This window comes from Cryptomeria japonica, chromosome 8, assembly GCF_030272615.1.
Source record: "Cryptomeria japonica chromosome 8, Sugi_1.0, whole genome shotgun sequence".
Classification (NCBI taxonomy): Eukaryota; Viridiplantae; Streptophyta; class Pinopsida; order Cupressales; family Cupressaceae; genus Cryptomeria; species Cryptomeria japonica.
The window spans coordinates 532,451,813-532,523,901 of record NC_081412.1 but is presented as its reverse complement, the minus strand read 5'-3'; positions in this window follow the sequence as shown (position 1 = coordinate 532,523,901).

The window sequence follows — 72,089 nt, the reverse complement described above, 5'->3', positions numbered from 1 at the left end:
AAATAGATTTTTTTTCTTCAAAAAATAACTACTAGCTTAGAAACTAAATTCAATTTGCTATAGATTCTATTGTTACATATTTGTTAAATAATTTTGATAACTTATTCAATTTTTTATGTCAAGTTGCCTAACTTTGTTTTTTTTGAATTTTCATTGCCACTTAAGGGTCTGTTTAGCCCACCATGATCCTGCACATACCCCTTATCAAAAATGAAAGAAAAAACATGTACACCACAAAACAATAATTTACATGGGAAAAAACCTTTCAAGAGAAAATACGTACACTCCAAAAAAAATCCAATATATTATTCAAAAATAAACAATGGATTATAATATACTTACAAAACAAACTTCTCACTAGAGTATCACTAACTAGAAATTTAGAAGCCCAACTAATAACTATCAAAATCTCCCAATGCACCATAATTTATATCTATAACATAATGCCCTCATAAAATAGGGTTTCCCTCTAGTGCAATAAAAGCATGCACATAATATCCACTATTAGACGTGTGGCCTAATGATAAATGGTCAATATTTACAATAATAAATTATTCATTAAAATTGGCATTCAAATGCATTGTCCTTGAACTCCCATTGGTGTGTGGGACCATCAAAACCCCTCATTGATGAGCCCATCTTCCCAAAACCTTCAAAGGGGGTACCCCTTTAGTAACCCCCCATGCTCATTTATCAACAATAACCTTTTTATAAACACAAGGTTGAGACATCATATTCCTAGCATTCTCCCACTTGATGAACACCTTTCAAGAGAAATGAGAGGGATATAAACATCATTATTTAATTTCTATGGGTAAAGAGGCTCATAGACTCTAAAGACCATTTGAACTTCTCTGCATTCATAGCCTTAGTTAAAGAATCTACAATTTTCATCAAAATTTATACCTTAAGTAGCTTCACATTTTCATCCTCAACCATATCTCTTAAAAAATGATATTCACCATAAATTTTCTTGGTCTTAGCATAAAATATTAGGTTCTTAGCTAGGGAGAACTCACTTTGACTACCACAATAAACTATCATTGCACCTTCTTTTATTTCAATATCCAATCTCTTAAGCTAAATGAATTATTTACAAACATGAGTAGCATACATAAACTCAACTTCAATAGTGAACATAGAAACCTTAGCCTATCGCTTACTCGTCCAATTGATTGTACCATCAAAATAAAGTAAACACATAAGCATTGGTGGATCATTTTCTATCAACATCTTCTACCCAATCCGAATCCACATAACCATGAATATCAAAGAAAGTATTCTCATATTAAATTCCATGATAAAACAAACAATACTCTAAGCTACTCTTTATATATTTGGAAAGAACTCTCACTTGTTGGGAAATGTATGATCTAAAGAAAACCCTAACATACATAAGACTTCCAAATGCACTCTATTAAGGAATTCTACTAATGTATTAAATCTTTAATGGGGATTTAGGACAATTTGAAGTAGACAAATTTGTTCCAATAATTAAAAAAATGCATAATGTTCTACAATCTCATATATTAAATCTCTATAAAACTAAATTCACATACTTACTATAGCATAGCCATAGATTTTTGTTCACTTTATATATTTTAATTTCCATCCCAAGAATGTGTTTAGTTTCACCAAGATCTTTCATTTTAAATTTATTTGCAAGTTGAGACTTTCATTCTAAAATCATACCTTTCCCTTTACCAATGAATGCATATCATCAACATATAATGTAATGTATAGGAAATGATCACCATCAAATTTATAATACATAGTGGTCTAATTTAGAACACTATAATATCAAACTCAAAACATATATATCAATATTTTGGTACCACATCTTACAACTTTGTTTGAGGCCATACAAATATTTATTTTTTACAAACCAAATTAATTTTACCTTTCACTTTGTAGTGCTCTATACATTTAACGTAAATATACTCCTCCAAATTTTTATAAATAAAATCAATTTTTTATATATATTTGATCAAATTCCAAATCATAAAAAATAATAATAAAAATAAAAAATCTAATGGATGTCATTTTTGCAACAAGAGATATTTTTTCACCATAATCAACACCCTCAACCTAAGAGTAACCTTTCACAACAACCTCATTTTATACTCTATCTAAACCAATATTTTTCTTGAACACCCATTTGCAACCATAGGTTTTTGTCCTTCAATAAATGGTACAAGGTCTCATGTATCATTCTTTTTCAAAGCTATCATTTTTTCATCCATAGCAATTTTATAGGATTTTGCATCATTCATACCTAATGAGCCTTCTATAGATCTAAGTTTATCCATGTTATTATGAAAATAAAAATTACATCTCCAGACATTAGGTGAATACTTTTTAGGTGGTTATCTATCCTTTATAGACCTTGAACAAGATAAGGGTGGTTCTTCCTCTTCTTCTAAAGATTCAAAGCTAGATGAGCTCTCCTCAACTTCTTGTGTATCTAAGGGCATTGATTCAACTTTCTCAATAATAGAAGGAAATTGAGCCACAACTTATTAATTTTGTTATGGCTACAATGTAATAAGAGGCTTAGTTTCTCTAAAAATAACACTTTTAATATTTATTATCCTCTTTGCAATAGGATCTCAAAGCTTATATTATTTCACACCATTATTGTACTAAATAAGGATACATTTCACTTCTTTGGTCTCCAACTTTGTTTTCTTCTCCAGAGGCACATGTGTGCATATGCCTTGTGAAAAAAATATAAGATGTCTCAATGAAATATTATGACCTAGCCACATTGTTATAGGCATTTTATCAACAAGAGCTGATGTAGGAGACTTGTCAATTTGGTAGCAAGTAGTGGTTGTACTGCCCTGCGAGGAACCCTAAAGGAAAACAACACATCTAGAAAACTAAAGGGTGAAATAATTTTTTTTAAAAGATTAAGTACATTAATTATAACCATTGCACATTTAATAACATAGTGGAAGTCTAACATATGATTTCCTAAGAGTTACCAATGAAGATTAATTTTGTAGATTATATTAACACCACAGTTAATCCAATTGTCCATTTAATTAGATAAATCAAATGCTTAAGTTTAAAACTACACATACATCTAAATTCCATAATGAAGAAATGAAAGTATTCCAATGTATCCAATTTCCATAAAACATTTTTACATAAGATCAAAGAAACTAAAATAACATACATTCCACTAAAATACTATTACAATATCCATAAATACATGGCTTCCAATAATGCCACAGATTAAAAAGTTAAAATATCAAGGTTACATAAAAGTTTGATACAATGACCACAAGGTCTCAACTGAACAATGATCTCGAACAAGAGGTGGTACAAGAACCACGAACCAAGAAACACCACCGAAGCCTTTCCTCACCTGAAGATACAATCCACAACATCCGATGGGAAGTGGCACTACCACCCGACCATGTGATCCCGAAATGGAACCACCCCACTGTGCTAGGAGATAGTAGAAAACCCTCAAGCAAGCAAAGTAAGACAAGTATGAAAGAACTATAAGGCTCCGCAAACATCCATGTGACTCAACTCACTAAACACTAGTGACTCTAAGGAGAGAGTGTCATCAGATAGCTTAAGATGGATACCATGGTACAACTTCCATAGGTCCCAACTCCCATCCTGGGTTATCCTGATAACCTCTCCCGAGCCTTCGATTCCAACTAAGTCTCATGCGGACCCTACAAATCCTTTTGTGAAGACAAGGTGGTAAGTTTGCCATTCCAAGCCTTCTCGCTACATTATGAGCCATGTAATAGCACTATCCTATGCATGAGGTACATTATATTAATTAGTATTTATTCTACCCACCCCCTAATCAATTATTAGGTTATCACTTTTTAACTGACTTTCGACGGGTTATCCTATCATCCACTTTGGGCATGGCCCCCACTTGAAAGCCACTCTCTCTCATAGGACACCAACAGGAAAGGTCTCTCTATGAGAACTCTATGGTTAAACAAATAGCCATAACTAATCCTAACAAAGCACAGGTGAAGGATACACATTCACTAAACCAAGATTGACCATTTCGACAAACACACACAATGGCTCACATCAATAAGGTTATACAACAACACCTGAGCAAGGAGACATAACAACATATGACATAATGACAACACAACCAAAATTGCAATGAAATCAAGCTTGACTGAAAACACCATTTACACAAGATCCTATTACAGGCAATCTTTTCTCAAAACAACCAAAAGCATAAATATCTTGCAATTAAAGATTTTCCAGAAAATAAGGAAATACAACTATATTAATACACATAAATCCATCTTGTCATTTGTCCAATAAAGTTAAATAAACTCACATATGAATTAATCTCCTAATGTGTTTACAAACATAAATATGGAATCTTAAATTATAAGCTTTTCCTGAAATAACTAAATTCTGAATTAATTATGTATATAAACAAAAATCTTCAACTACCAAATTCCCACATTTATATTTTACAAAGAACTCATTTTAATCCATAGCATAAAGAAATTACTTTAAATTAAAATAAGCTAAAAATAAAACAACTATATATAGTCTGACTGCCTCAATTCTAGCTACCAGTGTAAAGGTTTCATTGTAATCAATTCCCTCTTTCTATGAATATCCCTTACACACTAATCTTGATTTGTTTCTAATTACCTTACCATCTTCATTAAGTTTATTTATGAATACCCATTTAGTTCCGATTACATCTTTTTTAGGCCAGGGAACCAATGTCCATGTGTTATTATTTTCAATTTGTTCCAATTCATCTTCCATAGCCTTAATCCAATGTTTATCTTCACATGCCTCAAAAATAGTTGCTGGTTCAATTTGAGAAATTAAGCATACCTCTTCATTTGTCAGTCTTCCTCTTGTCGTTACACCTTGATACTTATTTCCAATTATCTGACTTTCAGAGTGATTCAATCTAATATACCTGGGTGTGTTCACTTGTTGTTGTTCTTCAGTCACTGTGGAATTCTCTGATGATGCTGGTGTGACTAGATCAACATTCTATACTGGTTCATTCTATATAGGTTCATTTGTGATTATCTCAATAGTCGGTTCACAGTCCATAGACTTTGAATATCTTCTAAAGTGTTCATCAATCTTCACATTTGCACTCTCAATAATTTTTTGTAATCTCTTATTAAATCATCTATATGCCTTTTTCTTATATCAATAACCAAGAAATATTCCTTCATCACTTCTAGGATCAAATTTACCAATATAATCATCTCTCCTAATATAACATTTTCTTCCAAATATTCTGAATATTTAAGAGTAGGAGTATTACCAAACCATAGTTCATGAGGGGTCTTACTGATTTCACCTTTGATGTGAACTCTATTGAATGTGTAAACCGTTGTATTCACTGCTTCTCTCCAATACACATGAGGTAGGTTTGCTTCTGATATCATGCTTCTAGCTACATCCAGAATAGTTTTGTTCTTCCTTTCCACAACTCCATTCTGCTAGGGTGTCTGAGGTGCTGATAGTTGTCTTAAGATTCCATTCACTCACAAAATGTATTAAATTTCTTAGATGTGAATTCACCTCCTTGATCTGATCTTAAACATTTGATTTTCTTACCGGTTTCATTCTCTACAATTGCCTTGAATAATTTGAATTTCCCAAAAGCTTTTGATTTCTCCCTGAGAAAAGTAACCCAACACATTCTAGAATAATCATCAATGATTAGCATAAAATATCTATCTCCTTGTAGACTTCTAGTTCTTGTCGGACCACATAAATTAGTATCAATTAAATCAAGAATATTATTGGATTTCTTTGGAATACTCTAAAAAGTTGTTCTAACTTGCTTTCCAAATTGACATTCCTTACATACCGGATTGTGAGGTTTTACAATCTTAGGTAAATCCCTTACTGCCTTAGTTGTACTGATCTTTACAATGCAATAAAAATTTGACGAAGTCTTTTATGCCATAACCAACTTTCATCAATATGTTCAATCAAGCATGTCTTCCCATTTTTATTCAAATGAAAGATATTACCTCTAGTCTGATTACCGGTTGCAATTTCCAAACCAGTTATATTCCTAATTTTGCATTTACCATTCTTGAATTGTAATTGAAATCCCTTTTCAACTAATTGACCAACACTCAAAAGATTATGCTTCAAACCTTCAACATAATAAACATTGTCAGTATTGTGCTTACCATCAAAAGATATAGTGTCTTTTCCTCTGATCAAACAAGCTTTATCATCTCCAAATCTTACTAGACCTCCATTGTATTCCTGAAAAGTTAAGAATTTACTTTTATCACTAGTCATATGATGTGAACATCTAGAATCAATGATCCATTCATCTTTTTCTTCAATTTTAGCTGTCAAGGCCTGCTCTACCAATTGTATAGTAGGTGTTGGTTGATCTTCTGCTATTGCAACAAAATCCCATCCATTGTCTGTCGATTCTTCATCAGAATCATCAATAACTCCTTCATCAACATAGTAACATGATTTGTCTCTATTCTTCTTAAATTTGTATCTCTAATATTCAGGGTTAGGCTTATATGTTCTTTTAGATTCTTCTCTTAATATTGCATGTCTATCAAGACACCTAGATGCCATATGACCAATTTTATTATAGTTAAAACATTTAAATGGTGCTTTACCTTCATACTTACTTCCAACTAGACCTTTAGGCATTATTCTTGTGAATAGTGCTTCAAGTTCTTCAAGTTCTTCATTTTCCTTTCTGATGTCTTCAAGTTCTCTTACATAAAGTGCTTTCCAATCAGATTTCTTAAATAATGATGAAGATGATGATGCTACAGATGATGATGATGCTTTGAAGGCTAAATCTATCTCAATTATAGCAACAAGACAAAATTCCTCAAGCTCAAAAGTTGAAAGTTTTCCAACCAAAGTATCTCTAGATACCGATGTATTAGGCATTGTTCTCAATTCATTAATAGCAGTTACTTTCATTTTGTATGTCAGTGTAAATTCTCTTAAAACTTTAGAAACAATGTCATCTTCACTTAAGGATCCTCCACAACATTGTATACTAAAAACAATTTCATTAACTCTTTCCATAAAAGAAGAAATTCTTTCGTCTTCTTCCATTTGTAGATTTTCATACCTGACCCAGAAGCATTCCGGTTTTGCAATTTTGATAGTGGTATCACCTTCATTCAATGTCTCCAATTTATCCCAAATAGCTTTTCCAATCATTCTCTTGATCTTTAGCCAAGTTTGGTGGATTAGGTTGACTCTGTGTAGGACCAACATAGCCATTCTTTGTAACATCCCATATGTCTCTTCCAATACAATTCAGATGTGTCTCCATTCTAATCTTCCATATACCATAGTTAGTTCCATCAAGTTTCGGACTATCCTTCCTGAAATAGTTGGTTGACATAGAATCTCCTCAAGCTGTTAAACTTCTACAAAAAGAGGACTTAGCTCTGATACCAATTATTAGGACCTGGAGGCAACTAAGAAGGGGGGGTGAATCAGTTGTCTACTAATTTCAACCCAAATATAACTTAATCAAACTTTATGCATAATACTGGTAAACCAAACTTAATGTCGGTTGACAGTTTAACAATTAATAACAATATTGGTGAAGTTTAATGCATGAAATAGAAAGAGAAATATCATCCACAACACATAACACATATATTTCTAAATGGAAACCCTGTAAGGGGAAAAACCATGGTGGGAAACCTTACCCACAATTAGATGATACTACTGTAGATAGTATGTGTGTACAAATGGGGTTTGCACATGCAAAAAGGCCAACTACCTAGAGCTCACTGCTCAATCACAAAATTAGAGTCACATTGACTACAGTTGGATGATTAAATCTAATGATAATGCACTACTCAAAGTAGCATCTTCAATGTTGGATTCAATACCGGTTAAGCTCTAATTTTCTTCTTCAAACCTTCCTTGAATCTTTAAATGATGTCTGCATGAGTAGCTCTACTTATATTCGCATATACCGAATATCACAACCTTATCTCATCTCCTATCTTCTATGTCAATCTCACAATTGAGATCTTACATATATACGAAAACCTAAGACCAAATGTGTAGGTCGGCTTACTAAGAATATTACAATTAAATCAATTACAAATGAATCAATGTGTGATACATCATGTCCGCTTAATGCATTTACAATAATAACCAATCAATAAATCATCTCCATAACATGTCATGCTGATCTGGAATAGATAATGCATGTTGGTCCATCACCTAGGCCAATTTGCCGGTAACAACAAATATGCCAACTCGATTAGACCAACAACCAAATCTCCAAAATGAGTGTCCAAACTATGTCTTCGACATAACTAAGTGATCTCCAGATGATAGCAGATCATCCTCAGTGCCGGTGAACAATATAACCTGCCACTGAACCAAATACTGGTGACTGTGCATAAGTCATTGAACATGTCGGTGAACATAACCAAAGATCTCCAAAAGGATAAGTGTTGATAAGTTCTGACATCAATGACAATGTTGGCAAATGCACACTCCAATGAGATATTGTAGGTGATTGAAGGTTTTGTCATTGATGGCAACCTTACAATCCTCTGACATCGGCAAGACAATTTATCGACACCGGCAAAGATAGACTCTACACCAGCATAGAGACCACTGGTAGTAAAAGGAAGCATACCGACATAGAAGCCGACATGAATTTTGTTTGTAATATATTTTGTTAATTATTGTAAAAACATTGTAAGTCAACTTGGCAAGCTGTAAAATGACTCATATATATAAGAGATCATTGTAGAACATTTTGGAATAGATGGAAGAAAATATATAGGTGAAATAAGGCAGACCTATTATGCGAATTATAGGTTAAGGGTTTATGTATGAAGCAGAGCTATAAACCGGTACTAGATCTAGCATAGTAGATGCTATTTTGAAGCAGTACAAGACATTGGATTTATATAATCCATTTTGTAAGTCAGTGAGACTTCCCATTTTATAATTGAGTAGTGAGCTCTAGGCACTTGGCCTTCCTACATGTGCAGGCCCCTCTTGTAGCAGTAATATTCTCTTATTGGCCAGTAATTGAATATTGTGGGTCACAAATCCCACCAAGGTTTTTCCCACACCGAGATTCCTTATTAAACTACTGTGTTTTAGTGTGTTTTTCATGTGGTTGTTGTTATATCTATTTATTGCATTATTTCTTGTTTACCGGTATACAATATTGATATTCTCTACATGTTTTAAGTTAAGAAAATCTTATAACCAGTTACATACTGATTCACACCCCCTTATTAGTATCTGTGGGAATCCTAACAATTGGTATCAAAGCTTGGTCCTCTATTTTCAGAAGCCTAACAACTTGAGGAATATCTTGACACTAGTAGAGATGGAAAACTTGATGAAGCAATTAGAAGCAGCTCTCTCAGACTATGATGCAGAAAAATTGAAAAATATCAAACTTGAAGATGATCTAAATGCTGCACAGGATATTATTCAAGCACTTCAAGAAAATATTACCATTACAAGAAACAAGAGAAGAGAAATTTGTGAAAAGATGCAAAATGAGAATGATGAAAAGGAAACTCTTAGTGATCTGATGAATAAGCTAAAACAAGAAAACATGACAACAAAGAATGAGATGCAGGATATGACTATGAGATTTTGTAAAGAAATTGAAGATATAAAGAAGAATGAAGAAGACCTTACTAGAAGACTGAATGATGCTACAAATGAAAACACAAGACTTGGTTATGAAAATGATATGTTGAAGACAGATCTGATGCATGCACAAAATGACTCAAATGAACTCATGAGACAAAAAGGTATCTTGGAAGGAGAACTGGCTGCTACAAATCAACATAAAGAAAAATTCAAGAAAAGCTCAGAAGAACTTGGTGACTTGTTGAAGAATCAGAAACCTAATGGTGACACTAATGTTCTTGGCTTTGAAGCTGGTAAAAGCTCTGGTACTACAAACACACAGGATCAAGGCAAACCGGTAAGACAACCTACTGTTTATAAATTTAATGGCAAATGCTTTAACTGTAACAAGTATGGTCATAGAGCAAATCAATGTAGATCTAGAAATTATCAGAATACAAATACACCCACTGGTCAATGTTCAAAATGCAACAAAGTTGGTCACAATTCAAAGAATTGCAGAATTAATGTAAGATGTTATGTTTGTGGAAGATTTGGACATTTATCTAATCAACGCAGAACACAAACCAGCATAGGATATGGAAAAGCTATTGAGAAAAATAATGTGACTTGTTATGCCTGTAACAAGATTGGACATATTGCAAAATTTTGTAGAAGCAAGTACTCATCGGTAAATAACAAAGGTCCTAGTTTGAAAGGTAAAGAAAAGGTTGAAGAAGTAAAGCAGGAATTATCAAAACAATAGATCAGGAAATCAAATCTAAATGGTGATAGGAACACTCCATCAACAGAACAAAGTAACACTCCACAGGTAGAAGAGAGTAACACTCCACCGACAGGAGACTCTTCATCTAACTAAAGAAAATTTCCTTGAGGGTTTAGCAATCAAATGTGAAACATGCTATTATTCCCTCGGTTGATGGTGAGAAGTTGAAATTACTTCTATACCGGCAGATAAGTTAAGTCATTACTTAACCAACAAGCATTAAATGTGGTGGTTGGCAAAATTAACATTATAAATCAAGTGTTTTGGCTCCAATTTCATTTCACCGAGCATTCAAGCATTCGAAGAGCGCGAAAATTCTAGAGCAAAGGCATTTCGAGCAAAGAAGTGAAGCTATTCAGCAAACAATCATTCCTAAGGCAGATAAAGGTATTTATAATCATGGCTTCTTCATCTGTTCCTGAATTCATAGAAAACCCTACTATAGTCAAAGTGATTAAATGCCCTAGACCCGTATTCCAGTTAGTTCCCGAGATTGCCAAGAAAGATGATAATGTTGGTGCATTTTCTAAAATCCCCAAAGGAGTAGTTTTTGTTGAAGACCCTAGAATGTACATTCATTGTCACATAGAAGAATTAGGTGATGAGGAAATCAAAAGCATGAATAAGACTGTAATTTGTGATGATTCTGGTAATGTGAAACCTGAACACCAAATAGTTGAAACCCTAGGATTCACTAAAATTCTCAATATTCCAGATTTTCCTAAGGATGTTATAAGGATAGTTCTAAGCAAGGTTCATGGTGAATTCTTCTAGTTGGACTCAGTTCACCAATTTACTAAAGAAGCAGTAAAGGCTGTGACAGGGTTACCTTCCACCGGTAACAAGCCTGATAAGACAAAGAAGGTCTCAAATGACCTAGTGATTAACCTAACAGGTGCAACATCTGATAAGAGATCCTTAAGAGTAAATAGGTTAAACTCGATCTCTAGCCTATGCATAAAAAGTGCCTATGATATGATTAAAGATAATGCAAAAATAGATGTGTGTGAATGGTTGAAAGATGAACTTATTGACAATCTTGGAAAGATAAAGAAAGACAAAAAGGGGACATTCAGATTTGGAAACCTACTTGTCTGTTTAATGCTACACATAACAAAACAAGTGCCCGGTATTGGTAACAAAAAACTTGGTTTTTATATACTGGTAGGCAAACAATTATCTGATTTACTAAATAACATGGGTGAAAACAGAGAAAAGAATATAAATGAGTACTTTCAGGCATTAAAGGCCTGGATGAATACCAAAGTCGGATTATCACAAGCAATTGTAAATAAGTATAAGGATGAAATATGCTTTGTTATTAAGAAGGATGAGATTTGGATGGAGGCAGTTGTCCCAAGAACCATTTGGGTTATTGAAATGGGTTATGAAACTGATGACCACATAATTGAAACATATGCAAAAGCCCTCCTGAAAGCACCTAAGGAACCTAAAGAAGAGGTATTTGGCAGTGTTGAGACTATTGAAAATCAAATCTAATCAAAGAAAAGGGTAAAGACAAGCTAAAGCTATCAAAGAAGATGTACTCAAACAAACAGGTATTACTAAAGATGAGTTAGAAACACTTCAGCTAGAGACTCACCTTTCACCGGTTGTAACCTCTTCAGAAAGTGATATGCTAGCTGAATTTAAAAGAGTTGTGAGAAAAAGGGAACCTTCACCGGTATCTACACCTTCTCCTAGAAGAACCAGATAGAAACAACAGGTAGTAAGGCCTCCAACTAGAAAAGTAACTCCAAAGAAGAATTTAACACCCAAGAAGAAGACTCAACAAACCATTGCTCCAATTGACAAACTTCTAGATGAAATTATAGAGGATGGAAAGCTGAAAAAACATCAATAAATTATATGATTCATTATCAGTTGATGACAAGGAGAAAGTTGAAAATAGTGTAATTTTGCACTTGGACATTTACAAGAAATTTATAATGCAAGTTGTAGATGAATTATCGATAGAATTGTTTTAAAAACTTGAAGCTAGAAGGCAAGCTATTGTAGAGCTTGATAAGAAAATGAAAATTGAAAAACTACTTGTTGTTTATCCAGTCAACTCACCAAAAGAGATAGATGATCTAATCTCTGAGGCTAACCAGTTAGTATTTTTAACTGCACACTGACATGTAGCACTTATGGTTGGTAGAGTGAATGAGGTAGCCGAAGAAACTACTAATGCATGGGACATATTCCTTGTAGAGAAGGAAAAGCAGGAAGAATATAGAAACCCTGAACCCATCAAAGTATATCATAAGGATAAGGATAAGGGAAAAGGCAAGGTTGGTGGACCACCTAGCATAAAAATAAAAGATAACTTATCCCCACCGCCTTTGGATACTCCACCGGTAGTTACCACTGATAACCAACCGGCTAGTGAGAGTATGGACATACCACAAGAGGACACCAATCCCAATTCTGAGGTGTTATATACAATGGACATTGACACACAAAAGGTCAATATTGTGGTAGATAAGGATACAACTGGGAAAATAGATATGGCTAATGAGCCACTAGTAACAAATGATACAGAAGGTAAACCAGCAGATGACAACATAGAGAAACAAGCTACATCATAGCAATAGGTTCGTATAGAGACAGTGCCACCAACATCAGCTGAGAAAACCAAACCTTTGCTTAAAGAAATGGAAACACAAATTGACCTACCAGAGGTCACCACAAGCAAGGAAATTGCTCCCACCGGCAGGATACAGAGTGTTGGCTCTTCAAATGCAGAATTCAAATCAACTAATATAATAGAAGTTCTTTTGGACTCCATTAAGAAGATGACAGATTGTAGCTCACAAGCATACAAGGCAATAGATGATACCATTCCAATTTTGAAAATGGTAGCACCTAAATGTAATGTAGATAACAAAGATTCTATAAGTCAACTTGACACTTTGTCTAAGTATATTACAGACAACACTGTGACAGTTGAACAAATAAAGAGGAAGCATTCAAGGAGAGACTAGAGAAAGAAAAACACAAATTCTTTGAGGAGGAAATAAAGAAGTGTACAAGGCAATTTGACACACTTTTACCAGAACTGTGTAGTAGACTAAAGGAATAGTACACTAAAGGAATTTAAAACTTTGTACAAGGATACATGTAAAAATAACTTTTTAATAGTTGATATAGACAAGAAAATCAGAAAGATATAGGAGGAAATAAATCAACTAGCTGACAACTTCATTAATTCATCTGATTCATTATCATTTTTTGAGCAGAAAATAACAGGTTTTGAGGAAGAACTACTAAAGTTGGAAAGAGAGAAGTAAAGAATAAAAGGAAAGGCTAAAAATCTATAATGGAGACTTAGTCCAAAATTGGACTACCTCGCCTCCCTAAGAAAAGAGATATCTGATGCTTTGATTCAAGGACAGAAAACACCGGCAGAGAAAATGCAACACCTCACCGGTACAGTTCAGAGGACTGAGGCCGCAATAAAAGACAACAAAAAGTTCATTGAGAGCCTACATTTGGTTTTGGCAGATCTTTTTCAGATTGTAACCAACCGGTTACAAGGATGAAATAGGAAACCACACTCAATTGACACTTTGACAACCTTTGTCATTGATGCCAAAGGGGGAGTAGTGGAATGAGTACAAAAAATAACTAACAAATGACTCATCAGCTCAGGGGGAGCACATATTCTTTTGGTACACAAATTTTTGGTAAGACAATTCCGGCAGACTCTTTTGGATAACAATTTTGGGATTTTTCTCATGAGTGTTGCCATCAATGCCAAAGGGGGAGATTGTAGCTCACAAGCATACAAGGCAATAGATGATACCATTCCAAATTTGAAAATGATAGCACCTAAATGTAATGTAGATAACAAAGATTCTATAAGTCAACTTGACACTTTGTCTAAGTATATTACTGACAACACTATGACAGTTGAACAAATAAAAGAGGAAGCATTCAAGGAGAGACTAGAGAAAGAAAAACACAAATTCTTTGAGGAGGAAATAAAGAAGTGTACAAGGAAATTTGACACACTTTTACCAGAACTATGTAGTACACTAAAGGAATTTAAAACTTTGTATAGGGATACATGTAAAACTAACTTTTTAATAGTTGATATAGACAAGAAAATCAACAAGATACAGGAGGAAATAAATCAACTAGCTGACAACTTCATTAATTCATCTGATTCATTATCAGTTTTTGAGCAGAAAATAACGGGTTTTGAGGAAGAACTACTAAAGTTGGAAAGAGAGAAGGAAAGAATAAAAGGAAAGGCTAAAAATCTATAATGGAGACTTAGTCCAAAATTGGACTACCTCACCTCCCTAAGAAAAGAGATATCTGATGCTTTGATTCAAGGACAAAAAACACCGGCAGAGAAAATGCAACACCTCACCGGTACAGTTCAGAGGACTGAGGCCACAATAAAAGACAACAAAAAGTTCTTTGAGAGCCTGAATTTGGTTTTGGCAGATCTTTTTCAGATTGTAACCAACTGGTTACAAGGATGAAATAGGAAACCACACTCAATTGACACTTTGACAACCTTTGTCATTGATGCCAAAGGGGGAGTAGTGGAATGAGAAAAAAAAATAACTAACAAATGACTCATCAGCTCAAGGGGAGCACATATTCTTTTGGTACACAAATTTTTGGTAAGACAATTCCGGCAAACTCTTTTGGATAACATTTTTTGGATTTTTCTCATGAGTGTTGCCATCAATGCCAAAGGGGGAGATTGTTGGCAAATGCACACTCCAATGAGATATTGTAGGTGATTGAAGGTTTTGTCATTGATGGCAACCTTACAATTCTCTGACACCAGCAAGACAATTTACTGGCATCTGCAAAGACAGACTCTACACCAGCACAGAGACCACCAGCAATAAAAGGAAGCATACCGACATAGAAGCCGACATGAATTTTGTTTGTAATATATTTTGTTAATTATTGTAAAATCATTGTAAGCTGACTTGGCAAGTTGTAAAATGACTCATATATATAAGAGATCATTGTAGAACATTTTGGAATAGATGGAAGAAAATATATAGGCGAAATAAGGCAGACCTATTATGCGAATTATAGGTTAAGGATTTATGTATGAAGCAGAGCTATAAACCAGTACTGGATCTGGCATAGTAGATGTTATTTTGAAGTAGTACAAGACATTGGATTTATATAATCCATTTTGTAAGTCAGTGAGACTTCCCATTTTGTAATTGAGCAGTGAGCTCTAGGCACTTGGCCTTCCTGCATGTGCAGGCCCCTCTTGTAGTAGTAATATTCTCTTATTGGCCAGTAAATGAATATTGTGGGTCACAAATCCCACTGAGGTTTTTCCCACACCGGGTTTCCTCATTAAACTACTATGTTATGGTGTGTTTTTCATGTGGTTGTTGTTATCTATGTTTATTGCATTATTTCTTATTTACCGGTATACAGTATTGATATGCTCTACATGTTTTAAGTTAAGAAAATCTTATAACCAGTTAGATACTGATTAACACCCCCCCCCTCCCCTCTCAGTATCTGTCGGAATCCTAACAAAAACCAATGCAACACATCCATAATACCAACAAGAACATCTATAGGACCACACACATTTAAATGAATAAGATCCAACACACCAAAATATTTTTGAGATCTCAAGTAAAATTAAATGTGGTTTTGTCTTCTATAAATGAAATGCTCACAAAAATCAAAATCAAGATTACAATTAGTCAAACCTTCAACAAGTTTTTTATATTTCAAGGTCCTCAGACTTGTTGTGCTTCACAACCCACACTCCACTCTATCAATTGATTGGGTGGGACCCCCTTTTTATTTATTTTTCTTTCCTCCCTTCTTCTCCTTTTTTCTCTTTCCCCTTTCTATTCTCTTGTGTTGTCTCTTTTGGTTCTTTTCCTTTCCTAGTTTTTTTGTTTTTTCTTCTTTTTGGATATTGGGCTTCAGCCTTTTCTTGTTCTTCTTTCACTAGGAAAATAAAGAACAGTCGACCCCCAATTCACACTCCTATTTCTTTTTGGGAATTTAGAATTGAAGGTAGAATGTTGACTTGGTAATAAGTAAACATTTTATCCTAGATATTGTGACTTGTATGTATCTTGAACCCAAACCCCTAATTTTCATTCATTTATGATGGTAGTTGTGGCTGATGTCAGAATATTTGCCTATAAAAGGCCTAAAACCAAGATATTTTACCATTTTATTTCTTAATTCAAGCCAAGTGTGAGCCTCTCTTAAGATGAGTGATAATGAGAATTTTGATTTTGAGCTTGAACTATTTGTTTTTCCTTCTTTGGCATGTGGGGATCAAGCTTGTGAGGTGCAGGTTGGTGGTGTTCTCCTTTTCCATTTTTGGTTTTTGTGTTTTGTTTGAGCTAGGATTAAGGGTTTCCATTTTTATTTTGGCTTGCTCTATTTTGGTTTTATATCCTCTAGTTTTGGTATTTGAACTACCCGTCATCCCTATCTCCATCCTTCCTTGGCAATTCTTCTTAATCATTTGGTCACTTTTTTTTTTATGAGTTAGGCTTGAGTTTATTAAGTGTGCCCTAAGACTTCAAAGTAGAATTCACCTTGGGAGATTTTTTATAAACCTACCTTTTAAATCATATCAAAACCCTATTGAAACACATAAAAAAGAACATATAAGATTAGAAGACTCAATGTTTATCAGATCAAGTCAAGCATCTAAAAGATCAACCATTTGAAAACCCCAAGTTTGTGCATATCGAGCATTGATCTTTGTGTTGTCAATGTCATTTAAATAGATAGATTCCTATTATCCAACCTAACCTTGACTTATTTACAAAACAATAAGGTCCAAAAAAAACCACATGTATCGAGGATTATGCAAGACCTATTAAAAGGGTATACTCAAAAGTCACTAAGAATAATTTAACCCCAACCCCAAAAAGCCCAATAAACTTAACATACACTAGGATTAGGCCTAGTGGGGATCAAAGTTGAACGATATAAAGTCCCAATTCAAATTTGTGATACCCTTTGTAACCCCAACCCCCAAATTATGAAGTCCATGTTGTCTTTGACTTAAAATTTGTTGGGTTTCTTTGCAATCTCATACCCCCAACAATAATTTGTCCTAAAGATTCCTCATTCATCGGGGATCATGGGTGTATTATGCTTTGTTTGATAATGAGAAAGAATACTTACTAATTTAACCCTAAATCCAAATACAAATGGTATATCTCTATAACTTGATTATTAAGATATTGGAGATCAAGGATATATGATGCTTGTTCCTTAAACCAAAGCTAAATTGATAGTCTAATATGAAACTATAATCTTAATAAAAGGTGCCCAATGACCCATGAAAGACTTAAATGAATCAATCAGATTTCTCTAAGATGTAATTATTATAAAATTATTTAATTTCATGAATTTGTCTTGTTACATTTATTCATTGAGGAGTAAAATTAAATAGTATAATGATTTATGAGCTAATGTTTAAATTCTTGCCCCCATAATTGTGCTTGTTTTACCTTGCAGAAGATGTTATGTCATAATAGAAAGAATTAAAAGCTCTAATAATGAATATTAATTCCAAGGATGCATGCCTCCCTCAAATATGTTGTCTAAGGATGGCAACATCACATATATTGGCATATCACATGTCAACATGAAATACTTTCTAAATATGATCATAGATGAGAATAAAAGGACTCCTTGGGCAACCTCATTGGCCAAATTTGGGTTGGTGCAAGCTACTACATTTCTCACATCCATCTAGTCTGTAGACCTAGTAAGGGATTGTGCAAAACACTATAATGCTGAGTAGAGAAAAGTGTTTGGAGATATGGGGGAGGTGATTCTATATAATTCTCCTGACAACATTGAAAATCTCTTTGGAATACCCACATATAGTGAATACTCTATCATGAATATTGAACAAGAAATTTGGTACTATGCAGAACTACAATAATCCATAAAATAGATCAATAAGAATATATTGGACAAGCTAAGGAAAGAGTTCACCAAGTTGGCTAAGATTATTCATATAAGTGTTCTTCATGAGGATTCCAAGGACCAATTGACTCTCTTGAGTAGGGTTATGGGCTTTCTAACTACTAAGGACTTCCACTATTGGATGCTCCTATTTGTTAGAACCATCCTTTCTTAGAAATAATGTATTAATTAGGGTACAATCATTTGTGATTGTTTAAATGTGAACAATTGATAGAGGTTAATACTGACCCTAAGTTTTATATGAAATCTTACTTGGTTTATTTGTTGGTTACTCAAGCAACATTTCGTAGGTTGACTATAGTAAGGTCAAGGATAGATCTAGGGATGAGGATCTATAGATATTACCAATAATTGTAAATGACTGGTAGAAAAAACACTATTGCGTGGTGAATGATGCCTTTACATTTTTCATAATTAGACACTTGGAAGGATACTTTACCGGAAGGATGTTAGTGGATGCAGTTGCAGAAATACAAAGGTTTGGTAGTTATTTATTTATTTTGAAACCTTCACTTATATATCAAAGTTGCAAGATGCAATCAATTTCCCAATATATTGCCTCGATATCCAAGTGACAAGCTACTCCTATTAGAGTTCTATATGAAAGTGGGAGAATCCCACAAGCTCATTATGAATAAACATAATCCTTTCTTTACATTTCCAATTGTGATTGGTGCCCATAATTGCCTAATAAGATAGCAAAACAATAAAAATAGATTTTGATTCTTATGACTTGAGGCCTCTCTTAACAATGATGGAAAGAGGATGCTTTGACCCTATTGGGAAAATAAGTTCAATTATAGGAGAATACTTCAAACATGAACTAAATAATGAAGATCATTGTTCAAAATGCATAGATAATTATGATGTAAGAGTTAAAGAATTTTACATATTGAGACTCAAAGTATCTCATTTGACTATAGGAAAATGGATTGAACCAAATAACATGAAGGAAGATGGCAATAGACTTGATCCTTCTTATTTGGAAATTAAAGTGTACAATTTGGATATTTTTACTATTGATCCTAGCATGGACGAGCCAAAAGATCTAGATGCAAGAGAACAAGAAGTCCTTTAGGGGATAAAGAGGTAGACATTCAACCATATGTAATGTTGGATTTACTAGGAGACAAGACCAAGACAACCAAAAAGGGAGAGTCTATTTCCAAGAAATGGGGGACTGTTACCTTGTCATTCATCCCTCATAACAAGAGTGAGTCGCCTTGCAAAAATTTTAGTTGAGTCTTTGTCTTGTCAAAAATTTGTTGGTTCAATCCCTAATCCTCCTGTAAATCATTTCTAAGTCCTTAGCATTACATTTCAATGGTCTATTGAACCTCTTGAACCCCTTGAACCATCTTGAACAGATTCGTAGTGTCCATTTAGGTACCGCAGACTCTAAGTTGTGTCTAAGACATTTTCGGGCTAACGTTCACTTAAGTGTTGTACAAGTGATATGTCATATACTGTTCAAATAGTTCATTCAGTTTGAGCAGGTTCATATAGTTCAAACAGTTCATTCAGTTCGAGCAGGTTCATACAGTTCAAACAGTTCAGGGAGGTTCAAAGAGTTCATTCAGTTCAAGTAGGTTCATATAGTTCAAACAGTTCAGGGAGGTTCAAATAGTTCGTTCAGTTCGAGCAGGTTCATACAGTTCAAACAGTTCAGTGATGTTCAATCTGTTCGATGAGGTTCAAGGTTCAAGCTCTGTAGGTTTGATTTTATGACAGTCATATAGAGCCGCACACAGTAGCTCATATCTTTTTACTCGGACATTATTTTTGAAATCACTCCAGTCAGAATGGAGAAAACTAGGTTTTGGCCAACATATCCAAAATTGAGGAAGATCCAACAGTGGAAACAAAAGTTATGGCCCCCGTACCGAGATAAACTTTGATTGTCACAAATATTTTCAGCCCGCCCAGCATATTGAATATTTTCATCTTGGTTTAAAATATTCAAGTGCCACCTATCCAAATATTATTATAAACTTTAGAGAATTATATTTCTAATGTTTATAAGTATTTTATGTTATAAAAAAAAGAGTAATGGGGAAAGTGAAAAGCATAAGTGAAAAGGTTTTTCAAGATTCGGTTATAAAACTGAATAATGATCTCATGTAGCTATTTATGGCGAAATGATTGAAAGAGCAAGGGTTCTTCTTCTTTTTCTTTTCTTCCAGTAGCCTGTGGGTGGGGGAGATTAGATTTTTATTTGTAAGGGAGGAGTTGAAGCTTTTCTAAGCAATGCTTTGTATAGAAAATATCAATCTTTGAGTTGATTTCCAGACATGAATAAAAATGCAGATGATATCTTCAATCTTTGTGTTGCTGATATTCTTCTCATGACTGTAGCTGGTCTTTGAGCCTTTGCGGTTATTTATTAATGTCTTTTCTATTATAATCAATTGTGTATGTGGATTTATTACAAGTCTGTGTGCTTGAAAGTAAGCCATATTGGAGCAACGACTTTCTCTCTTGGTTTTTAGTCTAAATGCTATCCATAAGTGCAGAAAATTAAACTTTGATTTAATTGTCTTCATTTATATCTGTTTTGTAAGTCTTTGGCATTCATTTTCATGGCTATGGATGAATGTTATTTTCCTTTATTGCTTTCTGGTTAAAAGCATCTCAGCAATTTAATTCATTGTAAATCTTCTAAGAGGGAGTTGTACCTCTCAATTCAGAGGAAGATTATCACTTCAATGATAATCTATCCAACTGTTAGTACTTTTTGTCCATCATTCTGGGCATTTTGAGTTTATTTGTATAGTTATCTTCGAAGGACAAATCTGTTCACTAACAGATTTTTGGCAACTCTGCTGGGGATTCAGAATCAAAGACTAGTACAATTTATTTCCTCAGATTTTTAGATTTATCTTTCTGCAGGAGATTGGCGACTCTGTATATAAACATCATGCTCAAGGCAAGAGCAATGAGAAAAGGGAAAAGACCAGATCCTTCAACCTTGCAAATTGTTGCAATAGATGATAAAATATTGCATGACTTCTTGGAGCATTACAAAGAAAGTATTTCTCATGCTGTTAGAAATAATATAAGTGTGGAAGATGATCGTGCATCCACTCTTCTATGGAGAAGTCTTTGTGTTAGATTTCACAAGTTGAAAGAGTTGAAAGAAAAGACATGGTTGCTGCATGAATATGGAAAAAGGGTATCCCAATTGAAAGAAGAATTAAAATTTGATGATGATGAGGCTCCAGCCATATCAATTTCATCTCACTCCTACAATTACCTTATCATGAATGAGCGAGAAGTTCAGCAAGAAACAGTTGAGTCTCATAAAAGTCAAACAATGGTAAGTGAGAATAATCAAGACAACATTGGAGAACCTACGAACTTGAATGAAAAAGGTTTTTTGAGATCTTTCTCTTGGCCGGAAATAGAAACTTTCAGTTTTGATAGTATGGAAAGTTATCTTGTTCCAAAAAGTATAAAAGATGAAAATTTTCAGATTTACATGCAACCCGAGTATGAAGATTTCAAACTTATACATGAAATTGATGAAAATGATTCTTTATGTTTAAAATCTTGCGATGAGTCCTTTGTAGAATCATTTCATTTTGACAGTAAATCAATGTTATGTCTTCCTAATGAAGAGTTGCAGTCCCAAGAACTGTTGACCGGTTTGGATAGTACTTCTTTTTGTGAAGAAGAGATCATAGAGCAGTTTTTGTCATCCATTGAAGAAGGGGATTTCAAAGAGAAGGATTCAGGTATTAATGCATTTCATGCATTAAGTTTGGATAGGGAATTTGCAGATTTAATTTCAGTAAAAGATGTTGAAGTTGTTTCAGCTAAGTTGGATCCCATGCATGATGAAGTGTTTCTCTATTATGAGATTAGTTCAACTGCTGAAAATTATTTTAAGAATGATGGTCTTAATAGTGGTGATTGTGAGAATGATGCAGCCTTTTCCCTAGGAATTTCTGAGCATTACTTTTTTCAGCCAAAAATAGAACATTATTTGAGAAGTACTGTGCAGATGTTTCCAGAAAATTCAGAAGTTCATGATGAAACATGGCTTTTCGGGCATGAATGTGTATTCACAAAATTCCTGCATATTGTTAGTTTGGTGTTCAGCATTGAAGAAGTTACCAGAAGAGCATGGTTTTGGGTTGCTTCATTTGAACACAAGCCATTTTTCTGGAAAGGCTCCTTCTTCTCCCAACCGGTGGATGGTTTTGTGTAAGAAGTTCTTGGCTTCAATTCTCATGGTGGGATTTTCCTACCTGTATATTTTTGTAAATAATATTTTTAGTGTGATCTAGGTGTAGCTTGTCTTAATTTTCAGCCTTGGTTTAGTGTGAGTTTTGGCTTGTTAGTTTTTCCTTATTGCCTCCGCCCATTGCAAGAATTTTCCCTTCCACTCTTTGTGACTCTATTGCCCAATGGTGCTAGGCACTTGTCTTTTTAACCAGAGATTCAGAGTTCTTTGCATTCTTCTTCACAAAATGCAATCCCCAGTCAGAGCCAATGTTACCGCGTCATTCTTCCTTCATAATAAGAGTAAATTCCCCTTTAAAATTTCATTCAGAGTCCTTGTCTTTCTTGCAATGCCTCAGTTTGAGCCCTTAGTCCGTTTGTAAATTGTATTTAAATAAAAAATGTTGAGTTTTAGTAATTGGTTGAACTCCGTGAACACATTGAACCATCTTGAATCAAGTTCATTCAGTTCAAATAGGTTCATTCAGTTCAAACAAGTTCATTCAGTTCAATCAGGTTCATTGAGTTCAATCGGGTTCATTCAGTTCAAACAAGTTCATTCAGTTCAATCGGGTTCAAAAGTTTAGTCGGGTTCAAAATGGTTCAAAGTAGTTTAGCAGGTTTCAAATAGTTCAAATAGTTCAGGGAGGTTCAAACAGGTTCATATAGTTCAAATAGTTCAGGGAGGTTCAAACAGGTTCATATAGTTCAAATAGTTCATTCAGTTCAAACAGTTCATTCAGTTCAAATAGTTCGGGGATGTTCAACATGTTCAATGAAGTTCAAAGGTTCAATGCACAACCAAAATGGAGAGACAAAGCAATCGGTGGACAAATTTGATCAACCAACAAAAGTTTGGAAGAGGAATTTGATTCACCATTTGCTTAGGCAGCAATTGATTATTTTTCCTAGAGGATTGTGAAAGAATTAGCATGAAGAATGTTTATAAATTTCAATGTAGCCTGTAAATACAAATTTTCTGAGATAGCAAAATCAGTCTCTGTGCAAGGGGTATATCTCTCACTTCAATCATTGGATAAAGCTGGATTTTGGATATGTTTTATGAAACCTATTTTTATAAATTCTCTCCAAAGGAATTGTGGAAATTCAATCTGGTCTGCAAGATACACTTGACATAATACAAGTGTAGAACAAAGAACATGTTTTGATTTTTGGGATAGAAAAACCATCATGTTACAGGGGGCATATCTTTTGATTCCATCGTTGGATTTTTCTAATTTTTTGATATGTTGTGCACAGACAAGTTATGCACGTTTCCACCGGAGAGACTAACCGAATTATGTCTCTTTCAAAAGTTATGGTGGACTAAGCGTGGGTTTTTCCAAAGTGACCAACAACAACCAAGTTTACTGTTTTCAAATATTAACTAGGCACGACTTATATTTGTAATGGTGGAGCCCATAGTTAATTCTTAAATATTATGTATTTTGAGTTATAATGTTTTCAGGTTAAAACATTATGATTAAATATTAAATTGAAGCCAAGAAAGTGTTGAAGGAATGAATACAGTTATTTATATCTAGCTGTCAGCATATGATATGCCAGGATTCAGTTTTTGGAATTGAAAGTGTTTCACCGAGAGGAAAAGAAGGATAAATATGCAAAAGAAAGGGGAAAAGAGGGTTCTTTTTCGGCAGTCTGTGTGCTACAGGAAAGGGCAATAATTTCTGAGTGTTTTTTTTTTAATTGTAGCAGGGAGCATGTTTTCTTTTCCTATAGTTGTAATGTACAGAGCCTGAGTCTTTGAACTCATTTTGATATTGAAGGAATGAAGAAGGCATTCAGGAATCTTTGAATTCTTTATTGTTGTCTTCAAATTTTATTGAGCTTTGTCTCGTTAATATTATTATTCAGTACCATTCTTGTCATGACAAGCTGTAGATGTGATTAATTCTAGAATTTTGTTTTCAAATTAAGTTACCTCTTGGGAAGGATATGTGCTCCTACCTCTTTAGTTATTTTCTATGGGTGTTGGGAATATGAACTGTGTTTTCTTTTTCTTGCATTCACTTTATTTAGTATTCAGTCATCTTCACATTTACTTCATGGTTATGAGTAGGTGTTGGTGCCTTTAGTTGCTTTCCAGTTAAAAGCAAATGTGTGGTTTAAAACCAATTAATTTATTGAATATCTAACCGGGGAGCTGTACCCTGTAAAATTCAGAGGAAGATTATCAATCTCATGATAATCGATCCAACTGTTAGTGCTTTTTGTTTTTCATTATGGGCATTGGGAGTTAATTTGCATATTCTTTTTTGAAAGACAAATCTATTCACTAACAGGGACTAATGCTAAAAAATATGAACATAATTTAGCAATAATGATTGGCACATTTGTGATCCTTGGTACTCATGGAAATCCAATCATTGTGAAGATCTTGAGAAAGTTAGAAAGAGAAATCAAATTATGGGACCTCTTAGACAACAGATGACACAAAATGTTGTTACTTCCATAGTAGAAGCGATATCTTATAGGATCAAAGAAAATAGAAAAAAACCATTAGAGCCACAACCTCAAACCTACACGAGGAAGATGACACATCAAAGGTTAGTAGTACAAGAATATTTAGAGGAAAAGTTGGAGGAATAGGTACCACTTCAAAGGAGAAGAATGATAATAAATCTAGGTCATACCCAACAAGAAACAAACCTCCCTTCTCCTAAGTCCCCTTCTCCCATTGAAATAATTCAACCTTCTCCACTTCACAAACAACCTTCTCCACCACCTAGAGTACCTACACCTCCTCTTAAAAAGATACCTTCCCACCTAAGGAAATTGCTCCACCTACATCCATTAGAGAAGAACTAGAGCAATCCACTACATGAGATTGAGGAAAGTGAGGTTTTTGAAAAAGAAAATGTAGAGGCTAGGGTTGATCAAGTGCAATAGGAAAAGGAGAAGCATGCTGAGATTGAAGACTACAAATAGGAGAAAGAAGAACAAAGGATGGAAAGTGTAGAGGGTGGAAAAAGTAGAGGATGAAGAGGAACAACAACAAAAAGAAGGAGAAGTTCACCACTAAAAGAAAGAGAAAAATGTAGGTTAAGATATACCTCAAATTAATGTTCAACAAAACCAAGAAGAATAATTTGGGAAAGAAGATTTATTTTTAAGAAAGGGAAGAAGATGCCTTAGAAACACCAAATCTTTCATTTAATGAAGAACTAGAACCATTCCAAGTTTCGTCGATTCAAACTATTGAAAAAAGGCAAAGAAGGCATAAATAAATTGGAGAAGAGGACTTTTCAAGTCTTTAGAGAAAACATTCAAGACTATTGAGCCAAAGAAAAAGAAGAAAGCTAGGAAAATCTATGTGCTAACAACCAATGCTCATGGTCACCAATTATTCTATTATTTTTCTACCAAGGACAAAAAGAGGACATTACTCAATATTTGTGGTGGTTGATATATTTTTTAATGTGGCATATTTTATTCCATGTCATAAGATTAATGATGTTGTTCACATTATAGAGTTTCTTTCATAGAGGTCGTAAGATTGCATGGCCTACCAAAAAGCATAGTTTTAGATAGAGATATCGAAATTGTTGGGTACTTCTAAAGGACCTTATGGAAGAAGTTGAATATAGATTTGAAGTTTGGTTTAGAACACTATCTATAGACTAATGAAAAAATAGAGTTAGTGAATAGGGGTTTGGGAAAACAATTGAGATGCTTAGTAGGAGATAAGCCCAAGGGATGGGTTTTGATTTTATCATAGGAATAATTTGCTTACAATATTTTTTTCAACAAGAGTTAAATTATATCCCCATCCTAGATTGTATACAAGAGTAGTCTAAGGAATACATTTAAATTGGGCAAGATCAAGAAAGTAGAAAAGAATAGTGCAAATGCTAAGGACTTCACAAATCACATGAAGAACTTGCACAAAGAAGAAAGAACATTAGTAAGATGAAATTTTAATAAAATGCAAAGAAGATTATGAGTGAAATTTCAATGAATTTATGGTTCATCCAAGACAAGAAAGGTTCCTTGTGGGGACACATAATAAGTTAAAAATGAAGAAGTTTTGAGCATGAAAAATTATGAAGAAATATAATTCAAGAACTATATATGAGGTAGAGTTACCAAAAGGAATTAATATACCACTTGTGCTCAACATTGTTGATTTGATAGAGTATAATGTAGAAGACATTGAAGTGGGACTAAGAGAAGCACAACATAGAGTATTCCAGTATCTACCCCTGAGAAGGAGGAGATAGAAGAAATCTTAGATAGCCATGTGGGTAGGAGTACAAGAAAAAGGTAGTTTGAATAGTATTTGGTTAAATGGGAAGGAAGGCCTATTGAATATTCATCATGGATATTAAAGATTGAGGTTGACCATCTTGGTTAATATAAAACACCAAAGATGTGACAAGGTCACTTCTCAAATTATATTAGGTGTCTAATGTAGGAGCATTGAGTGTTATAAGAGAAATCTTGCATCACCCAAAAGAATTGTATTTTTTTATTTTGCAAGTTTCTTTAGTATTTTGGAGCCCATGATGACAATTGAGAGGTGTAGGATAGTTAGAAGATAGAAAGGACCAAAAAATATCACCTACATATTTTAGTAAGTTGGCCTATATAGGTACATACGGACATGAAAACTTACCCCAACAAGTGGAATTGAAAAATGAGGCGAATGGTGAAAGAATCATCTCAATATCCTATGTTTTCAATAAGACCCTGCATCTTTAGCTTCGACATCTCAAAATTATTTCCAAAAAAATTCCCTTCTATTCTCCTTTATAAACTTGTCATTTGAAGTTTCTTACAAAAATATCACAAAGGATCTTAGACACAAACTCCCACTCAAAACTAGATTAATTCAAAAAAAAACCCATGCAACTTAAACCAAAGGTGATCAAGCTCTTTTTACGACTTGATATGAAGTTGAAGAGTAGTGAAATAACATCCTACACTAATATTTGGGAGGAAGGTAATGCAAAATCCTTCCAAATATTAACAATAGTTAGAGAAATTTAATATAAATAGACATAAATATCATGCATACCACACCACAGTGATTTACATAGGAAAACCTTTTAGGAGAAAAACCCCACACTGAAAAAGTCATCCAACATATTATTTAGATCTAATGTAGAGAAAGCTTCCCATAAGAGTATCACCAACTAGAGATCCAATGACAAAAACTATCAAACTCTCACAATACATCAAAATACACAACCATAATACAATGCCCTCATAAAATAGAGTTTCATTCTAGGGAAATCAAAGCACACATAATATCTACTATTAGATCTGCGACTTAATGATAAATGGTCCATATTTAAAATGATCAATTATACATAAAATGTGGCTTTCAGGGGTGCTTCCCTTGAACCCCCACTCAATCATACATCCCTCAAACCCTGCAAGTGGGGTACCCCCCTTACAATACTCCACATTCATTTATCAATAGTGACCTTTTACAATCACAAGGTTGAGACACCATATTCCTAATAATAACAAGACTCATTAAAACATACTATAAAGGATGTAGTAAAAGAAAATAATAAAATATAATTAATGGAAAAAAAAAGATGATCAAAGAGAGAGTCCATATTAGGATAGAGAAAGAAGGTTGATTCATAAAAAACAAGACAAGGAAAATAGAGGTATGAGGAGACATGATCAATAGAATGTAGAACTCAAAATGAGGTTAGGAATGGGGGATGAGGAGAAGGTAAAGGAGATAGTAAAAGAGAGAGGGCGGGGGCAAGGATAGTTGGGAAAAAAGAAGAGAGATGGGTGTGGAGGAGGAGGGGGCATCAAAGAAGTGAAAATGAGAGAAAGAAAGTCCAAAAGATGGAAGTCAAAAACTAGGAGGAATTGGAATTGGTGTGGGCAAATTAGATAAATAATGTTAGGTGAGAATTAAATTGTACACCTAATCCTAATTATAGTTAAATGGATGATTTCTATTATGGACGGATTGTGTGATTTTTCACTCAAAAAATGTTCTTTTATGAGAACTTGGGTGTCTTTTAAGTGAATGTGATCTTTAGTGTTGTGGAAGTGCTCTACAAGGGGAAAATTCGATATCCACTCATGCCTAATGTCAACACTATTTTTTTAACCCTGATGCTAATGGGGTTACTAGTTTCTCTTATATATGGATTCCCACAAAAAAAAGTAATGTTATAGACTCTAGAATTGAGAAAATTCTGTTAGTGACCTTTGGTCGAAGGGATGACGGTTTTTATAGTAGAGAAGTGTTTAAAGATATAGATTTGGTATTGAAAACTTGGGATAAGTGAGAGAGATCTTGGTTAATATGTTCCTTATCATAAATACAATAAGCTTAGGTTGCCAACATATTTAAGATGATAGTTTTCTAGAAAGATTCTAATGCAAGGACATAAGGAGGTATAACTAGTTGTGGGGAGGTTTTGTAAACATTTTGCAAGTCAGGGAACCATCACCTTTCTTGATGAGAAGGACATGTATAAGAAGGGAAATTTCTTGTTGGAATCATGCTCTTTGGTGAATTAGATTCAATACATAATATTATTTATGGGAGGGGATTCTTTCTAAATGTATGGGACTATGGGGCTAAGATGTGTTGGTAGTGTCAGCATAACACTTCCACCAACTAAGCTAAAGGTGGAACAAATTGAAGGCCAAATCTTAGAAATTGTACATGTACAAGTTATTCACAATCGGAAAATGGAAACACCATTAGAAAGCTTTTTTTCTTTCTTTATTTCTTTTCATTTTTTAAATTTCTGGGTCCCTCATGTATGTTCCTTTTGTCAATTTCTTTCTCTTCCATCTTATTTTAAATGTTAAATCTACAACTCAAATTACAATTCTTCTCTCATCATGATAAATAAGTATTTAATTATGAATCTGTCTAGTTGCCTATAAAGTAAGACATCCATAAACAATTAAAAACTATTCCCTAGAGTTGAGTATTTGTATCGTTATTCTTATTTTCCTCCAATGCCGTACTCGTATATTCCCACTTACACGTCTTAATTCCCAGCAGATATAAAGTAACTTCTTATAAACGAATCTTGAGCCAAATTATATGAATGATACCATTTACAAAGTATCCTACATAAAATATTCAAAAATATAGTATGCAATGTATTTGTAGAGGCGATTTGTAATATAGAAATAGAGAACATTAAACTATTTAAATATTGAGAGTTCTTCACTCTAACTATTATGTTTCTCTAGAAGCTTGGCTTAGAATATAATAAAATATTTTAAATAATCAGATTCCAAATTATAAAATAAATTTTTTTAAATAATCAGATTCCAAATTATAAAAAATATAAGAGTAGGGAATGTTTGTAGAAAAAACTTAGAAAAGAAGGGTAAGATGAGTATCATTTTATTTAATTTTTTATAAATACTATATTGGTTATTAAAGTTTATAAATAAAAGTTAGGATTGAGATTTTTACTTTTACTTTGTTTTATGTCTTTAAATTTTGTATTAATTGGACAAATTTATGTATTCTCTTATGATTTCTGGTGAGGTAGCATCTATATAATCATTGTTGTATTTCTTTATTTTATTAGTATCTTGTGTGGTCACAATAGCATCTTCTATGACAAGGAGAGCATCATTTATAATTTTAGTAACATCATCTTTAATCCTTCAAAACATTATACTTGCAATGAAAATGTGTTATTCAAAATAGAATAGTGCTTTAAAGGTATGTTTGGGGACTTGCTTTAGTCAGATTCTTAAATTTATTTAAACAAATTGGATTGACTTTGCAATTCATAGAAGCAAATCCTAGGTCATTTGAGTGTGTGTAGCAAAGAAAGTGTAGTAATGAAGATTTTGGAATAAAAATATTTACTTTGTGTTTTTTATTACTATTACAACAAAGGCTACTTTTAAGTCCTCATGTGTATCCATTTTCTTAATCTCTTTATTCATTAATAATTAATAAAGAATTAATAGCTATTAGGGCATGTGATACATTTGACATGCAACCTAAAGTGGAAAAGCAATAATCAAAATGAATAAAATAAGTTTTGAAGAATGTTGTGTATGTAATTTACATAATATCATTTAGGATAGTGAATAGTGAGGGATAAAACAAAAAAGGATGCTTAGGATAGAATAGGTTAAGCGTGATATAAGGTGTAACTTTAGGAACCACTAGTACCCCAAATAGTTAAAAAAAAATGTACTGTAATATTTATTAACTAAAGGCACTCGAAGTGACTACTATATGAGAGGAAAAGTGTAAAATAAACACTTTCCTCTATATATGCCCCTTTTTAGTGCATGTGATTTACAATGAATCAAGTATCCTAAAGCAAAATAGAGCATTCATTTTTCCATACAAATTTAAAAGGGTACTAATAAGCTCTTGTCTAATGATGTTTTGGTATTTTTTTTCAACAATACCTTCAAATGTATAAAATGCATGAAGGAAAAAATAAACATACACAATAAAATATGATGACAATTTACTCTACATAATTGTAGAATATTTAGTTCCATTTTATTACATATAGAATAGAGGACCATGATAATATGATTGGACCATGATAATATGACTGAGTTGGATTTCATGAAATAAAAATAAAGTTTAAAGAATCAAAATATGGCTCATACTATAAGCAAGAGTCATAGAGTTGTTATCAAATTGACCTCTGTGAAGGATACAAATTCAAGGTTTGAAAGATGACTCGTGAATAGTCAATTTAACTAGGATGTGTAGCTTATGACCCATAAAATATCACTTTAACTATTGCATAGTATTTTTCTGATGTGATTGCAAGATATAAAACAAGATAGTGGTCGTCTATTTCATTTATTCTAGATTTATATCAATTAATTAATAAAATGAATAATGCAAATGATACCTAGTATACTCCATTTCAAAGCTATAGGGTCCTTATAAATCTAAAAAATTAATATTCCCAAAATCTTTCGTGAATCGCATCATGTAAATATCTAATTGATGCAAGAGTGTCTACTGGTGTAAGTGTAATCTTGCATCACCCAAAAAAAACATATTTTACTTTTGTTTTGTAGGTTTCTTCATTTATTTTGGAGTCCACGATGAAACTTCAAAGGTGTAGGATAATAAGAAGTCAGAAAACGACAAAAAATTTCACCTTCTATTTTTATTAAGTCATTCTATATGGGCACCTACAAACATATTAAATTTTTCATCTCAAGAAACTTTTTCTATTGATAGTGGTAGCACTGATAATATTGTTTCATAGGACATGTTTAACAAATTGCAATTGGAGAGGACACATCCAACTCTATATAAGATTGAATGGTTATAGAAGGACTATAAAGTTTTGGACAATGAGAAATGTTGAGTGAAGTTCAAGATTGCGAATTAATATAATGAGGTATTGTGTGACATCACATGCCTCTGGATTCTCATCATATGTCATTGGGGTGGCTATGAAAATTTGATTGATGTGCAGTACATGATGGACATTCCAACACTTATTCCCCCAAAAAGGATGGATTTCACCACAAGTTGAAACCCCTCAAGGAAGTGGAAAAGAAGGTTTGAAATGGTGCAAGGATTAATTTAGTTTATGGTAGAAAAAAATTGTATAGTATGAAGCTCATGAACATATGTGCTATGCATTGATTCCTATAGTTAATAAAAAAGAAGACAAAAATATGTTAGTAGAATTCTCATATTTTTTAGAAGAGTTTCATGATGTACTTTTTAGAAGACATACTTCCCATAAATTATTGGGGTGGAAATAGAAATTTAATTGATGTGAAGCACATGATGGACATTCCAACACTTATTGCCTAACAAAGCATGGAGTTTGTCACAAGTTGAAACCCCTCAAGGAAGTGGAAGAGAAATTATCTAATAGTGCAAGGATTACTTTAGTTGATGGTAGAATTATTTTGGATAGTATGAAGTGGGAGAATATGTCTTATGCATTGATTCCTACAATTAGTAAAGAAGAAGATAAATATATCCAAGCAAAATTCTCAGATTTTTAATAATATTTTTATCAAATTGTGCCAAATAATATACATGAGGGTTTTCCACAAGTGAGAAATATTTGACATGAAATGGATTTGATACCAAGAGCTAGTTTACCAATTAAGGTATTCCATAGAATGACTCTTGTAGAAAATATAGAGTTGAAATAACAAGTTCACCGGTTATTGAAGGAAGGGTCAATTCAAAAGATTTTGAGTCCATGTGTGGTACCTACATTACCAAGGATGGATGACTATATGTAATATTTGAGTGAAGTCAAACACTTCACAAAGATTGACCTAAAGAGTGGACATAATCATATCCATATCAAAGAAGGAAATGAGTAGAAGATTTCCTTCAAGACTAAAGAAGACTTGCATGAGTGGTTAGCCATGTCATTTGGGCTAACCAATGCTCTAAGAATATTTTTGTGGCTTATGAATGAGGTATCAGAAAACATTTTGGAAAAATTTATTATTGATTTGTAATGTGCGCCAAAATACCCTAGAGAAATAACCTAAAATCTACTAACAAAAAAGAAGAGGGTTTGCCCGCTAGCTCAAACGGTTGGCATGGTTGTGCTAAGGCTCTGGGTTTGTCCCATGTAGGTCCAAGGTTCGATTCACTCTGGCTGGGTTTTCCCTACTGCATGCTGCATTTGACCCTCGGCTTGTAGCTCCAGTGGACTAGTCTCGCCTTCGCTCGCCCCCTCCGTCCCCCAAAACTTGGCACACAAATAAGCCCAGGGAAAGGGTGGTTAAGGTTGTTGGGCAGAGTCGCAAAACCATAAGGTTGGGGATACCACTGGGAAATTAAAAAAAACAAAAAAAGATATTTTTTTGTAAAACAATCATTACTCTATGTTTCATAAAATTACATCAATGCTACAATAACTATTTGCATATTCACATAAACCATCATGTACATAACCATAAAGATACATTATGGAAGCAGAATAAAAAATATTTTAATAACTACATATATCAGTTATACTCTTGCAAACACATCCATTCCCTAGGGTATCTTAACGTCCCTACTTGACATCATCTAACATAGCACTTATCCACCTAAAACATCATATTCTACTATTCAATTAACCATTTTCCTTCCATGTAACTAGCATAACATTAACACATATTTGTACATAACCCATTCACATAGCATTCCCTATTAAAACGTCTTAAATCCATTAAACCATTTCATCTAGTTAGCACCTAATTACTCAATAGGAATCAAAGCAACTATTCTAACCTTTCTACCATACATTCCATAGATTAACATTGCATAATTCTCTTTACATATACAAATCATTATGATACAATGTCTTCTTTCTAATGTACATAGAAATCAGCTCTGAAGAATAATCACACGAAGAATCCAAGAATCCAATCCACACACGCTAGCATCCATGAAGAGGAATACCCCAATGGAAGAAGGCACCAAACCACCCGACCATGTGGAACCAAATAGGAACCATGCTAGGAGATGACATAAGGTTCCAACTCACACTCTAGACATAGGCTAACACCTAACAACCAAAGGATTCGACATAACATCACATAACACCAACATGAATGCAACAACGAATCACATGACCACAACATAAAGAAAAGAGACCTCCAAAGGAGCAACAACAAGCAAAACATGAGGAGCTAGGGCTTGCATGTAGGAGATAGGAGTGTCATCACATGAACTCATCATGGGAACATATTTCCATCATCTGTGATACTCATGCGAAGTCATCTCCACCTATGAGGATATCTAGGCAGTTCGGCTTACTTGGGTCACCAAGGTCTTCCCAACCATTCATGGATAAATATAACAATACCGGGAATATGAGCCGAGGCCACACAACCAATTTTATTATTTTTAATGTGAGAACCTATCACTACCCAACCCTCATAGATTTAATTATGTTATCACTTGATTACAAAGAAAACTCCCACAAGGTATCTTGGTAATCTAGACCCCCGGATGACCGGAGTGTTTAATCCTCAAGACCCTAGTCACTTGTCTGGAAGCCCACTCCCCCTAGAATGCTCCTAGACCTTAGGGAAAAATCATGAACATATAAACATCTCAAAGAAACATGAAGCTCAACATGCAAAGCATCTAAAAGCCATTGCAAATCTGATACAAACTAAATCATAAAAGAACACATAGACAAACACATAGAAGGAAGCTTCACTAAATCAACACCAAGGAAGGGAAAATTATGAATGCAATCCATAAAAGAGATCAAAACCACATCAATACCTCTATAGTGAGGCATAGTACATCCCACTAGAGTCATGCAATCAATCTCTCAACAACGAGGGTCTCTCCCTCTCACTGGAGCCACATATCACATTTGAACAACTCAATGGTAAGGCATGAATCCTCTTACTGGAAAAAAAGAAACATCATGGAGGATCAAAATACATAAAATGTAATACTAAGAATACCAACATAGACAACACATGCCTTTGGAGAATTCCCGCAATCTAAAAAGACACCAAAATAGGCTAAAAAAATGACTTTTTAGGGCCCCTGAAACCATCCAGCACCCTTGGTAGGTAGGGTAGCATTCCTTGTACTTACCCTAGTATTCCAGGTTCATCCTATAGCATTTTGGGTTTCCCAGACAACTTTTTTGGTCTATATGCTTGCATTTGCAGTTGTAGGGCTTTAGCACCTATGGTATTTTTCCTAATGCCCTGGGTGCATACCATGGTGCCCTTGGGGTGTAGCATAGCACCCCCAATATGTCCCTCAATTCCCATGGTTGGTCTTGTAGAGTTTTTGGAGAAAGTGTAGAAAAACACCCTAAACAATGATAGACAACTTAGGTACTAACATAGGTGGACTAAGGGCTCAAAAACAGCCCACATACTACAACCATAGGGCCTAGAAGATCCAATTACCATCAAGTAAAATCAAAACATCATAAACATAATCAATCCAAAAAGTTGCATGAAAAAAATCATCTCCCATAGTGCAAAATCTTAGACATAGAAGGCCAAAATAACAAGGGAGAAAGAAAGCAAAGTTGCAATCCACCTTAGGAGACCTAAGAAAGGCTTGCAATGTTCAATTTCAGCCTTTTCATATGCTTGGAAGAGTCTGGACATCCAAATGTGTAGTCTCAGAGAGTCATAGAGAACTCTCAACAACCATATTGAGACTTAAACACCAAAACAAGCTCAGAACAAAGGAAGATTCAAGAAATCAACCAAGGGATAAACCAATCTGATTTCAAACCAAAATCAATCAAATACAATGGATAAAAATAACATTCATACACAAAGAATACAATGATAAGCTTTGGGCAATCAATTTTTAGAAAATCAAAATCTTTGGAATGCAATTTCCCCTATCAATCCCTTATCAAATAGCAATAACTTTCTGCAAACTATAATTCCAAATTCCCCAAGAAGTATTTTCAAAACACACCATACAAAATTTTCCAAATCAAATGATGAGTGTTGTAAAAAGAAGCCAACCTGGAAAATGGAGAAATAAGTGTGGTGGCGGGAAAAGTGAGACCGGGTGACTAGGACCTAATCCCACTTTAGCCAACACATTGGGAATACAAAAGAGCCTAGGGAGATAGATCACTTTGGCTACTTCTTGTGATAAAGAGAGATTCAAGGATTACCTCTTAGGGTTTATATTCCTTTTGTTGCAAATGATGAGAAAAACTAGGGTGTGAATGACAACTAGACTAGGAAATAAAGAATGAAGCATAAATGAACTCAGAATTGCACAAACTTGCAAATCTAAAACTTAGATGCTAAAAGAATGAAAGGGAGAGGATTATGGATGTGTAACTGATGCTACAAATTTAACAAAACTGACCTAGACCAGGGTGCCACGCCACTGTCCTGTTTCTGCAGACCGGAGGCTGCAACTGACATACTGCAAATTGGAGGTCTTGAGTCTGCAACCTGTCCAATTTGAGTGAAAAATGGAGGGACTAGGGTGCCATGCCCCTAGCCTAGAAAGGACCAGGGCACCATGCCCTTTTCCTTGATATATTTCTACACTTCTAAGACTTCTAAGTGGTTCCGATGCCTTTTCCAGATCTAAAACTACCTCTGGATGCTTGTTTATGTACCTACAACTGAAAAGGAAAGGTTTGGGTGGCTATATGGGGTTTTTCCTTAGTCAAACCCCTATTTTGGTGATTTCCACCTCCACAAATAGCCACTAATGTATTGAAAATGTGTGTGCTAGAACCTTGTGTGTATGCAAGATCCTAAATGATAAGAAACTAGAGCTACCCTATGCATGAGAGTAAACCCTAAATGTAAATATGAATGTAAATAACAATGCTTCAAACCAAATATGATAAATAATCTAAAGCATGAATGTAAATATGCAAGTTTATGTAAAGAATCTCATACAAAGATATGAAAATAACATGAAATGATACCAATCCCCAAGGGAGAGATATTGCCACTAGATCTCCTATTACTCTTCCATGTCTTCAAGGCTCCTAATTGATGATGAATTATTGATGAAAAGTTGTTGAATGTTATTGAAGACTCCACATAGGCTTCTCTTTCACTACATAGAAGGCTCCTTATGCTCCAAAAACCTGCTCTTATATTCTTAAATAGATCGTTCTTAGTTGCCTTCAAATGAAGAAAGATAGCTCTTATGTTTGAAACCCTAGATCTTAATTTTGACTTAATTCCGCCTTTAGGCCAACATGGGAATTGAATTTCCCACCAATGTTTTGGGGTTAAGCATGATAATATCATAGAATTGTGCTCCTGAAATTTTGGGAAAAAAGCCAAAGACCATGTCCATTCCCACCACGGTCCAACCAACTTTTCACCAAATTTTGAAGGTTGTTAGATATGATGATATTAGAGTAAATCCCAAAGTTACAGCTTATTTCAAGGTATTTTGATATGCGAAATCAGGCCTTAAAGGTTGAAATATGACATAATTAGGGTTTATGATTAAATGATTTGGAATAAAATAAAAAGGGGCACACTTAGGGTAAAGGGCCCAATTTTATGATGTATGAAGTGATGAAATAGGACTTTTAGATTTAGTTAAATTAATTAATTAAATGCTTAAAGGGAAATTAGAAATGCAATATGCAAGACACACTAAGGTGGGTGCTAACCTAAGTATGAAATTGTACCACCCTAGCAAGGGTGTACAATTTACAACACTACATTTAGCCCCCACTTTAGCATTCATATGACACTACATGCATATGCAAGCTAAAGTAAAGAAAAGTAAACATTCATGAAAAAGGATATATCCACAAGTTGTCGGATGAAGCCCCCAGCGGCATCTGCAGTACACAGTTAGGATCCACACCCTACAAAAACACATATTAGATAAAATCACAAAATCACCTAAATTCTTACTAAGGAAGGTGATGAAAATTTGAGGGTAGCTATATACCCCCCCCTATTTTGGCTTGCTAATTTTAGTGAGTTGAAATAGGGTATCATGTTTACCACATCGAATTGTGAAAGAAGATTGATGACAAATGCTCACAAGAAGATTTGATACAAGATCAAAAACTAATGGAGAATCATTTGGTAAGAAAGAGAACTAAACCTCAATTTCAACACAACAAAGAGTGTGAGGATTTGAGATCTCTCTAACATAAGATGAAATATTTAAATGGAGACAAATGCAAAGAGAAGGAAGAAGAGATGGAAAGCATGAATACACACTTTGGTGATCCATGAGAAGAGAAAAGGAACCATGGACATCTCGCCCTTAAAACTAGGTGATCCATGGAGAGAAGGAAATGGAAAACTAGCCCCTAGAGTCTGTCTGGGTGATCCATGTAAGGGAGGAGAGTGAAAACACCATTAGTTTTACTCAACTTCGTGCATGTGTGTGAAATTAGAACAAGGATACCTACCTTCGACACCAAGAAGATATCAATCATGCAACAATGTCATAAATCCAAGCAAGAGAGGGAATACTCTTTAAGCAAGGATAAGATAGTTCAAAAGAGATATCTTGGTGTATAAGTGTAAAGGAGATCCTTGGAGGAGAAGAGATCTTTGCTCAAAAAGACATCTACCTTCAAGAGGAGTTGCCTTAGACAAATATTACATCTTCTAGAATGAATGAAGGTAAGATTTTTGAAAAGAGCAGAGGATTCAGATGACATCAAAGAGAGATTTTTTATAACAACACTCTTATAAAAGAAGGCAAGAGATCCTAATCAGGGATATGCACGTGCACAAAATACAAGGGTATATTATAGAAGATACTACTCAATGAAGAAATTAAATTGATGAATGATCAAATATTTCCAATCACCAAGGAGGAGGCCGCAATTAAGGATATGTACTTAAGATCCCCATTAGGGATGCTTGTTCCAATATAAGAGAAGGAATTCAAGTATGAATATACCTCTACAATCAATAAAAAATCCTTATAGAAGACACTACTTCACAAAGGGGAAATTTTAATCTTAAGGAGAGATGTTTGCAATCACTCTTTCCCCCTATATATATAGGGAGAAGAGATGAGTTAAAAATATGCTATTATGTTGCTTCCAAAAGTATGATTGCATATGAAATTGTACCATCATGAATGACAATGAGCCCTCAGTAAGTGAGCTACCAATGTCACATAATTATGAGAAACATAATATCCATTAATGTTATTTAAAGACATGATATATTGAATGAGGTATTTGAATATGACATGTTAAATGCTCTACTATAAGAGAGATTAAAAACATGTATAAGATGATGAATGTTGAAAAGTCTTTAGAAAGAGAGAAGTTTATAGGAGAAGATTAGGCCACTAAATCATACTTCTCTTGCACACAAGAAATCTTAGGAGAGGGATAAGTATAATTCATTAGAGTCTTATTCATAGAAGAAGGGATTTTAGAATGAGTAGAAGATAAAATATCATAAGTGGAATTAGAAATCTCTTGAGGAGATTCATAAAGGGATTTGTTCATCACCGATATTTCCTTATGAGGGGGATGAATGTTGAAAGAAGTAGGAAATGATTTAATTGAGGTGAGGTCATCATCACTGCTAAATATTGTATTCACATTGAGAGATGGTCTTTTATATTCTTTGGTGGGCTTGGAAGGATTATATCCAATTCCAAATGAAGATTCATGTGTATTATGTTCTAAAGGAACTTTAATTCCTTGTTCATTTGCACCACAACCATTGTCATCATAGCCACTCTTAGGTACAATGTGAAAACCACGACCATAAAGGGATGCCAAATCAAAAAGAGATGGTGATTCCCCATAGGTCTAAGTGTTATATGAATTAGAGGAAGGATTTGAAGAATTATGAGAAGCAGCCACAAAGTGGTTACTTAGTTGTTTAGACAAAATAGGTTGCTCTTTAGGTTCCTCCTTATATTTCTCCTTCTCGGACTTAGATCCTTTTCAAGATACTCTATATTCTACTATAAAAGTAGGGGTAAAGTCTAGAGATCCACAATCATCATTTGTGAGAACTTCTTCAGGAGAAAAGATATCCTTGAGAGGAGATTACAATTGAGTAGAAGAATCAAGAGTACTAGAAGGAACAACATCATTAAAGGAAATAGATGTATTTGAATAAGTAGAAGGATTGGAAGAAGAATTAGAAGTAGTTGAATAAGAGGATCCATATTTTACTGGTTCTTGAGGTTTGGCGGCAAACATCCAGTGTATGTCTTATTGTTCTAAATGAATTTGACTTGCCTATGCAAATTTGAGGGGACATCTTGCATGCTATGAATCTAAGGTCTCCCTAATAGAAGGTTATATGTCAAATTACCAGGCATAACATGAATAGGTGTAGGTAACACAACAGGACCTACCCTACCAGGCAAGGTTATGACACCTAGACATTGTTTAACCACATTATCAAAACCTTGAATAGTAAGAGAAGAAGGTTCGATGAGAGAACGATCCACATTAATCTTATCCAATAAGTCCACACCATAAACATTAAGGCCAGATCCATTATCCACAAGGGTTCATCTTATAGCACTATCATGGATAATAATCACAGTCATAAGAGGATCATATTTATTTTGGATTTTAGGAGAAGGTTACTCATCTTGTGTGAATACAATTTGAGCTTTGGGTTTGTTTTTAGGATCAATCAAAGAAGCCATGTTATTAGGTGTCACTGAAGGTGGGACATCTAAGTTTTTCAAATCATCTTGTAACATCCCATGATAAGTAGGTGAAGTTTAAACCAAATCCCAAATAGAAATATTAGCAGGAGTGGCCTTAAGTTGTTTAATGAGATCATACTCCTTGCTAAGATTTGATATACGAAGTGCTTGTGGAAGGGTAGGTTGGGAGAGAGGAAGCAAAGCTGGGATAACTAAAGGAGAACTAGGTTACCTATTGTTTCTTGTGTTGTAGGTATGAGCAACCGTATGATAACTCTCTCTAGTAATTTTCTTAGCATACTCATTGTTAGGTCCCGGAGACAACTGAGAGCGGGGGGGGGCGGGGGGTGGTGAATCAATTGTCAAATAAATTCAAACCAAAAACAACTTAACCAACTTAATGCTTAATATCAGTAAACAAGTTAAGTATGCCGGTAGACAGTTTTAACAGTTAATTGCTATACCGGTAAAGATTAATGCATGAAACATAAACACAAAGTTGTCCACAACACATAACACCAATATTTGTACGTGGAAACCCTGTAAGGGGAAAAACCACGGTGGGAAACCTTACCCACAATTAGATGATACTATTGCAGATAGTAAGTGTACATAAATGGGGTCTACACATGCAAAAAGGCCAACAGCCTAGAGCTCACTACTCAATCACAAAATGGGAGTCACACTGACTACAGTTGGATGGTTAAATCCAATAAGAATGTACTGCACAAAATAACATCTTCATATGCTGGATTCAGTACTGATGTAATGCTGATATACTTTCACAAAAACCTAGCTTCACCTTCAAATGATGTCTTCATGTATAGCTCTGCTTAATCTCACATATACCTTCACATAATCCTTTTTCGCATTCCACATTTGATCTTACAAATAAGATCTTACATTTATACCATAACCTAAGACCAATTTTAGTAGGTCGGCTCTACAAGATATTACAATAAAAACATTTTACAAACAATATAATATCCGATGCAATAACCGATTGAACATGTCAGCTTAATTTACAACAACAATTAATCATCTCCATAGTGTGCCATGCTGATCTGGAAAAGATAAACCTGCTGGTGTAACCCTAGACCTATTTGCCAGTAACAACAAATATGCAACTATAAATATACCAATGAACAAAACTCCAGGACGAGATGTCCAGATGACATCTTCAACATTACCAAGTGTTCCCCATGCCATTCCAAGTGTCGGTGATCATTATATCTTGCCAGTGTGCCATATACTAGTAACTGTGCAATAGTTACTTGCTTGCCGGTGAATGTTGTTGGATCTCCAAAGTGCTAGTGTTTTAGTAGGTGTTGACATCAATGACAAAACCATACCAAAATACCAACACTCATAAGGGCTCTTAGTAGGATAACCTCCTTGCACAGTAAGAATAGGTTTCTTAGGAGTACAAAAAGAATCATTAGCATAACCACCTTGAACCACTAAGATAGGTGTGTGAGCTTGAATTTCATCCTCAGAATGTTACCTGCAATAAGTTAGTTTCACAAAATACAATGGAAATGCATATAGGAAATCCAAAATCCACCAATGAAACTACATGAAATACATATTAAAATAAAATATTATTTTACCTTCATGGCTTATGTCTCATTGTGTCCTAACTCCACTGTTCCTGGTTGCAGATGGTGTGCTCTCAGACAATGCACTATTGGCTTCCAAGATGGCATATGAAGAATGGATTGATAACTTGTAGTTAACTGATAGTATGATATGCAATACTACATGATTATGCTAAAATGATAATGCTATATGATTATATTGCTAAAATGATATTTGCTATTTGCTAATTGCTTCAAAAACTCACAGATGCATATGATTTTTTGAAAACTATTTTGAAGACTAACTCTCTCTCAACTAAAGCTCTTGATTTTATAGACTTTGAGAGGATTAGATGATGTGGCTTAGATCAATGTTCATGACTAGATCTATAGATTTGAATGGCTATGAGAAAAGGTGAAGGTTGAGAGAAAGGGGGAAGGAGAAGACAAGTGTCACTCATCTCACCTTGACTGGGTTGCTGACTGAGAGAATCTAGGGATGGTTGGAGGAAATTTAGGCATGGTAGGACAAGTGGACTCAAGTCCTTCCCAAGATGTAGGGGGTTGTTGGAGAGAATATAGGAAATGGTTATGAAATATGTGTACGTACACAATTTTCATTGATTTTGGAGGTTGAAGATAAATCATGAATTAATATTTAAGGAATATTAATTTCTTTAGCCACATGCTTGATGAGTTGGCAAAGGGAAGATGAAGTGGAGATGGAGGGTGAGTTGGAAAAGGGATCAAATAATTTTGAGAATTATTTAATATTTGAGACTATAGGATAGGAGAATAATATTAAATATTGGATATTTAATTGTTTGGAGAAGATAATTAAATATTAGATATTTAACTAACTTGGTTAGTGGAATAATTAAGTATTAGATATTTAATTAATTTAGAGGAATAAGATAATTAAATATTAAATATTTAATTAATTCGGAAGAATAGGATAATGAATTAATTAATAAAATATTAATTAATAGAAAGATATGAAAATGAATTAAATTAATTAATCTTTTCAAATTAACTATTTAATAGAAGAATAAATATTAAATAAATATAAAATATTTATTTAATTTCTCATAGCCAATTTTTAGGTGTATACAATAGGCTTACGTGGGGAAATTTGAGAAGGACAAACACCTTGAACTATAAAGAGGGGTTTATTAGGTGTTTCATTCAATGTATCAAATTTATTGAAGATGGTTTAGGAATATCAAAGGTGTCCTTAGAAGAAGAATTAACAATATTGTTGGAAGAATTGTTGATATTCTCTCCTTGCACAAAAAATGTTATCATGGATAAGACCAATTTTAGGAGGGATACTAGGGGTAGGCATTGGTGTTTTAGAAAGAAGAGTATTAGTTGGAAAGGTCATATCATCCTCCATCCTCAAAGGATATGCATGGGGAATAGACTCTCTAGGAGAAGGATCAACATTACTTTCTAAAGTCCCACCTTTGAGAGGGAGATCTATGAAAACAATGTTAACCATCTTGTCTTGAACTAGGGTATCATTATGAGTTGAACCTAGTTGAGGAGAGGGAGATGCTTTATTTTTAGAGGGAGAATAATTGAGATTCATGGAAGGTGAGAAGATATCAATGGAGTTGTCAATCATGACTTCATCCCCTTTAGATAGGGTTCTCTCATGGGGGAGAGAATTATCAACACCTTCTTCTAATGGTTCATCCCAAATAGTGAGGTCATTAGAAAAAGTATTAAAAATATCTTGCACAAGTATGTCCTTATTGCTATTTCCAATTTTTGGAGAAGGGATAACATTGTTCATTAATTCTTCATCCTTAGGAAGGAGAAAATCACTACATGTAATTAAATCATCCTCTTTCCTCAAAATGTCTTCAATGGGATCTTTAGGGGCGAGAGCATTAAGGAAATTTATTATGATTTCATCTTCTTTCTCTAAGGAATCTTTAGGGGTAAGGAAAGATTAAGGGGAAGGGAAAAAATTTCTCATTAATACATCATCTCTAATGGGAATTTTGTTGGACTTAAAAGAGGAAATGCCATCACTAAGAAAAGTAGGGAAAATACCATCTTCTTTCACAAAATTAACCTCATGAGGGGAGTATTATTTAGGATGGAGATGAACATCTTTCTCCAAAGATTCATGCTTAGGAAAGAGATCTTTGGAAGAAGTGCTCATAACCTCTTGTGGTACTAACATGCCCCCATTGGTAAGACTAAATTTAGGAGAAGATAATTCAATGTCCATCAAAACCTTTTCACTTAGAGAAGCATAATGTAAGTAAGGTAATGTAACATTAAGAAAAATGTTTATGATATCATCCTCTTCCTCTAAGATAGCTAGATGAGAAGGGCACATTTTAGGAGAATTGTCAAGATCACACTTCAAATCTTCATCCTTAGGGCATAGGAGAGTTTTGAAGGAGTTTGTAACAACTCTTTTAGGCACTAAAATGTTGTCATAGATAGGAGGAGGTTCTATAATAGATCAAAAAATTTAAGCAAGGGAAGCTAACCCATTATCGCATCTATGAAATAAATGCATCATGACAAAAAAATTCCTCTTTCAAATGATAACATATGCAAAATATAAGGAAATGTTCAATTTTAACCAATGAAAGCACTCTAAATTTTGATTTAGAAAAAGAAATTTATGAGTGAAATGTTTTCCTAAATCAGATCTGAAATTAATGATCCCAATTAAGCTATCCACAAGTTCAATTTTGAATTGAAAAATTAAGGTTTTAACAAAATTAACCTCTAAATTTTGAATTTTGAAAGGATTTGAAACTTGTAAATGTATATTTGAATTTGAAATAGAAAAAACACTCAGATCTGAGAACATAAATCAGAATTAAATAGTTTTGGATTCGCGTTAGTTTCACCAACATGTGGTGGCAGGAAAAGTGAGACCGGGTGACTAGGACCTAATCCCACTATAGCCAACACATTAGGAATATGAAAGAGCCTAGGGAGATAGATCATTTTGGTTAATTCTTGTCAGAAAGAGAGAGCCAAGGATTAACTCTTAGGGTTTCTATTCCTCTTATTGTAAATGATGAGAAAAACTAGGGTTTGAATGATCAACTAGACTAGGAGATAAAGAATGAAGCATAAATGAACTCATAATTGCACAAACTCGCAATTCTAAAATTGAGATATTGAAAGCATGAAAGGGAGAGGATTTTGGATGTGTACCTGATGCTGAAAATTGAACAAAACTAACCTAGACCAGGGTGCCACACCACTATTATGTTTCTGCAGACAAGAGGTTCCAACTGAGACACTACAAACTAGAGGTCCCAAGTCTGCAAACTATCCAATTTGACTGCAAATTGGAGGTACCAGGGTGCCATGCCCCTATCTTAGGTAGGACCATGGCACCATGCCCCTGTCCTTGATAGATTTTTGCACTTCTGAGACTTCAGAGTAGTTCTGATGCCTTTTCTAGATCTGAAACTACCTTTGGATGCCTGTTTCTATACTTGCAACAAAAAAGGGAAGGTTTAGGTGGCTATATGGGCTTTTGCCTTAGTAAAACTCCTATTTTGGTGATTTCCACCTCCACAAATAGCTGATAATGTACTAAAAATGTGTGTGCTAGAACCTTATGTGTATGCGAGATACTAAATGATAAGAAACTAGATCTACTCTATGCATGAGAGTAAACCCTAAATGTAAATGTGAATGTAAATAAAAATGCTTCAAACTAGATATGCTAAATGATCTAAAGCATGAATGTAAATATGCAAGCTGATGTAAATAATCTCATACAAAGACATGAAAAATAACCATCAAAGATAAATATTTCATAATCAAATAATCTCACATCTCCAAATAAACAACCATAGAATATAAACATCTTATAGCAAAGGGAAGAACACAACATGTGACTCTAACCTGAACTTATGTTGTGGCGTAATCGACAAGGTACACAACTTAGAGCTAGAGTGTGTGAGGGAAACTATGTCATCTTTGAAAACTTGTCATTGGGATAAAGACATGCTCAGACTTGTGAAGCCAGCTGGAGTCGATGTTTGGTACCTACAAACCTACATCAAACACTAAACACAACATATATGATACATATACATCATGATAAATAGACAAGTGATAGAGAATCATGACAACATATCATGCTCGTAATGAGTGATATGACATCATCTCTACTCACGAAGACAGACACACATACTAACATCAAACATCGCACATAATTACAATCATAAAATAGGGTTAGTACATCATAAGATACCATCAAATCACCATAAATATAATCCACACATATGAAATGAGAACATAAAGATCATCAAATAAGAGTCCATCATCATAACAGTCTATGAATACCATCATCATCCTCATGAAATCATAATGTCAAGTACAAATATAACATGTCTGTCATCAACAATAAAGCATCCAAAACATAAATAAATCCATAAAAATCTATCAAAATTGTCTCAAGGTAGTCTATGCTATAGAAATATAGTCTATCAAAATGCAAAAAGAAAAGATGAATCAGGGAGGGGCACTACATCCTCCCTCCCTTGTCTCGAGCTTACTCTTGGAAACCTGAAAACAAGTAGGAAGATAACTCTCTCATCCATGTTGCAACCTCATGAAATTCTAAATGATCATCATTCAGGCCCCATCAGACACTTACCTATCGCATGACATGACCCTTGAGGATCAACTCCTGATGTAGTAGAAGGTGAATAATCACTAAAGAAAGTTGCTCGAATATGACCCACAATCTCCGTCGTTGCACTCTAACGCTCACACTGATGGTTATCCACTATAGCATATATATGATGACACCTACATCCATCACCAATTGTAGGTTTTGAAGTTGTTGGCCTCTGAACATATACTTGAGTAGATTATTGTGGGAAACTCACCTCATAATTTCACTATTGACCACATGTGAAACAACTCTCTTGAGTGAATCCATAGCTAATAGGGGGTACACTAGATTGTTGAAAATTGCCTCCACTAGACTTCTACTAAGAACCCTGCACTAAATGAGACTTCTAAAAGAAAGTAGCATGCTGTTTGTTGCGCTCCCTATCACTTAGTGACCTGTACTTGCAAGAAAAATTCTAATCCTAAGAACTCCCTTTCTATTGGAAATTTTCACCCTTGGACGATGGAGGTCCACTTCTAGCAAATCTTGATACTCAAGGATGCGCACCTTTCACCACTGATCCCGAAACCAGAGCACTAACAGTCTGTACACCAGGCACACCTTCCAAATTCAAGGTCAATTTATCCTCAACTAAGCATGACTTCTCCACAACTACCTCCATAGACTTAGCTTCATGAGTCTGAACCTCTCCACTGATGTGGTCATTAAGACCTCTAACAAGATGCTACACAAGCATCACATCATCATCCTCTATCCCAGAATACTACCTAATCTCAAAGAATTTCCTTTCATACTACTCAACTATCTTGTTTAGCTTCCTCAAGTTGTGGAACTCATTAGACCTACACTGTCTCCAAAGATCTGATAGGAAACAAGAACGGAATCACTCCAAGAATAACTCCCTCAATACTGTCGCAATATCTAAATGAAGCTTTTACTCCTCCGTATGCCACAAGGTGGAAGAAAAGTCTCAAAGATGCATAATCACGCACTTATAATTGGTGTTACTACCATATGAATGCATGGAAAAACATGTACCCACATCAAGCAACCAAGTCTCCACCTCCAATCCACTGCCAGAACCATCAAAAGTAGGGGGATGAGACCTAAGGAGATCTATCGTATGACCAACTACAACCGCTTCCTAATCATGTACTACATCAACTCTCCTCTGATGTGAATGTGATCTTTCCCTCACTCCCTCTTGATTGACTTCTCAAGATTGACGAGATCCCTCTTGTTGATTCTCCTCCTGCCTCTATCCCAATCGCTCAAGAATCCCTTGAAGTGCATTAACCAATTGTGGAATCATATCACCAACTTGCGCTCCTTGCACTTGTTGATCATGTTGTTGCTCCTCCTCATGGTGTGACTCTTCAGAAACCTCAAGATGAGGATTTCATCGAGTACCAATATGACCACCAGGACCATGGCCTCTACCTCTAGTAGGCATCTTGTCTAGCCAAGCTGCATAAAGAAACTATGAGATAGAATCTCAGGCAACAAAACAAAAGAATAACAAGAAAGGATAAACCATTGGAATACCCCATGCTAATGTGCTAATATGCACAATGGGCTCATCTGAAACTAGAGTACCTAGTGTATGAACATGGGCTCTGATACCAGATGTAATACCCACCAAAATACCCTAGAGAAATAACCTAAAATCTACTAACAAAAAAGAAGATAATTTTTTTTTAAACAATCATTACTTTATGTTTCATAAAATTAAATCAATGCTACAATAACTATTTGCATATTCACATAAACCATCATGTACATAACCGTAAAGCTAATTTATGCAAGCGAAATAAAAAACATTTTAACTACATATATCAGTTATACTCTTGCAAACACATCCATTCCCTAGGGTATCTTAACGTCACCACTTGGCATCATCTAACATAACACTTATCCACCTAAAACATCATATTCTACTATTCAATTAACCATCTTCCTTCCATGTAACTAGCACAACATTAACACATATTTACATAACTCGTTCACATAGCATTCCCTATTAAAACATCTTAAATTCATTAAACCATTTCATCTAGTTATCACCTAATTACTCAATAGGAATCAAAGAAACTATTCTAACCTTTCTATCATACATTCTATAAATTAACATTGCATAGTTCTCTTTACATATATAAATCATTATGATACAATGTCTTCTTTCTCATGTACATAGAAATCAGCTCTGAAGAATAATCACATGAAGAATCCAGGAATCCAATCCACACATGCTAGCATCCACGAAGAGGAATATCCCAATGGAAGAAGGCATCAAACCACCTGACCATGTGGAACCGAATAGGAACCACTCCTCGTGCTAGGAGATGACATAAGGTTCCAACTCATACTTTAGACCTAGGTTGACACCTAACAACCAAAGGACTCGACATAACATCACATAACACCAACATGAATGCAACAACAAATCACATGACCACAACATAAAGAAAAGAGACCTCTAGAGGGCAACAACAAGAAAAGCATAATGAGATAGGACTTACATGTAGTTGATAGGAGTTTCATTGCATGAAGTCATCATGGGAATGTGGAAACATGTTCCCAGCATCCGTGATACTCATACAGAGCCATCTCAACCTATCAAGATATCTAGGGAGTTTGTCTTATAGGGGTCACCAAGGTCTTTTCAACCATTCTTGGATCCATATAACCATACCAAGGATTTGATTTGAGGTTGCAAAACCAATTTTATTATTTTTAATGTGAGAACCTATCATTACCCAACCCTCATAGATTTAATTATGTTATCACTTGATTAAAAAGAAAACTCCCATGAGGTATCCTGGTAGTCTAGACCCCCAGATGACCTAGGTGTCTAATCCTCAAGACCCTGATCACTTTTCTGGAAGCCCACTCCCCCTAGCATGCTCCTAGACCTTAGGGAAAACTCACAAACATATGAACATCTCAAAGAAACATGAATCTCAACATGCAAAGCATCTAAAAGCCATTACAAATCTGATGCAACTAAATCATAAAAGAGCACGTAGACAAACACATAGAAGGAAGCCTTCACCAAATCAACACCAAGGAAGGGAAAATCATGAATGCAATCCATAAAAGAGATCAAAACTAGTGAGGCATAGTGCATCCCACTGGAGTCATGCAATCAATCTCTCAACAACGAGAGTCTATCCCTCTCGTCAGAGTCACATATCACATATGAACACCTCAACGGTAAGGCATGAATCCTCTTGTTGGAGCACAATAAACATCATGGAGGATCAAAAACATCAAATACAATATTGATAATGCCAACACAGACTTCACATTCCTCTGGAGAAATCCCACAATCTAAAAAGACACCAAAACATGTTAAAAACTGAATTTTTAGTGCCCCAAAATAGTTCAGCGCCCTTGGTAGGTAGGGTAGCATTCATGGTACTTACCCTAGCATTCCAAGTTCATCCTATAGCATTTTGGGTTTCCCATATAGCATTTTTGGTCTATAGGCTTGCATTTGTAATTTTAGGGCTTTAGCACCTATGGCATGTTTCCTAGTGTTGTGGGTGCATACCATGGTGCCCCTCAGGTGCAACACCCATGGTTGGTCTTGTAGCATTTTTTGAGAAAGTGTAGAAAAATACCCTAATCAATGACAGACAGCTTAGTTACTGGCATAGGTGGACTAAGGGGTCAAAAATAGCCCACATACTACAACCATAGGGTCTGGAAGGTCCAATTACCATCAAGGGCAACCAAAAATTCATAAACATAATCACTTCTGAAAGTTGCATGAAGAAAATCATCTCCAATAGTGTCAAATCTTAGACATAGAAGGCCAAAACAACAAGGGAGAAAGAAAGAAAAGTTGCAATCCACCTTATGAGACCTGAGCAAGGCTTGAATTGTTCAATTGGAGCCTTTTAATATGCTTGGAAGATTCTGCACATCCATATGTGCAGTCTTGGAGAGTCATAAAGAACTCTTAGCAACCATATAGAGACTTAAACATCAAAACAAGCTCAGAACGAAGGAAGATTCAAGAAATCAACCAAGGGATAAACCAATCCAATTTCAAACCAAAATCAATCAAAATAGAATGGCTAAAAATCACATTCATAGACAAAGAATACAGTGATAAGCTTCAAGCAATCAATTTTCAAAAAATCAAAATCTTTGGAATGCAATTTCCCCTATCAATCCCTTATCAAATAGCAATTACTTTCTGCAAACTATAATTCCAAATTCCCCAAGCAATCATTTCAAAACATAGCATACAAACTTTTTCAAATCAAATGTTGAGTGTTGAAAAGCAAAGCCAACCTAGAAAATGAAGAAATAAGAATAAATCTGAAGATGCAATCCAAAATCCAGCAAAAATTCTTCAGCAAATGAATCCAAATCCAATGCAAAATTCTCCAAATCAAAATCTTCAAAAGCTTTCAAAATTTTCCCAATCCCCATGAATGCACAGGAAGCCGAATTAATACAAAAATAAAACTCAAAACCTTAATCCAAGCCGACAAATCAAAATATTTCATAAACCATATATTATATCTATCATATACAAAATTCAAGACAAATATTAAAATACATATATTATTTACCTACCATTTACATTTGACCAATAAAATAGTTGGATAGGTATAACATATTAAGTTAAATAAAACATAAAAATCATAATCCCAATATACTCAATAAACAAGGATAAAATCATTTATCCAACCAATAAATATTAATTCATAAATAATAATTCATTACTTACCCAGATTAAATAAATATTATTAATAAAAGCTAACAAATAAAAATAAAATAAATACAAATTCCATTAAATACCAATTCAATAAAAATTCAATAAATAAAAGAAAATGAACATCAATTAAATAAATAAACAATAAATTAAATTAAATTAGGTTAAATTAAATTAATTAAACAATAATCAAATAACCAACAAATAATTAATAAATCATTAAATAAACCTTAGATAATTAAATTTTAATTAATTGTTAAATCTAATAATTAATTAAATTAAATAACCATCAAAGATAAATATTTCATAATCAAATAATCTCACATCTCCAAATAAACAACCATAGACTCTAAACATCTTATGCCAAAGGGAAGAACACAACACAAGACTCTAACTTGAACTTACGTTGTGGTGTAATCGACAAGGTACACAACTTAGAGCTAAAGCATGTGGGGGAAACTATGTCATCTCTAACAACTTTCCATTGGGATAAAGACGCACTTAGACCTATGAAGTTAGGTGGATTCAATGTCTGGTACCTGCAAACCTGCATTGAACACTAAACACGACCTATACAATGCATATACATCATGATATACAGAAAAGTGATAGAGAATTGTGATGGCATATCATTCTCCCAATGAGTGATATGACATTGTCTCTACTCACCAAGACAGTCACACACAATAACATCAAACATCACATAGAATTATAATCATAAAATAGGGTTAGTACATCATAAGATACCATCAAATCACCATAATATAATCCATGCATATGAAATGAGCACATAAAGATCATCAAATAAGAGTCAATCATCATAATAGTCTATGAATACCATCATCATTCTCATGAAATTATAATATCAAGTGCAAATATAACATGTTTGTCATCAACAATGAACCATCCAAAACAAAAATAAATCCATAAACATATATCAAAAGCGTCTCAAGGTAGTCTATGCTATAGAAATATAGTCTATTGAAGCACAAAAAGAAAAGATGAATCAGGGAGGGGCACTACATGATTATTTGGATGATATTTTTATTTTCAACAAGACATTAGAGGAGTACTTGATACATATTTGAAGAGTTTTTTAGAAGGGTAAAAGCACAAAACCATGTCACGTTTTAGGCCAACTTATCAACACAATTGAATTTAAGTAATTCTAACTAAAAATTAATTTTAGTCAAACATATGGTCTATAGAGATGCATTATGGCTATCTTATACATGGGCCACAACTTCTCTAATTGAAATTGTCTCAACTTTTTTTTTTTTTTTTGAAAATCTCAATGTTTCAACAACTCCCACTCTCATAAAAAAAAAAATTGAAATGTAAAAATACCCTTTTATAGATCTATAAGTGAATTTTTAAAAATATATATCTTTAACATTTTAATTAGTTTTTATATTTTATATTTTTTTTAATTAAAAATAGGTCATCAACACTAATATATAAGGTTGATTATCTTGTAAAGGAAAAATATTAAAATTTATTTTAAAATCTTGAAAAAAATAAATGCACTAGAGAAAAGAGTCTAGTCAATATTATATAATTCTTTTCTAATTTAGATAAATAATTAAAAACAAAAGGAGATGCCAAATGGAAAGAATTATATTTTAGTACATGCAACATTTCAAATTTATTTAAAAATATACATACATAAAAAATAGTTAAAAATATGTTTTTGCACTAATGTTTCAAGTTATCAATACACACAAAAAAATTGAAGAGAAAAAGGTAAAATTTACTATATAAAGTGTGATGCCTCATGTAATTTTAATTTCAGTATTTTATCAACTAAATTATAGTGTTTACTTTATAATAAAGTATATTCGAATTTTTTTTAAAAAAATTACAAACATAAAATATACAAAAAAATATACATTTTATTAACTTACATCATTTCAAAATTCAAAACATATATTTCACTTTCTATTGATTCAATTCAAAAAGTTGAATCAACAATGGCCATTTCCTTTATAGAAGTGACACAACTTTGTGCTTTTACCTAGAAGCATAGAGAGGAGAAGTTCATTAATTTGAAGAAGTGTAGTTTTGTAAAGAGAGTTTTGGTGTATGTAGGATCTTTTATCTCAATTTAGGGTCTTAATATGGATCTAGAGAAAGTGAGGGTACTAATTGAATGTCCTACACCAAGGAGTATTATAGAGCTAATATCATTTCATGGTTTAGAGATTGTTTACAAAAAAATTACCAAGAATTTGTATTCACCCCTAATATAGAGAATGACAGAGGATAGAAAGGAGTTCAAGTGGACTACAATAATAGTGAATAATTATGATATGTTGAAGAAGAAATTCAATAAGAAACCTATCTTGGCACTTCCAAATTTTAATTTAAGGTATTTCAAGTACATTATGATGCCAATGGTAGTGTTGTAGGATTTATTTTGAGTCAAGAAGGTAACCTTGTTGCATATTTTGGTAAGAAACTTAATGATGATAAGAAAAAATATTATATCTCTAATCAAGAGATTTATGTTATAGTTCAAGCTTTAAATAATTGGAGAAACTATTTATTTCCAAAATAGTTTATTTTATATAATTATCATTGGGCTTTGCAATATCTTAATAGTCAAGGAAAGTTAAATCAAAGTCACTTAAAATAGGTTGAATTTTCATAGATTTATACTTTTTATAAAGCATGGGAGTGGAAGATCAAGCAAATATGGAGATACCTTAAGTAGAAGAATTTTTTTTGATGAAGATTAATATATATGTTATTGGATTTGATGAACTCAAGAGTTTATATCCTAAATATTTAGACCTTATAAAGGCTTGGAAAGATTACTTTTGATAGAACTAAAAGGTTGGATTTATTATTTTATGACAAGATGTTGTTTAGAGGAACCCACTTGTAATTTCTTAGGAGTTCTGTGAAAGATAATCTAATTAAGGTGAAGCATAGTTGAGGATTTTCTAGACATTTTGGTCAAGATAAGACCATTTGTCTTGTTAGTGAGAATATTATTGGCCACAATTATAGTAGGATTTCTAGAAGTTTGTATAGTGTTGCAAAGTATACCAGATAACCAAAGGAGTAAGTTGGAACATTGGGTTGTATCATCCATTACCTATACTAGAGAGACCATGAGAAGAAATCAATAATTAAATTATTTTTCTACCAAGGACAAAAAGAGGACATGACTCAATATTTGGTGTGGTTGATATATTATTTACTATGGCACATTTTATTCCATGTTACAAGATTAATTATGTTTTTCACATTACAAAGTTATTTTCATAAAGGTGGTAAGATCACATGGTCTACCAAAGAGCATAGTTTTAGATAGAGATACCAAAATTGTTGGGTACTTCTGAAGGACCTTATGGAAGAAGTTGAAGATAGCTTTAAAGTTTGGTTCAACACACCATCTATAGGCTGATGAAAAAATAAAGTTAGTGAATAGAAGTTTGGGAAACCTATTGAGATGCTTAGTATGAGATAATACCAAGTGATGTGATTTGGTTTTTCCAAAGGAATAATTTTCTTACAATAATTTTTTCATCAAGATTTCTATTATATCCTTATGCTAGATTGTATATGATATTAGTCTAAGGAATACATCTGAATTGAGAAAGATCAAGAAAGGAGAAAAGAACTGTGCAAATTCTAACGACTTCACAGAACACATGAAGAACTTGCACAAAGAAGTAAGAAAGAATATTAGTAAGATGAAATTAAAGGTAAAAGAATATTAGACGTGTATTTTCAATGAATTCAATGTTCGTGATGAAGTAATGACTCATCCAAGAAAAGAAAGTTTCCTTGTGGGAACATATAATAAGTTAAATATGAAGAAGTTTTGACCATGAAAAATTATGAAGAAATATAATTCAAGAAATGTATATGAGGTAGAGTTACCATTTGGAATTAATATACCATTTGTGTTCAGCATTGTTGATTTGATAGAGTATCATGAAGGAGACATTGAGGGGAGATCAACACAAGAACAACATTGAGTATTCCAATATCTACTCGCGAGGAGGAAGAGATAGAAGTGTGAATAATATTTGGCTAAATGGAAAGTAAGGCTTGTTGAATATTCATTATAGTTATCTAAGGTTGAGATTGACCATCTTGGTTACTATCAAACACCAAAGATGTAACAAAGTCACTTCTCAAAGTATATTGGGTGTCTAATGTAGGAGCATTGAGTTGAATAAGAGAAATCTTGCATCACCCAAAAGAATTATATTTTTTTTTATTTTGTAGGTTTCATTAGTTTTTTGGATCCCATGATGAAAATTGAAAGGTGTAGAATAGTTAAAAGTTTGAAACGACCAAAAATTATCTATTACTTATTTTAGTAATTTGACCTTTACAGGCACATACAGACACAAAAACATACCCCAATGAGTGGAATTGGAAAATGAAGTGAATGCTTAAAGAATTATTGGGAAATATCCTATGTTGTTTAAAAGACCCTACATCTTTAGCTTCCACATCTCAAAATTATTTCCAAAAAAATTATCCACCTCTATTATCCTTTATAAACTTGTCATCTGAAGATTCCCACAATAAGATCACAAAGAATCTTAGACACAATATCCCACTCAAGATATATTAATTCAAAAAAAACCCAACAACCCACAACTAAAACCAAAGGTGATCAGGCTTTGATACCACTTGAAAGGAAGTTAAAATGGTGAAATAACATCCTACACTAATATTTGAGAGGAAGGTAATGCAAAATCCTTCGAAATATTAACAATAGTTAGAGAAATTTAATATAAATAAGCAAAAATATCATGCATACCACACCACAATGATTTACATAGGAAAACCCTTTTGGGAGAAAAACCCCACACTCAAAAAGTGATTGATGCATGAGCATCCCTGGTCTATGAGCAATCTTGCATCAACCAAAAATATTTACTCTTGTTGCAGTTTTTGTGTTACTTTCGGCCTTTTTCGATAGTTGTTTCTTTTTCGTTGCAAATCAAATTTTTGGCTTCTAGTTTTGTATTTGTTCATCATTCCAAATTTCTAGTTCATTTGGAATCTTTTCTGGCAAGTTATTCCTTCTGGAGTGTCTATTTCTTGTTTTTTGGATGTGATGCGCAAACTTTTGGGCAAAAACCCAACAACAATTTTTTTTTAATTAACACTAAATTACTTGTGTTTTGCATTCAAATAGATGTGATAACTTAATTAGTTTCACTAAAAGATATCTTAAGCGTCAATATGGAAAGGCCTCACATGCAAGTGATAAATTATTTAATTTAACTAGGAGGCTTAGGACTTTTCCCAAGTTCCTAAGCGATTTAATAATCAAACTAGATTTTATCTAAGTGTTGAAAACCGTCCAAATAACTTGAATTTAATTCCTAATAAATTGTATTTTAATTACTTAACATTTACAATAATTCCTTTTGACTAAAGTTGATCAATAAATTAATACTATAAAGTCAATGCAACCTTTATAATTAATTAATTTCCCCAAAAATTTTGCCAATTTTAATTATATTAAGCATTAATATTATTTCCTTATAATTTTAAATAATCCCAAAATCCATTAAATTAACATTAATACAAATACACTATATTAATATTAATTAATTAGATAATTAAATGTAAAGTTCCAAACGTCATTAAATTAACATTAAACCATTAATAAGTTGTCTACAAAATAAATCTTCCATTATTGCTACCTAATCCCCTTAAAGATTTAAATAATTCTTTATAATTAAATTACCCCCTTAAGGATTTAAACAGTCATTTTTAATTAAAATACCCTCCCTTACAAAATAAAACAACCATCTAATAATCTCCATTAAAATATTCCATTTAAAACATATATCCTATAAAAACTAATTCCCAATGAGATTAAAATGATCCCTATAACTTTATAGATTTAACTTTATTAAAATGGGGTTTCCTCCCATTCACTTTATTTCAAATTTTAAAAGAACCCCTTTTATTCTAATATTTTATTCTTTTAGCCCTATTTAGGGTTTCTCTTTCTTTTTTTTTAAACATACATTCTATTCCTTTTTCTTTCTTATTTTCTTTTCTTATCCCCAACTAAGTTAGGGTTTAATATTTTTGTTGCAGGGCAAATTGATATGGCCAAGGGCATGGCAGTGAGGGTTTGCAAGTCAGCGGAGGAACGAAGAGCATATAGGTATGAAGGGGTGGCGACGTTTAACATCGGCAGTAGTGAAGGTTTTCACAACACCCACGGAAGGAGGGGAGGTGGGGTTGCAGTGGTGGTCGTGGCCATTGCTGGGTTGTGCCCCATCGGTGGGTCGCAGCCCAATGTGTGGGTTACGGCACACTGTGTGTGCCACTCCCCACGGGGGGTGTGGAGGAGCCCTCGACTCCCCCCATCCCCGAGTCGTAGAAAAAAATATTTTTGTTTAAATTTTTTTTTAATAGTTTTAAATATTGAAGTTTATATATATATATATATATATGTATATATGTATACATATATACATACATACATATAGATACATATATATGTATGTATGTATATACATATATACATGTATATATATATACATATGTATGTATGTATATATATGTATATATACATACATGTATATATATATGTATATATACATACATGTATATATACATGTATATACATATATATACATACATATATATACATGTATACATATACATACATATACATATATATGTATGTATATATGTATGTATATATGTATATATATGTATTCTATATTTACATATATATACATACATATATATACATGTATACATATACATACATATACATATATATGTATGTATATATATGTATGTATATATGTCTATATATGTATTCCACACACACACACACACACACACACACACATATATATATGCAAGTATATATATACATTTTCTGGGTACCGTGCATTATCCCATTTTCAGTTTGTTATATTTCACAACAACATTTAAAATGTTTATAAAAGGTATATATATATACACAGAGGTGAAATTCCCTCTTTTAGAACATGTTTATTTCTTTTGACAACAAAATCTATTTTATATATATATATATATTTGTGTGTGTGTGTGTGTGGGTATATATACATTTATATTATGAAGTCATTTCTAATTTTGAATAGCAGCAAGATATATATATATATATATATACACATTTACATCTCTATTTTCATAATAAATGATTTGAAGAATGATGTCGTTTCCTATTGTTTTCAAGATAACAAGTTGCACATTTAATAGCAATAGACTTCTAAATGTAATCAAATATATGTATGCATACACTCAGATGTGTGTGTGTGTGTGTGTGTGTGTGTGTACATACACTTGCCCCTAATTTCTTTTATAACTCATATAGCTTTAAATGTGGAATTAACTTAGTTTAACAATCTGATTTAAAATTTCCTTACTACCAACAAATTATCACTAGCATATAAACTTCAAGGAACGATTTAAATAGAAATGAGATACAAGTATATCTATTTAAAACTGTATGTCAAATTCAAAACTTAAACACTTTTAGACAACCAATTGAAATAAAAGATAAGTCTGTAGTTAATAAAAGGTATAGCTTTTCATTTATTTTCTTTATTAGACATTACAACTGAAATAAAATACTGCAACTTAACTCTCTTTTATTTTCTAGCTATTGAAATAACTACAAGGGAATAAATGCATTCTCTTCTTTCTACCTTCATTTTACAAAAGTAATAATAAGAGTACAACCTTTCAAGACCCCCTTTTTTTTTTACAATGAAAGCAAGAATAATAGCCTTATTTCATTTTTTTTTCTTTTCAGAATTCTTCATGACACACATATGAAGCACAATCTTCTATACACAAGTAGAACACGCTTCTTCAAAACTGCCACAAGGATGAAATTCTTTCTTTCTTCTCCTATTTCCAATAAGCAACTTGCAAATAAAGTTTTGGATATGATCATGGAGGCTCACCTCCCAACCTAGGCCTACAAGAGGCCACCCCCGAACTAGGAGAACCAAGAACCAAATGGGCAACACACACACACAAACACAAATACAAAGGACAACATATTTTACAAGAAAACATCTCATCAAAGAACTCCCAACCCAAGGCTTGCACATAGTCACCAAGTGACTCAAAACAATGGGGTGAAGGTGGGCCAAAATCTAAGGGGAAATCCACAATAAATCATTACATTCAAATGCCTTTGCAAGGCTAAAATAACCTTCTACTTGGTCTCACACATGACCAAAACATACCTTATGACCCCCAAAGGCTTCAAGCCCAAACTTCCCTTATGACCCCCAAATTTTATACAAAGAAATGTAACAACAAGGATCTCAGATCCTTGATTATCACTCTCTTCCAAGAAGAGAGACTCTACACCCAAAGATTGTCCTATAACCCTTCACACTAAGACTACTCTTCCCTCCCAAGGGTGAGTTTAGTCTTGACTCCCATGAGCATAAATACAAGAAATCCAAATAGAAATAAACTAACAACAATAGAAAATCATAGCTCATAGATCTAGAAGAATATACAACACATAAACTAAAAACTGATTTGCATATGACATTATGAATACATCTAAGCTATAGAATGAAGAACACCAACCTTCACTCCTGCCAATGGTATGTGTGTTGTAGAAGAGCTGCCCAATTCCCCTTACTAGTCTCCTTACTTAGCAAAATCTTCTATCTTTGAAACTAAAATTTACTAGTCAAAATTAGTTTCCAAGATTGGAAAGTGGGTGATCAAAGTCCCAAGTTTGAAAATCTCTTCTATGTAGGCTCTCCTCACACTTTCCAATTTTCTTGGAAAGGATGTGAGTTCCTATAGGTTGGTTCCCAACCTCTTACATGGTTCTACAACTATAAATTGAAAAAGGTAGTTGCAAGATGGGGAAGTGCACCTAAACACCAAAAGGGAAGGTTGTCTACCCAAGAGTCAATCTTCTAGAAGTTCAATTTTAGTCCATCTTGGAAAACCCATTTTTGAGGTGACTTGAAAGTCACATGTGAGTGGTCACATGGCTTAAAAAGACCCTTACCCATAGGTATATCATATGGGCTTTCAAAAGTTACCTAAACCCAACCCTAGGAGTTAGTTTGACCCCCCAAAAACCCACCTAAAGTTTGTCTATGGTTCAAAATTGATGTGACAAAACTAATGGCTCTCTAACCAAGTTATCTTTGGGACCACAACATGATATTTGAAAAAATGTATTGGGTTACACACTTTCCCTCCTAAGGACATGTGATTTTCCAAATCACACACATCACAACTGTCAAGTGCCACCATAAAATACACTTGCCATGTCTTTTTGGGGAATATGAACAATAACAATTACAATTTATGAACTTACACTCAAGCATCACTATTAAGAAATTAAATACATCACATACAAAGTATTGTCTCTCCAAATAGAAAACCCTTGGCTTTCCTATTTCACATAGGTTTGGTCTTATTTCTCCATGTATTTCCATGGTCACGTGGATTAATTTTGTACACATCTCATTTAACACATTAGTAATTCAAAACCACATGCATATATAAGTATATTAAAGGTAATACACATTCGACACATAAAATCCAATTTACAACACCTCATAAATTGATCCAAAACAAAAAACAATAAAGATAGTATCCAATTAACATTTTTCCTAGCAAATCCATATGCAATCAATTACGCAATTGCATCATCTTAGGAATCATATAGATCAACTCTCCATAAGATATGCATAAATGTATCACGACATCATCAATTTAAGTACTGAAATCAATCATAATGTGGAATACATCTTAGCCACTAGTCCCATGAAGGTCATATGTCAAAAGGCCTCATGACCATGATGTATCAAGGCTCTATCTTGAAAGATAAGTCCATAATAGAAATAAAATATATTCTTATGATGGGTTCAGGATAGGACCCCAAACCCCTAATAGATATAAGATGCATAAGCCAATTGTATCTAATCATCCACAAGGAGGTCCACATTCACTAATTTACTCGGCTAACATAGTCTGTCATATTTAATCAAAGTATCTTTACATAGTGTTCCAACCATCCATGCAAGATGTTAATAAGGTCGACCATGGTCAAACTAGGTTAACCAGAGTTTGATTGGGAAGGGATAATACACTGGAACAATTTTGGATGTTGGAGATTTCTTCTCGTGTGGAACGATTCCTTGTATTGTGGAATGATTTTCCACCACACACGATGTTCTTAGTCCCTTGGTTGACCCTCCTTTGTAGTCTTCACTTCATCTTTGTGCTTGGCAGATGAGATCTTCACGTTTTGGGGCCGACCTATTTTACACGTTTCATTTTCCTTCCTTGATAAATGTAATCTTTTTTGGCTGACTCAAATGTGTTTCGAATGGTATATATATTGTTGTATGTGATCCTTTGAGAGATAGTTAATTAGAATGATGATCTAGATTCATGAATTGTAATTTTGATACTTCTTGGAGGTTCAGATGGATTGTGTTATGGGATATAATTAGTAATTGGGCATGCTAGCCTGCATGTAACCCAGATGTTACCGGATGTTCTATGTGTTAGTGTAGATTTTTTATTTTCCTTATGTTAGGGAGTATTTATTTTTCTTACACATATTATTTAAGCTTTCTTAGGTTATTAGGAGTGGTTAATATGAGGACACGTGGTGAAATACTTCAGCTACATTTGTAACTCTCCACCTCACAGGGGTAGTTGAGTTACACATCTTCTTTTGGCTTGTTGTTCCACCTCTCATAACCACTATTTTATCATTTCCTAAGTGGGTTATGGGGTAGTTGGGTTTCTCACCCTCTTTTGGCCTTATGAGCCAACTTTCTCAACTTCTTTCTTGTCTTCATGTAAGGAGGTTATGCCACATGTTTTGGCATTTACCAAGAAGTTAAAACCTCCCACATTTTATGGGGAATAAGATTTAATGCACCCTTTTGGGAGTATTTAAGACTGAGTCAAATTTACAAGCCCAATCCAAAAATTTGCTCTGCATACCTAAATAAGTCAGTTTGAATGCCTAGTTAGCAAGGGGGTAAAATGGAGCCGGTTGATCTTCGAAGGGTAAGGCTCGGGATTCATGTCCCACACCTTTCATTTGGCCTATTCAGTGATGTGCAACTTTCAGAATTCAGTTTGGAGAAGTTTATCAAGTACCCATTTCGAGGGGTGAGCTGAAAGTGCATTCTAGGCACAAGTGCAAATTTTATTGAGTAGCCTACTTTGAGCGATTACATCTTTTGCCCTGTTGATCGTCATGAAAAAATTCAAAGTGGATTCAATTTTATGCATAAATGTGAGTCAACATGCAAAATTTCAAGTCCTTATGAATCTGTTTGCTCAGTTTTCAAAGCTCAATCCGTTTGTAGTTTGTGATGTTTGCACAAGTGTAAAAATGTCCTGGTGAGCGTCATGTCAGAATGTTTGTTCCGGGCTAATGTTGGTATAAATTGTGAGCTACATTTCAAATTTAAAGGCTCTACCAATCCGTTTGATCAGTTTTCAAAAGAGCTCATTTTGGCATCAAATTCAGTTATCCGCACTCCAGTGTTATATCAGTTAATGTAGCCGTTTTGGTGAGTGCGCCGTTTGCATCTTGTCAGTCTGGTGATTGAATTGAGAATTCAAAGATTTAATATGTACTTTAAGGTACCTATGTTTCAAATTTGAGGACCCACGGAGGTCGTTTGATATTTTTGAGAAAGGCATCATGTGTTGCCAGAACATTGACTTCATCAAGTCTGCAGTGTCGACAAAGGCGGTTGGCCATTTTCGGAAATTAATATCTCTTCGCTCGGGACTCGTCTTGAGAAACCGTTTGGTAGATTTCATGCTTGCATATCAGAGTACCCGCCTGTCAGATGGCAAGCTCCAAAAAGGTGTTTTGACAGGTTTGAAAATTACGTCTTCGCGATTAAATGTGAAAATTGTGGCGTAATTGCCTGAAAGTTGCAAATTTCAGTCGGATGATCTGAAAATGATGCCGATCATTTCCATAGGTATGGGTAAGGTCCCCGAAGCATTCCGAAGGTCAGTTGCATGAAAACAAAAAAAATTTAAGTCGAACCCACGTTGGGGCCCGACCTGGCTTGCCGCTTCATGCATCTTTTCATGCAAAGTTAAATTGTTATTTTTGCAATCATATGTTTATATGATTTAAATATGAAGGAATGGTATTTATATTGTTGAAAAGAAGAGATTTGCAGAGTTTGGGAAGTTTTAAAACTTCAAACAAGTGTATGTTGACAATTTAGAACCAGCCTCTTCCCCCAATGTGGCAGTTGAACAGGAAGCTTAAAAGCTTTTTAGCAAAATGAAATGGCAGTCTTATGTGCAGTGTTTGGAGAAGGGAATTAAAACTCCAACAATACCATTGATAGGTGAAGAGCCTCCTTCTTTCTCCCACGTGTTGGCAGCCCTCAAAAGATTTCAACAATGGCTGGGGAGTGCAAGTTAAAACCTTCAGCATTAAATCTTCAGCCAAATTCAATTGGCAAGTGTAAAACCAGTAGCTCTCTGCTGTAGCATGGTCTGGGGCCTCCTTTTTCCACGCTAATGTATAGGAAATAGAAAAAACCATAAAGCAATTCAAATGGCAAGTGTGCAGATATGAGCCCTCCCTCTTGTGTAGCATATAAAAAACTCCAGACTTCAGCAAGCATGAAGGAAAAGTTAAATCTTCAAAGCAATTTGCAAGGGCGTTAAATCAAAACCATTAAGCAAATGCTCTGGTTGTGCAAGGTCACGTGGAAGGATTGTTGATTGCAGCAGGCAATGTGGATGGTGAGGGGAGTTGAAGCAGATTTTCATGTATCCTTTTCTCCCACGTGATGCTCAGTCAATATATTCTGCATTAAAATGTTTTAAATTCAGCGAATGTAATGTTTGGAGTGTGGTGTTTGGAGTGTGGAATGTGGTTTAGCCTTGCAATCCTCCCCTCTTCTCACAGTGAGCAGCATGTATAGACCTTCAAGCAAAGTGCAAGCAGCATTAAAATGTTTCAAATAAATAAACTACAGCAGTCCTCCCTCACGTGCTTTCCCTTTGGTAGCATCTACAGCATCAGCAAATGAATAACAATGAGGGCAGCATTGAGGTTTTGGGGAACCAAACAAATGCAAATAAATTACTAGCATCCTCTCCTCCCTCATGGTGTTGGAAAGGCATTGAAGTAATAGCAATCTGCCATAAACCCCAGCTTTCTTCCCCACGTGACTGGTGAAAAGGGGGATTTTAAAATCAAAAGGAAACTTCTGCAATCTCCCCTCCCTCACGTGGTGTCTGGTAGGTTGGACGTGGTGATGAAGAAGGAAGCTTAGAAGATTTTAAACAAATGTATTGCCAGCCATTAAAACTCAGAGAAAAGCTCCAAAATCGCAGTCTCAGGCATAATGCATTATCCCACATTGACTGGGAAAGGGACGTTTTTGATGTTTATATGCAAATCTCCACCATACTATAATGTCTAAGCCATAAAGGCTTTTGACACAAAGTGCCTATGGGCGCCCAAGGCGGGCCCATGCATGAGCACGCTTCTCGAGGCGATAGAGGAGATGATAGGATGGCGACTAGGTGGACCCCACGTAGGCACGCTTCCCGAGGTAGATAGGCAAAATTTTGCAGAGGAAGGTCGGGTTAACGAGTGAGCAGGTTCGAGATGGATCAACGGTGCGCGCTATTTCACTAAGGGAAGATGCACGTAGTTTAAACCCCGCGAAATAGCGAAAGTGAACGAGAGTCGTCCACGTGGCACACAGTTGGCGCACAGGTGGCAGTCCAGTGGCGATGACATGGCGCTGAGGTGGTGTACACGTGGCGGCCAAGTGGCAGTGACAAAGCAGATGACGTGGCAGTGATGAGGTGTCATCCCAAGTGGCATCCGGTCAACCCCATCGACCAATCAGATCCCGCCATGTGGCAAAGCGTCAGAGCATAATCAGAGCCAAAAATTAAAATTAAAATCAGTAAATGATATAGTTTAAACTATATTGAATTTCAAAAAAATTTAAATGATGGGTCCATGTTGAGGATTAATTCGCCCAGGGCTCAATTTTTGGCCAAAGTATGAAGTGTTATATATTTTCGGAAAGCTCTCGAAATGAGGAATCTGATTATGAAGTTAGTTTTGGTGAAGATCAGATATTTTGGAAGCGGTTTGGCCGGGAGTAAAATTCAGTTAGAGAGAAGATATTTGATATTTTCAGTTGCAGATTTGATTTTCTTCCCTCCTCTTTTTATTCCCAATTCTTCTCAATTGTAATGGTTCCAGAATTCTGTGAGAATGGCTTCAGTTTTCATGGCTTCCAATTTTGAGCATTCTTGAAGATTGTACAGGGCAAGGCTTTTCCTTCAGTAATGGAGTTCAATTCTTGCTATAGGTGTTTTTAGTTGCAGGGTCTTGTGTATGTAAGGCATACATAAATTCACACAGGATTGTCTCTAGATTTTTATTTCCATTTTATCAAATCAAATCCTCAAGGAGGATGAAATTTGTTATCTCAAGGAGATAGTTATGATTGTTTGCAAGGATTCTTCAAGGAAGGATTTAAATTCTACAATAAATCATAAAAAATGGAATATAGTTTCAAGATCTGATGATTTTGTGAATGATCTTAGTAATGCATTTATGCAAGGCATTAATGCATGAATATTTAATAATGAAGATGGATTTGCAATCGAAGCTTTCATTTATAGTTTGATGTATGACTCTGTTTCCCTTGGATAAGGCACTAATCTTGCAATTAAAGGGGTTCTCAAACCAATTTAAAATCCAATTAGAATACCTTTAGTTTGTGTTATGTTTTGAAATGTTTCATCTATCTCATGCTCAAGTATAGTTGAGTTTTATGTGTAGATCTAGCTCATCTGCAATAAACTACCTGTTCTGGAGCCTTAGTGAGATCTATCTGTTTATGTTGATGATGTCATAGGTGTGTAATAGGTTTAATTCTAAGCATCAAAGGTATACCCGCCTAGGTTTTGCAGAGCCTGAAGAGTAGAAGGATTCATATCCTTGTCATGTTGTCCAAGCCCTGAAGTTCTTCATAGATTGAATTGGCTACTTCATAGATCAATTGCAGGTGTTCTTGGGTTATCACTTTTGGTGAACAACACACCCCTTGGATGTATATGTTATTATTTTTCTATATAATAAGCACTATACTCTCACCTTCACTAGTTCAGTGATAGCTCGGTGAGAGTTTTCTCCAAATTATCTTCTTTGTCTCTAATTTTCTCTCATATCATATTTATCTTCATTCAACTATTTTGATCTTCAATCATATGTTGCTTGGAGTTGTATGTGATCTACGACTGACACTACATCCTGACTCGATTCTCGTTTCTTGCGGAATCTAACATGGTATCAGAGTCATGTTGTTTGGTATAGCTCATTATTTTTCTAATTTATTTAAGAGATTTGAGGCTATTAGATAGCTAATATTTTTCTTAAAAACCATGTATGCTCTTCTCCTACATTCTCATGTGACTTGGAGAATCGGAATAGTTTAAAGGAAAATATTTTCTAGATTAATCTGGTTTATTATATATATGTGTTCCTTGAGATCTAGGTGAATGAAACATTTTGGTAATATTGAAGGCTTCTTTAGCATTTTCAAAGTGTCTAGAATGCCTGAGAAAATCAAAAGTGACTTTTATTTCACCAAAATCAAAGTTTGGAGGACACAGCAAAAAAATCAGAGTGAAATATTTTTACTAGAGTTGTTTTCATTTCGGCTTTAGTGTTCAAACTTTCGTTCATTTTCAAGAAAAATGATTTTTGGGTTTTCTTCCCAGCATCGAAAAACTAATGGGTTTCTGAAAATGTTTGCAGAAAATTAATATTGTTTACAGAAATTGAGTTTGAATAGGGACTAAGTCGACAACCTTTCTTAAAAGTTGCATAACTTTTGCCTCAGGTGTCGGATTTTTGCAAACAAATACTTGATGAAAAGATGGAAATGAGAACTTTACATTATTATAGGTATCATTTAAATATGTTTTCTTTTTTCATCAGATGTTTCAGGTTGAATCAACTGCATTTTTTTCCTTGAACAGGTCATATTATTCACCTCACAACTCTATTTTTCAAAAACAAATAGTTGTTGGAAAGGTATTGAGATGAATTGAACAACTATAAGGCTATTTTTTTTCATATCTTGTATCAAATTTACTTTTATGAAACCTTTCTATTTTTTTCCATTAGAGCCTTAAGGAGAATTGTAATCTGATGAAAGGTCTTGTAAATGCACCAATTATAAATTGACAACCTTGTAATATTTTGGGGGTAATTTTTGAGACTAGTGGAAAAGGGGGGTGTCTCTTTTTGTATTCTTTCCTGCACTTTTTCTGATTCTTTGCAATCTTCTTTTCTTCTATCATTGATACATCTACATGATGAATACTAAGAGGGGGGGGTGAATTAGTATGCCAAAAATCTTTGCACTTAAACACTTTGCCAAACTGACAGTAAACTGGTATATCAATTTAGCAGACAAACTGGTTAACAAACATGCAAACCAAATAGCTAATAATGCATTCAGCCACAGAAGCACAAACACCATAACACAAGAGATTTTGACGTGGAAACCCAAATGGAAAAAACCACAGTGAGATGAAACTCACAAATAACTATCTACAAAATAGAAACCAGACCGGTTAAGGTCAGATTGGTTAAGGTCTTACAATGTTCTTTACCAGAATAGATCCTATTAGGAATCTCAATCTCTGTTAGGAGATAAATCCGATTAAAGACTACCTTGCTAGAGGATTTTAGATCCACAGATGTGAACCACCTTGTTAGAGGATTTACAAGAGGCTTTTGGGCCTACCTGGTTAAGGGCTACAAACTTGTCAAAGATATGAATAATCAACAAGTGAGTGATCTAGCAAATAGCATAGATTGCTTGGTTAGATCCTTGATAGCTCGATCTTAATGCATTACAACATTACTTTAGTCTTATACACATTCATACTCTCTCTAACTCTTCAGTTACCTTGAACCCTAGCAACAACATCAACCTCAACAACAACAACCTTAGAATCCTAGACATGATGTCCTTATAAAGGAATCTGATTTCATGTAGGTCCAATAAGATTACAATACAATTTCCTAGGTTCAATGCATCTCGACATATCTGGTAACACAACACAAAAAGCACCACCAGAGAGTCGGCATCGTCAAACGATTGGTGGATGGTAACTCATCACAAGATGTCGATTGGTGGTTCATACAAAATACCAGTTACCGGTTTGTCAAAATGAAGACTAGTAAAAATGTGTTATGCTGCTTTAATCCCTCATACCGCTTGGTATCCACGAACCGCTTGGGGTCGACATGCCGCTTTAGATCAATAAACACATTCTACAAAACAGCAATAGTCTAAAGACTATAATACAACATACCGGTTGGAACAAATACCGGTTGTGCTCTAACTCACACATCTGAAGAGGATCTTAATGCAAGTGTGTGTCCATCAATGACAATCACAACATGAACATCATAAATGCCAACACTACAGTTCCACTTTTGACACCATATAATTATTTTGAATGGAAATCTAAGATGATAATATATTTGAAAAAGACATGGATATCATCGTGTTACTATGGGACTTGAAATTGAACCTCGGGATGTTGTAGAAAAGATTAAATGGTTTAATAAATGTGATGAAGTGTTTGGTACTCTATGTATGTTAGTCTCTCATGGCCTTCTTTTTCACGTTGAATCTACCACTACACCAGATGTAGTGTGGATCACTTTGGAAAACCTCTTTGGTAAGTAGGATGAACTAAGAGATCATCTGTTGGAGAATGAACTCATAGGGTTGAATGCAACCAATTTTAACACTATACAAAACTTCTTCACAAAACTTAAGTCTGTAAGATTGCAGTTGGAACAGTGTGGAACTAACAAAGATGATAAGAAATTGATCTTAATTATTCTTTCTAAGCTTGGTCCTAACTATTCAATGTTTGTTTCTACATTCTATGCTACAAAATGTACCCTATGTACCATATTCAAAATGCCTTCTCTAGATGCATTTGTTGAATAACTCACTAGGGAGAAAGACAAATTGGTTCAAATGGGTACAATAAAACCCTATAAGTCACATGTCTTAGCTATAAATCAAGGTACAAAAGAATAGAAAGGGTCTAGTAAGCAAGATAAGAAACAAAAGAACCAAGGAGAGAAGAAGAAAGATAAAAAATCTACTACTTTAAAAGAAGATAATCAGACCTCTTCATCAAAAGGTGAACAACCTAAGAAGGAGAAGGCCAAGTGTTTTTATTGTAAGAGGCCTGGTCATGATGAACATAAGTATTTAAAGAAATAAATTGATCACCTTTCACATCTTCTTCAAAAGAATAATATCAAGGTGCCTGATTTAGTCAAACAGAGTTCATTGGAAGGATCTTCTAAGGACACAGATAAGAGTAAGGGGAAAGGAAAGGGTAAGGCCATAGTTGTTGTTGTTTCACAACCCAATTCTTTAATAATTGACTCAGCTGCTTCACACCACATGGCTTCTTCATAAGATGATTTCACCTCTTTAGATCCATGTTTTATGCCTACCATACTAATCGATGATGGTACTCCCGTTGAAGTGCATGGGAGAGGGTCTGTTGATGTGGGCAAAGGAACTTTTGAGGATGTCCTTTGTGTTCCATCTTTATCAAATAATCTCCTATCTATTTATTAGATCACTCACACTCGTTCTCGCAAGAAAGTTGAGTTCACACCAAATACAGTGGTAATCAATGAAATGCATAATGGATCTATTGTTGTTCTAGGAAAAGCAAATCATCATTCTAGATTATATCAGTTTTCCACTTTGTTCCTGAATTTTGTTTGATATTTTTACTCACTCATGTAGATGAGATGATTTATTTGTGGCATCAACAACTTGGCCTCTTGAACTACCATTACTTGCAATAACTCAGTCAATAGGACATGGTTTTAGGGTTGACTTCTATTCAATTTTTTGATAGAGTTTTCTAGGGATGCATTCTTGGTAAGCATCCTGAGGAGAAGTATGATAAAGGCAGAGCATGGAGATCTAGCTACATAGATATTGAAGTTGGTACATAGTGACTTGGCAGGACCATTTCCACAACCATCTTTCAGCAGGGATAGATATGTCTTGACATTTATTGATGACTTTTCAAAATATACATGGGTTTACTTTCTAAAACAAAAGTTTGAAGTCTTTGAGATTTTTCTAGATTTCAAAGCCTTTTTAGAGAAACAATCTAGGAATTTCATCAAGATTATACGTATAGATAATAGGGGTGAATATGTTAATAATCAGTTTGAATAGTTTTGTGCTTTAGAAGGTATCAACATGCATCACACAGTTCCATATAGTCCTCAATAGAATGGTATCGCAGAACATAAGAATAGGTCCTTGAAGGAGATAGCCAATTGTATGATTCACTCCAAGTATTTGGCATCTCAATACTAGGCATACACTATCAACTATGTGTGTTACATCTAGAACCAAGTTCCTCACAATTTTGTAAAGGGGGCAACTCCTTTTCAAGCTTGGACTAGTCAGAAACCTACAGTTAAGAACTTCACAGTGTTTGGTTCTCTTTCATGGGCCCACATTCCAACAAAGAAATGCAAGGATTTTTTTGGATCTGCAGAGCAAGCCTTGTATATTTGTTGGGTATCCAAATTATGTCAAAGGGTATATATTTCTCCACTTCTCCATCCACTATCACATTGGAGACATTGCATCATGATAACAGTTATTTAGAGGATCTTAATCCTCCTAATAGTGATTAGGAATCTTCTTCCTCCACTTCAGATGGCGATAATGATGATGAGGATTCAGAGTCCTCTCATAGTCATCATTAAGAGGTTGATGATTTTGCCCCAGACTTTCTAGCCTCAGTGCCTTTTTGTGATTGACAAACATTTGAGTTAGCAGTAGATTGGCTTGGTGATCCATCAGATACTAGAAGAACAAGATCACAATTTCAGTAGGCTCCACATCTCTTCATTTCTTCAGCTTCTGATCCATAGTCTTTTTGAGAAGATTCACATATTCTCGAGTGGGATGTTGCAATGCAAGAAGAGTTTAATTCCTTGGAAAGGAATCCCACATGGGATTTAGTTCCTCTTCCTAAGTGAAGGAAAATCATTCAATGCAAGTGGATCTATAAAACAAAATTTGCAACAGATGGGTCAGTTGATAAGTATAAGGGTCGCATGGTAGAAAAAGGTTTTTCCCAAGTTCCAAGAGCTGATTACTTTGAGACTTTTGCTCCAGTTGCTAAGATGAATTCCATCTAACTTGTCCTTGGTATAGATACAACCCATTATTGGGAAGTTCATCAGATGGATATGAAGAGTGCATTTCTTCATGGTGACCATCAGGATGAAATCTAAATGGAGCAGCCATAGGGGTTTGTTCAAGATCCCTCACTTGTGTGTCGACTTCAAAAGTCTCTATATGGCCTTAAATAGGCTCCTCTTGCTTGGTATGCCAAGA